This window comes from Cygnus olor, chromosome 16, assembly GCF_009769625.2.
Source record: "Cygnus olor isolate bCygOlo1 chromosome 16, bCygOlo1.pri.v2, whole genome shotgun sequence".
Lineage (NCBI taxonomy): Eukaryota > Metazoa > Chordata > Aves > Anseriformes > Anatidae > Cygnus > Cygnus olor.
Genome location: NC_049184.1, coordinates 5,502,170 through 5,574,258, shown reverse-complemented (window position 1 = coordinate 5,574,258; position 72,089 = coordinate 5,502,170). Strand labels below are relative to the sequence as shown.

The 72,089-nt window shown below is 41.9% G+C and overlaps 1 protein-coding gene and 1 long non-coding RNA gene across 3 annotated transcripts; both read left to right on the top strand.

Annotated features, from left to right (window-relative positions):
• Positions 1–43,858: 43,858 nt before the first annotated feature.
• LOC121079243 lies at positions 43,859–50,492 on the top strand. 2 transcript variants are annotated; one of them, XR_005824956.1, is made up of 4 exons: positions 43,859–43,945; positions 44,767–44,860; positions 47,063–47,165; positions 50,224–50,492. It is a non-coding gene; the product is annotated as an uncharacterized LOC121079243 (long non-coding RNA). The 2 variants fall into 2 exon arrangements; XR_005824955.1 differs by having other exon boundaries at positions 49,297–50,492.
• Positions 50,493–50,990: 498 nt separating this feature from the next.
• Positions 50,991–62,199, top strand: EIF2S2 (eukaryotic translation initiation factor 2 subunit beta). Its single transcript, XM_040575372.1, has 9 exons — positions 50,991–51,196; positions 55,373–55,553; positions 56,512–56,615; positions 57,787–57,922; positions 58,246–58,346; positions 58,781–58,929; positions 59,814–59,870; positions 60,927–61,012; positions 61,726–62,199. The coding sequence occupies exons 1-9, from the start codon at positions 51,182–51,184 to the stop codon at positions 61,899–61,901; spliced, it is 1,005 nt and encodes a 334-aa protein (XP_040431306.1). The 5' UTR covers positions 50,991–51,181; the 3' UTR covers positions 61,902–62,199.
• The last annotated feature ends 9,890 nt before the right edge of the window (positions 62,200–72,089 follow it).

Below are 72,089 nucleotides of genomic sequence, written 5' to 3'. Positions count from 1 at the left end.
CACCTTTCCAGCCATTCTTTCCCAGGCCTGCACTGCTTCCCGGGGTTGTTGTGCCCCAGGTTCAGGGCCTGGCACTTGGCCCTGTTGAATATCGTGCGGTTGGCCTTTGCCCATTGACTCAGCCTGCCCAGGTCCCTCTGCAGATCCCTCCTACCCTCAAGCAGGTCAACGCTCCTGCCCGGCTTGGTGTCATCTGCAAACTTACTAAGGATGCACTCAATCCCCTCATCCAGATTATTGATAAAAAATATTAAACAAAACTGGCCCAAATACTGAGTCTTGGGGAACATTGTATGTGACTGGCAGCCAACTGGCTTTACCTTCATTCACAACGATCCTTTGGGCTCAGCAATCCAGCCAATTTTTTAGCCAGTGAACCATCCAAACCATGAGCAGCCAGTTTCTCCAGGAGAATGCTGTGGAAATGGCACCAAATGCTTTTGAATATGTCCTAGAAACAGTTGGATTCACTCAGCTTGGTATTTACCTATAAGGGACTGCACCATGCAGAGTTTTTGTTTCTTCTAATTTGAAACTCACCATCAGAAAGACCAAAGAGCTGCATATTATAGCCACTCTTTAGATATGTCAATGTTTTCTTGTGTGTGTGTGTGTGTTTGTTCAAACTGCAGCATTGTTACACTGGTATCCAGCACAACAACTGTGCATCCTGAAAACTGAAGTATATAATCCCACAGGATTCTATCATAAAATGAGTAAATTACTTGGTTTCTATCTTTCTCCTCAGCCCTTTATATCTCATTTAACTAGACTGAAATCAATGTTCTTATGCATCAAAACATTCAAGAGCACTGTTAACCTTAAATATGTGAACCCGCAACACTGAAATTCAGACTTTGATTAGTGTGTTTATCCAAGATATCTTTTCATGGGACCGATGGTTCAAACCTGCAACTAAATGGAAAGTAGTTGGGAATCAGTAGAAGGGTATCTTTTTTTTCCATCACTGCATTTCCACCTGGCCTGATTGCTGCAGATGATTCCCACCTGTCTTAAAGGTGGAAACTGATCCCAGCCCAGGTGCTGGCGGGGCTCATTGAGAGGGCTTTAAACCAAGTATGAAGGGGGACAGGGATGAAATGAGGCTTGACAGAGGTGAGCCTGGGGGAGCATTCACAGGGTTTGGGGGTGAGGGCAATGGCACAACGTCTACACCAACGCACGCAGCATGGGCAACAAACAGGAGGAGCTGGAAACCATTGTGTGGTAGTCAAACTATGACCTAGTCACCATCACTGAAACGTGGCGGGACGACTCCCACGACTGGAGTGCTGCAATGGATGCCTACAAGCTCCTCAGAAGGGACAGTCAACTTAGGAGGGGAAGTGACGTGACTCTCTATGTTAGAGAGTGTTTTGATGTTGTTGAGCTTGGGGTTGGGAATGATAAGGTAGAGTCCCTGTGGGTAAGGATCAGGGGGTTGTCCAACAAGGCGGACATCCTGGTGGGGGTCTGTAATAGACCGTCAAACCACGATGAAGAGGCAGAAGAGGCCTTCTGTAAGCAGCTGGTGGAAGTCGCTCTATCGCCAGTGCTTGTTCTCATGGGGGACTTCAACTTCCCGGACATGTGCTGGAAATACAACACAGCCCTGAGGAAGCAGCCTAGGAGGTTCCTGGAGTGCGTGGAAGACAGCTTCCTGATGCATTGCAGACTTCCAATACACCTACAAAGGGTGAGCTGCTCAGTGGGACGTGGCAGAGGAAGGGATGGTTCCTCCTCACAGAGAGGTCCTTGCAGCACCTCTCCTTGGGCTCCCACCAGTTAAAGCTAGACACAGTTTTTCATTGTGCTGATTGCAGCACTGTTATTAAAGGCATTGAGGGCTGTGCTTTTTTGGTTTTATTTTTAGATTTCCTCCTTTTTAATATAGACGTTGATCTAGACTTTCTAAGGAAACATCAGAACACAAACTGCAGTTGCCCTAGTGCAGCAAGACCTCTGATTTGGATGTCAGAAGTGGTGGCCAGGTAAAGTTATTGCCCCAGAGCTAGCCCTTCTGGTGAGAAATTCTTTTATAGTTGTGGTTTAACCTGGCAGGCAGCTCAGCACCACACAGCCTTTAGCTCACCCTCCCCCCCCCCTCAAGTGGGATGGGGGAGAGAATCGTGAAAAAAAGAAGTAAAAGCTTGTGGGTTGAGATAAAGACAATTTAATAGGACAGAGAAGAAATAGAAATAATAATAATAATAGTAATAAGAATAATGTGTGCAAAACAAGTGATGCACGATGCAGTTGCTTGCCACCCACCTGTCTGGGTGGGCCCATCCCATCCCAAAGCAGCGGTGCCCCCCCACCCAGGTCAGCCCCCCCCCCCATATTAATTGTTCAGCAGGACACCATATGGCATGGAATACCCCTTTGGCCAGTTGGGGTCAGCTGCCCTGGGTCTGTCCCCTCCCAGCTCCTGCTGCACCCCAGCCTCCTCACTGGCAGGACAGTGTGAGAAGCTGAAAAGTGCTTGGCTTAGTGTAAGCACTGCTCTGCACAATTAAAACATCAGTGTGTTATCAACATTGTTCTCATCCTAAGTCCCAAATACAGCACCATACCAGCTACTACAAGGAAAATTAACTCTATCCTAGCCAAAACCAGGACAATAGTTTAGCACATGGTATTTTAAAACTAACACAGATGTTTCATACGCTGCTGCCCAGGATGTTCCCAAGCTGGCAGGTGTATGTATCCACAAGCTGAGAGCAGTGCAGGAGGCAGGTGTGCCTGGGGAAAGTTCTGTGCTAGCTAGGAAGCCAGGAGAGAGCTGGGCTTCTGCAAAAGAATTGGGGTGACTCCTTCACCCAAAAAGAGCAATGTTTTGAAAGTGCCCACATATAAATGAAAGAAGAAAAAAAGAGAAAGAAAGAAAGAAAGAAAAACAAAAGAGACAAAAAATGAAGGGAAAAAAAGAAAGAGGGTGGAAGGGCTTTATTCAACACTAAAAACTCCTGCATTCACTCCTCATCACACAAACCTCCCCTTTTGGAAAAAAAGAAAACAAAAATAAACATATACACACACACCCCAATTTGCATACATTTCTTCACATCATCTCCATGTATGAGCAGGACACAGATGAGCATCTCAAAAAACACAGTCCTGTGAGATCTTTGGTGGGTGGGGAGGACAGGGAGATTCAGGAAAAGACTTTGTGTGCGACATCCACTTTTTCTGCAGTGTTGTGCAATAGTCCTTCAATATTGAAATACCAATGTGTAGAACAGAACTGCTTGGTGAGTACAGCCTATCCACATGTTTCAAATTTCCATCCAGTGCATACAAAGCCATAAATGACAAGTTTTTGTTTGGAAGCAAAAACAAGTGTTCTTTTGTGGCCAAAGATCATTGCTTATTCATAGAGATTTGAGTGTCAGTGTTTCCCCAAAGAAGCGAAGACTATGCCTCCCACTGAACCACAGAAATATTTACTAGCTTTCTAGACTGTCTAATTTACATATCAAAGGGCATTTTTGCGTGCCATTTACCTAACTGCTGTAACTGGACTTGTAGAGAAATGAGCAGCACATGCTTTTTATTCTTTAACTACATTGCATCTTAAGAATGAACAAAATATTTTCTTCATCAAGAAAGCAGAGAAACTCAACAATTTTGTTATCCAAAACAGTATGAGATGGAAATTACTTAAATTTAACTGGAAAAATTATGAACAACGTCCTGACTGCAGACTGATGTCAGTACTTAGAGACACTCCTATATGTGAGGGTTGAATGAAGAAGCCACCTGGTAACTGGCCTGTGAAGGCTTGTAGATCTATAAAAGAAGTAATAATAAGAAAGACAAACAAGGAAACAAAAGCTCTGTTGGGAATAACACTGAATCTTGAAACAAACTAATGTTACTGATAGCACTTTAATTACTGAAGTGTAGATCCTAGGGACTAAGTGTCTTTGCTTCACCAGGTAAAGCAAACGGCTCAACAGATCCATCCACCGCTTCACTCTAACACATCTAGGTGTCTTTAAGTACCTGAACTAATGCTATGCAGTGGTATTTTGGTGTGTTTGTGCATCTCTGGAGTTGTTCTGCTGGCAATGGATTGGTGAGGGTACCCAAATGATCTTAAAAAGAGGGAAGGATCCATTGTATGAGCTGATGCAGTCCTTTGTCTGCACCATTGCTTGCTGCACTTCAGTGAATGGCATTCAGCATTCCTGCCTATATACAGCATAAACTGATGTCCTGGTTTCAGGTAGGACAGAGTTAATTTTCCTCCTAGTAACTGGCAGGGTGCTATGTTTTGGATTAGGATGAGAAGAGCGCTGATAACATGCTGATGTTTTAATTGTTGTAGAGCAGTGCTTACACCAAGCCAAGGACTTTTCAGCTTCTCACTCTGTCCTGCTAGCGAGCAGGCTAGGGATGCAGCAGGAGCTGGGAGGGGACAGACCCAGGACAGCTGACCCAAACTGGCCAAAGGGGTATTCCATACCATCTGACGTCATGCTGAACAATATATAGGGGTGGCTAGCTGGGGTGGGGGGGGGGGCCGGCTGCTCGGGGATAGGCTGGGCATCGGTCAACGGGTGGTGAGCAATTGCATTGTGCATCACTTATTTCGTACACATTATTACTATTAATACTATTATTATTATTATTGTTGTTGTTGTTGTTATTCTTTTCCCTGTCTTAATAAACTGTCTTTATCTCAACTCACAGACTTCACTTTCCCGTTTCTCTCCCCCATCCCGGAGAGGGAGGGGGGGAGGGTGAGCGAACGGCTGTGTGGTGTTTGGCTGCCAGCCGGGCTAAACCACAACAACTGAAAATGAAGATCATCTTCCAACATGCAGCCTCTGTTGTTGTCCCTGCCAGTACCCTGTGAGCCCGTGCTTGGTTTTGATTGTTGGTTTAGTGTGATTTGAAAACTATGTATGAGTAGTCAGTACTGAAAATCTTGTGTAGGATGAGAACTTGGCCTGCATGAGCTCTGAGGGAGTGTAACATAAGTGAAGGCTAAAGTGAGGTCTGCAGACTACTAGCATGCTTAGAGCAGAGAATGCAAGCTTGATGAATACAAAAGCCCTGGGAAAACAACCCTAATGCTAGAAGATACCTCTGGTGTCACTAGTAATGTTAGTCAAATGATACTCAATGGAGACATTGTAGGACAACTAAACACTGTACTAAGACACATGCCAGTGCTCTACTCAAGAAATAAGTACCTGACATTACAGGTGTTACCATTCAGAGTACCTATATCCTTACAATCAGACAAACAGGGGGCTCAGTCCTACAGTGTTGGCATTTATACAGCATTAGAAAGATATTAGTTCAACAATTTCTATATGGCATGGGACTATAAAATTGTATTGCTTCAAATACTTACTAATTGCTGAATTCAGATTAAAACTGTATTTGGTGATATACACTAAGGGGTTGTGCCTGCATGGTTGTACAAATGTGACCTCTGTTATGTGCCAAGGATCTGCAGAGTTCTGTTCTGTTCTGCTCCTGTTGGTAGTAATGAGCTAGCAGAAAGCTGTTTACTGCCAAAACATTTAAATATTGGATAGATTGTTTCATACCAAACACTATAGCAACACAGACTCTAGCATAGCTATTTACAAGTAGCATTAAGAAAATAGCTGGCTATAAAAAAACAAAAACAAACAAACAAAAAAAAACCTTTTTTTTCTCAGAATTAAAATGTGATGCAGACAGAACAGGAACAGCCACTTCGGGTAAGACATTGCAGTCATTACAATTTAGATCAGCTGCTAAAGACACAAAAGAGAGTGAGCGTCTCTACTGGTGCCAAGACCTATGCAGAAAATGCTGTTCTCAGTCATTTTTGTTGACAGGTACACTTTTTGCTGGGTTAAAAACTGGCTGGATGGCTGGGCCCAGAGTGGTGGTGAATGGAGTGAAATCCAGCTGGCAACCAGTCATGAGTGGTGTTCCCCAGGGGTCGGTGTTGGGGCCCATCCTCTTTAATATCTTTATTGATGATTTGGAAGAGGGAATTGAGTGCACCCTTAGTAAGTTTGCAGATGACACCAAGTTGGGGGAAGTGTCGATCTGCCGGACTGTGGGAAGGCCCTGCAGAGGGACCTGGACAGGTTGGGTCGATGGGCAGAGGCCAATGGGATGAGGTTCAGACCCAGGCCATTATTTCAACTGCAACAGGCCCAGCTGAAAGATTAGCATGAACTTCTTTCCTTTGGGGAGTCAGAGTCATTACTTTAGAGAACTTTAGCTTGCCACAGGAAAAGTGCTATACATCCAGGCCTCTGAATAGAAGAATCTCAGTTAAAAACAGCCCATCTTTTGCACTATTTTATCTTACATTGCCTACAGCAATATATATGCCAGTGCCTTTGGGCACAAGATACTAGTGTGCTTACCCAAAAGTCAACACTGAGAAGGATACAGCATTGCATCAAAAACCCTTATGGAGGAGGGAATAAAATGCTGAGATAAATTGTGTTGGGACTACAGAAAAGTGAGGAACTGATGTCTGGAACCTCAGAGTTAAACAGGGTACTGCTGGAACCAAAGCGTCTCTGACTGCCAAGGATGTCATCTGCCCAGTAATGAATGGGAATGGTCAGTTTGAAATTACATGAAGCACAGACCAGGAGCTGAAAATGTCACAACTGACAACTGCTCCTGCTTGGTGCTTTTTCCACTGGGCACACCAGAAGGTGAGAGCACAATTGCTTGTGCATTTCTATGACTGCAGCTAAGTGGAATGATTTTCAGAAGTTCTACTTGTGTGTAGTGATTCAGATTTTAATATTCATTTGTTCTACATACCTAATATTTCTTTTCAAAAAATGTAAGAATTCAATGCCCCATCACCATGGCACAGCTTGGGTTGCTTGGGTAAAACAAGCACTTGTATGGGGAAGTGTGAATAATGCTTTTATCACAACCTTTTGTTCTGCTGCCAGACTAGAAGGAAACTATTTCTTTAAATACTGTTCTGGATCTGAGAAAATTAGATGATACCCCTTTCTGAAGAACTGCCATAATAGGTCAAAATTACATTGAGTACATTATTTTTTTTACTTTTTCGACAGTGTCCTGTGCCAAGGAGATTGACAACTTGCTTACTTATTTTATGTATCTTTTACTGAAACAGCTGTCTGATAATGTAGTTGAATTCCTGAATTCAATAAATATTGAACAGTCATTTCCCCTCTGCATTGTTGACTGTGTTTTAGGCCTTTCACTTACATGTTCCTCCGTCATCTCTTCTGAGAACCTGTGTTACAGTTTTATTTGGATAGGAAGTGGTTCCCCAGCTCTAGTAATCTTTTTTGCCTCTTTGTGGACTTTTTTGATGTTTATAACTGCATGTAGAGTTCCAAACATAGGTACTTCATTGGTTTATGCAGCCAGATTTTTTTTTTTTGCTAACTTTATTATTTCAGTTCTAAGAATTGATTTAGAAAGTCACTCTGATGACTCCATGAACTCTTTCCAGACTCAGACTTCACTTTCCATATCTGTTTCTTCTCACTGATGAAATTTTATTGACCTTTGTTGCAAAACCTCTGCTCTGTGCATGGTTATTCTGAATAACTGTACTTAAAAACAAACTTTGTATTAAGTAACCTGGAAAAGAGAGAGATATCATGTGGCAACAATGAGCATCCCATAAATCCCTTTGGACTTCTACTCTTCTTTCTGAAAAGCAACCATTCCTTCCTACCTTTTAAACTGGTGATACAAAGCTAGCATAAAGTCTTGCAGTTAATTCTTGTTCCATAACAGCACAGTTTCTTTAAACATCTTCATAAAGGCACTGCTGAAAGTCACATTTGAAAAAAATCTGTGGTATATCAGCAGCTGATATTTATCTCTGCCTCTTAATGCTTTAACATTTTTGTATTTCTGGGAAAGATTTTGCTCCGCAAAAGCTATGTTGGCTCTTATCTAAATACTTGGGTCTATCTTAACTCCATATTTTATTAGCTCACTGTTAGTTTTTATTAGTGTATATTCATTCTCTTCTGCTCCATAATCACACCAGCCTTCTCTTTATTTTGCTCTGCAGGAGTCCTGACTCCTGCATACAGCTTGTAGCAATAGACTGGCTCTTCAGAACTGATGGTTTGAGCTGCTGCTACACACAGCTCAGGGCAAAATCCAGAGCAGCATCTTTGCTAGCCTTCTGCTGCCTGTTTGGGCTGACAAGGGCCTGTTTATGAATGGTGCCTCTGCATCAGGTACTTGCCTGACTCCCACCGCACATGAGAGATAGGTGACATTTGTTCTTATGATAAGTGGGAAGACAGAAATCCAGGCTCCCATCCTTCAGGTATCAATCACTATGTATTTTTATTTTTTTATTTTTTAATTGAAAGCTTCATTTAAAAAAAATACTCAGAAATTTTTTATTCAGCTGTGAAGAAGTTTGTCAACCTACAATGACTGTTTTTTTTTTCCTACCAATAACAAAAAGCAAGAAAAAAGCAAGAGGTGATTTCTGTTGTGTTGCCTAAGGGTGACTCTCATCGCATTTGTCTTAATGTATAATATAGATAGATAGATACATTCTTAACATTCAGCCTATACCTGGTATGGACAGTCTTTTTCACTGCTAGAAGTTTTGCTGCCATTGTAGCCAAAGACAAACTTCTTAGTAGTTCACAACCTGTTGAGGCTGATTTATTCTTTGCAATGACTGGCCCGCTACATACTAGAGGCAGCATGCATCTCCTCCAGTAAGAAAAATCAAGGTCGAAAGCACACTAACAAAACTTGATGTGTGTTGAGATTGTGTGTTTGTATCCCCATGTCCTCTTCTACTGATGCAATATATATCATTTCCAGGCAAAAGAAGCTTTAATGATAAACTGCACTACTCTTATACCATTGTTTGGCATAGTTCTGTAACCGGGACTGTTAAATCATCAAGTAATATTAGTGCAGACCTAGATTTAGATCTCAAGCACTAGCTAAAATCTGTGTTTTTCATTGCATAGACCATAGAACCTGCTTAGAACAGAAAAGAGACTCCTGAAAAGTTCTGGTTACCATGAATTAGATCATCAAACCTTTTTCCCGGCTTGGATGCAGGGTAGTACCTTTTATCTCAATTGAAATTACCATAATTTGATCCTTGGCTTAATAGTGGTGTCAGTTTGGACCAACTAAATCAAGGTACAAGATCTCAACATGCACCAGTGCTACGTTAAGGACCAGTATTTGTTTATTTGACTTTGCTATTCACTGCAGATAAATTGTTGGCATTTACTCTTCGACAGAGGATTTCTCATGGAAAAGAAAAACATTTAAGGTGCTCCAGGCATGGTTCAGACGTACCCCTTCCCAAAAGGAGATGCAGGTTGACCTTCTAACTTCAGATACCATTGGGAGCAAGGCTTTCTAACCAGAAGGTCTGCAACAAACCCTTATTCCAAGAATATTTGAAATGATGAGAAAATTATATCGAAGTAGACATCCAGGACAAATCCATAATTCCTATTTAACATCAAAACAGAAAATAAAATTAAAGTTTCTCAAAGTGTTTGCACCACAGACTCTTTCCTCGAAAATGAAATACGTTAAATGCTGATTTTGTATTTTATATATTTTTAAAAATCAAATATATTAGGGAAAACAGCAAAAGAAATTTTAGTTAAATGAACACATCTTGACATTCCTGTCTGTTGCCTAGATTCTTTAGCACTTCTGTTTAAGGTACACACAGAATGAAGGTGTCAATACATTTCATAAAGGAAATGTTGAAAGGCAACATTTTTCATAAGTGTTATATTTTGACATTGTCATTTCCTTTCTTTTAGCCAAACGTGCTAGTGTATTTTGTCTCCATAAAATAACATCTTTGGTGAATTTTGTATAGCTTGTAAAAAAAGAAAAGAAAAAAAAATAAAAATCTTGCAGAATCTTTCTCCTTCTTTCTTTCCCCAGGAAGTTTAGACTGGAAATTTTTTATGTCATCGTTAAATGGAAGTACAGGTATGGATTTCCACAGGGTTTGCATATTCTTGGATCCCACAGTTATATCCTTTAATACATTTCTCTTGTCTTTCATTTTCACCTTGGGCATACTTTTCAAACTTATTCTGCCACTTGAAAAAATTATTGCTCCTGCTTTCAATTAATGCAGTAATGGGTTCTTGGATAAACTGGTACTATAAGATGGTGTCCAACATTGCTGTAAACAGAGTCTGCTCATTTGCCTGTGCTAGGAAAATTCTAAGTTCACTTCTAAAGTACTAATCTGAAACAACACCAAAACCCCAACCCTGAAGCTAAACACTTGCCGAAGCTGATGGGCTGGGGATGGAGACAGAGACTGGGAGAGAGGGGGAGCAGGGGAGAGTCAAGCTGGGTTTCTGTCTACAGAATGACTGGAAATGTGTTGATTTTGGTTTTATGGTGGACAAGCCTAGATCCTACAAAGATATTTTTACTTGTTTAAATAATTAAAATAATATATAATATACACTATAATTATCTATAATAATAAAAATCCTTGCTTAAATACTGTACAGCACTTTACTGAAGCCAATTATCCCATCTGGAGTGTGTAAAGTTAAGCACGTAAATCAGGTTTTGCAAGACATGGACCATTTCGACATGTCTTTTGACACCTGTGGTCCCACATGGAAAACTCTGTAGAAAGGTTCTTCACCCCACCAACCTACTAGGGAGGATTCTCCATGTTTCAGTGAGACATTGAGTGAGTTATGGATGTCAGTTGCTTAGAAAATGAGATTTAGAAGTTTCCAAATATGATAACAATCTGTTATACCACATAGGAGACTGAAAACATGACTCTAAGAAAGATAACTATGGTAAACATGTAAGAGTTTAATTTTCAGGTTATTAAAAAGCAAAGGTTATTTAAGATCCTTTCTGACTTGGATATGTTAGAAGTTCATATTTTTGACAGGACAGTGAGAACTCCATTTCTGTCAGTACTTAACTATATATTAAGCTTTGAGATGCTCTACAACATTGTTAAAATTTGTTCCTGGTATGAATATGAATCTAGACTTTTATTTATTTATTTATTTATTTTTCTGTTTATTTGTTTGTTTTTGTTTCATGAGCAGAAACAGCTTTCTCTATCAGTAAAGTTTTTGTTTCTTCAACTTTATGGAAAATCTGAAAAAATCAATGAGGCAAGTACAATTTTACCTGCAAGGCTGCTTTTGCCTTCTAAACAGATACGTACTTATTTCTTTCCCAAACTAAATTAAAGTTTCAGACTTCAACTACATGTTTCAAAAAGGACTCAACCTTATCAAAAATAGCAAGGTTATTTTCTACAGTTGTATAAGTCTTAGACTGCTTTTGTGCATGCGGAACATGACTGGACAGTAAGACCACTTTAACTTTTACATTGAGGAAAAGACCTAAACTCGTAGCTTGCATTTCTTCAACATGAAGACTGTTGAAATGCACTGTGCAAAGCAAGGTTCATATACTAAGGGGGTAGAAATATGGTATTTTGAAAGACAACTTTAAGCCAATCACATAAAACTTATATTTTGGAAAAGAAAGCAAGAAAAAATAAGGAGTAAATCTATTAATTATGTGAGAGCCAGGAAAGAATTAACCTGTGCTTAGTTATAGACTTTAAAACATCTCAATAGATGTCAAATGAAACAGAAAAGCTGTTTAAATTGCACTTTAATTCTTGTTTAAGAACTCTCCAGCAATAATTTAAATCAGAATGTTGAAACTGTTATAGTACGTTTGAAATTAATTTTGCCATTTTAATAACTCAAAGCTATCTGTAAATGCACAGCTAGCACATATCTGTCACATTAGTAAAATCATGAAAAGAACATTACGCATTGTTTGCTATAAGTATACATTTCAATTGAAACTTTAATATGCAGTCTTTGAGCATTATTATACTTTTAAGACTAAAAAGAACTGTAATAAGAGTTTTAACAAGATGGCACTTCTTGGGCTTCTTTTTTTAAAATAATTTTCTGGAACTGGGTACTTAGTTCACAATCTACTGTCATCATGGAACTCCATGACATTGGAATGCAATAAATTGAATCAGACTAGGCAGGATCTACATCAGACATTCTAGGTACATATAGAGAAAAACAGTTACTGAAATACTCTTAAAAGACAGTCATTGGATTTTCCCCCAAATATAAAAAAAATCTATGGATATGGATACGTACTTTCATCTCCTCGTAGATACCTGCAATATACTGAGAATGTGAAGTCACCAAGCAGTTCTTAAGCAGAATTTCTAAAGAGTTTTGTAAATGGACATAATGTCATTGCTGCAGTTATCTTCCCAGGAAAAGCGAAACATTTCTTAGCAGAAGGATTTAAGGAAGTTCAGTTTGTAAAACGCAGTAACTTTAAGAAATGAGCTGCATTATCCTCTCTAATCTTTTGATACATTCCAAATTAATACTAATTGAGAAAACTAAGAAAAAAGGAAGACAAAGCAAAATATGGAAAAATACGTTCATTAGTTTTAAAGAGGTCCTTTTTGTACTTCAAGGTTTCTTTAGCACATCTGATATCAATTGTTTTTGTTATAGCTAGGTTTTATTACCATCTACTTATAACATGAAATAAATAAAACAGATGATTCCTACATACTGCATGTTGGAAACATTTAGGTTTCATTGGTAATTAATATAACACAGTAAAAGATCATTTGGTCAAATCATTTCCCAAGTATCCTTACAAAACTGTGAGTTAAAGAGTAAGTATAAAAACACGAAGAAAACCACTGTTCTTTATTGCTACTTCAGTAGTTCAAGAAATGCCATAAATCCAAGAGTCTCGGAAAAATAGCACATTGTATTTTAAAGCGGTAAAAGATTCTGTGCATTCTACTCAGAATTAAAAGTGGATAATAAAATCTTAATTGAGAATGATTCAGAAAGTAAAAAAGAAGAAATATACTACAAAACAGAAGCATGTATTTCAAATTAAAAGGTATTGAGTATCAGTGCAGCATCAATTGGAATTTTGTGTGGCTGCATATGCATATCATAGAAATTTGTTTATCTTCTGCTTTATGTTACCAATAATAATCACATTCAAATATGATTCATTAATAATCTAAGATAATTTAGATTGTGCTTGTTGGAAAAGAATTTGAGAAAAATAAATTCCTTCCAAACAGAAACTGTCATATTGAACTCTGTAGGTACACACTGTCTTACCCAATGATCAGTACATCTAAATACTTTTTGAATGTTTTCTGAGTTTCTTTATGTACAAGTAGATTCACAGGTATTGAAAGGAAAAAAAAAACTTTGTGTTTTCATCAGCAACTCAAAATATAAGGTGATTCCTGGCACCTCTGTTTATAGGCTTAACTAAATAGCAAAGCTGATGGTTTTCTATCTGCAAAACAAGTTAATGTTCTAGTCTCCGTAAATGATAGATGCTATCAGCAACTCATTCAAAAGATCAGTTAGCCATTAAAATAGTCAGTTTTAACTCAAAATGTTGCCTTCACAAATGATACGCATGAATTGGCTATCTTCTAATCACACAATAACCATTAGCCTCTCCCAAAAGTCTTCATACATTTGGGGTTGAAAAAGAAAACATACAGAACAGCACAAAACAATTTCCTGAACAAACAAGAGATTCCATCTTCCACTAAAACATGCAATATCTCTAAAGGATTTTGAGATAAATGGACTGTTAGGAACAGGAAAGAATAGGAATAAGATTTGTTACACACTTGAGAAGTACAGTCAACAGGCTCTGTTCCTACCTGAGAAGAGAGCAGATCCAATCATTCAACTCAAAGACTCCAGATTCTCTCTGGTGTAACTGGAACAGCCTTCACTTTTAAGAAGCTATAGCCTCTCAGACAGGAGGAAATCTGGCACCATCTTCCATAAAAAGGCACACACATGTGAACATAAGAAAGAAAAAAAGAGTCAACCCCAAAACAGTCAACAAAGGACAAAAATACTGCCTCCACCACAAATCCATCAGTTTTCTGATCCCCTGTCTGAGAAGCTTTTATTGCTACCTCCAAAATGTAACTCATCTGAGAAGGAAATACACCAGTGTATAGTCATGTTAGTATGGTTTTTTTTCTTTCTTTTCCAGATGTAGTCAACGATTGCAGTGTAGTTTAGGATCTCTTTCCTGGTTCTAATTTTCAGTGAAATTCATAGGTCAATATGATTCATTTCCCATCCCTTGAAAATCAAGGTACAGATCTACTCTTTACAAAATAAGTCAATCTTTTTTTTTTTTTTTTTTGGAGCAGAAAGACAGCATTCTTTACGATACCTGATAATAACCTGGATGACGTGATATTTCAGAGCTTTATGTCTGTTTGTATTTTTATTTTTATTTTTTATTTTTTATTTTTTGTTTGTGTGTATTTTTTCCTTTTCTCACCTGCTTCAGGGTCTAGTCCTGCAGTTATCAGGCAACAAACTGATGTCTTTTTTACAGGTTCAGTTGTTCAGTCTGCATCAGTCTCCTTCAAATTGAATCTGGTTTTGTAAAAATATAGGAAGTCTAGCGTTCATGTCAAAGGGGCATAACTAATTTCTGCAGGCCTTTTCTTTCAGCTCTTTGACCTGAGCTCAAGGACTAGCTGTTTTTGCCATTTTCAAGTTAAAACTTGCATTAATATAGTCTTGGGCAGAGAATCAGGGGGATTCTATGGTGTCAGACTGGGTGCATCATTTTTACATATAGTTTACACCATTTAAGGCAGAAAGAAAAACGATGCATTGGCAGCTATTTCTCACTGATATTTAAAAAGACCCCGTGCCACTGGACTGACTCAGCTTCCTTCTCACATTTGATTGCATGACCCTCAATGAAAGTGTTAACTGTAAATATTATTTCTTAGGCATATTCAGGATTTTTTTCCTGGCTCCATTGTGTGAAAGGAGGAACCCCTGATATCTGTGGTACCTTCTGCCCTGCTTTACCTTAAGGAAAACTTTTTGTGAATTCTTACCTGCCTGATACTTGACAGTTATAATACAAGGGAAGGCATACAGGTAAATAATATAAGAACAACAGGCAATTAATCTTTCCTTAGTGTAAACAAAATAACATGGAATGGACTGGAATGCAAATGGTGATTTATTTCTGCTGGTGGATCTCAGCCTCTGTTGCATTAGGGTCGATATGACCATCGCTGCTAGGGTTTAATGACTGCAGAGGACTTGGAGCACTCCATATGGAGATCATAATTTCACTTCTGCAGCAAAGGAAACAAATGATGCTCTGAAATGAAAATTTATATCTGATCTTTTTCTTATGCAGTTTTTGCAAATTACTAATAAATTAAGGACATCTTGCAACTTGCAGACCAGAGTCTTGCCGCTACAGTAAATATGGAATAAATTAGTAGCATTGCTGATGCCAGTTAGGACTAAATCATTCTTTGTCATCGCAGTGCAGAAGTCCTGAAAGGCAGTGAAGCTGAGAATTAATACAATAATGAGAACAGAAGAGCTGTAAAATATATTATCTGGCAATCTGTCCACAATATCCTCAGAAGTACTTGCCAGAACTGTATCTCAGATCCATACCAAGCCCATTTCAAGGATTTTAAAACATACGCTTTAAGCATAGGTGAAATACAATTGTTTTCAACAAGTTTGCAGTGCCAAATTGCTGCTCCACTCTTCTAATTGAATTCTCGTTTTATTCATATTTTATTCCTGACTCATTCCTTATTTACCTTATCATAATTATGCCAATGTGTTTGTTTGTGGGTGTTTTCCTCTGTCAGAAGTCTAAAATTGATAGATATGAAATTTTTGTCTTTGTTTTCTTTTGGAAGATATCTGGAGCTTATGAGATATCTTCTGTCCCAGCTCATTAATACTTTGAGGCTACACTTTGAGTGTATACACTTTGCATTTTTCAATAAGACCTGAGACATAAAACCCGTTGGCTTCTTTTTGTTACCTATTACCTACTCTGAGAAGATGTAGGACTGTAATACATCATCGTAAGTCTCTTTTTAAACTATCTACTATGTCCCTTTGCTCTGAGATGAAGTTTTGCAATGGAAGTGCATTCATTTTACAATCAGTTGTGCTTCTGCTTGGATTGCATCTCTGACTCCTGTCATGGACTACCAAGCTATCAATGTCCTTTTATTCTCACTAATACACCAGTTTGTCCAGTGGCTGACATAACTTCTGTATTTCTGGAAAGCAGCTTTCTTCAGAAATCATTCTTTTTAAAGGGACTACCTTTTCCTTTCTCAAATATTGCTTATGTTGCACTTTCATTAGTCTGCTACCTTAAACTGGAAATAAATATTCAGAACACTGTACAAAACTATCTCTGTTTTGTCTCATTTTTTTTGTAAGGTCATATAATGACAAAGGTAACATTAAATTCCACCAATGCTGGAAAGTACATTATAGATTAATTACAAGAATAACACAGGAAGCATGTCATTGATAGGCCATGTGGAAGTGGAATTGATAAATGGGAGGGTTTTTAGAAAAAATGGAAAGAAAATGAAGGACTAGGTTGCTTAAAACCATAAGAATGTGGCTCTCTATCTTTTCCTTCCTCCTTCATCATTATTTCAAGCAGATCCCATTTTATTCAAAAGCATACAAACAATGATCTGCTGAGATTTATTTAGGAATTATGAATTTATATTCACTTACTTATTTGTGAAATCTGACACAATGAAAAAAGTCACCCATGTTTTCCTCAAGTTTTTTTGTGTACACTAAGGATTTTATTTTCTTTTATGTAGCTAATTTTGCTAAGATCAGTGTCATGATGCCAGTTTATGCAATGTATATTCTCAGACCATCTCTATGTTTGCAAGCAACTCATTTTTAGCTTAAGACAAGCAATCCCATCCATGGACATCAAAAGCAAGAAATTGAACTGTTCTAGTCTTGGGTGCAAATGCTGGGAGCTCAGGGCAAGGAACTATAATGGGAAGGCTGTAACTGGAGCAGCTGCCTGTTCTTTTTTCATGTGTCCCCCTGCCCTGCCCCTCTCCCTGCATACCACTAAGTCACATCATTTTCTCTTGCAGTATTATTTCCAAGACTATTTTGCACTTCTCTCCCTGTCCTACTTTTGCCCTTTTAAAAATAAAAATTCATCAAAATTTTCTATGGATAAATCTGTGCCCTATTCTTCCTTGTTTCTCCAAGGAGACTAATAATACCTCCAAAAATGCTAGTCCCAGGTATGTGTGTGGAGTCTATCAAGGAACTGGATTATAGCTAGCCTCAGCACTAGTCTTCCAGCTGGCGGTTGGGAATCCTTGGCTGTGCCATTGCAGCTGCTGTATGTTTCCTTTGTATATGGTATGAACAGATGGGAAAGTAGGGATTCTGCAGATTTAGACCTAATTATGGGAATTTTATAGTGATATAGTGATGCTATCTCATTGCAGTTTTAATAGCTCTGGAGCCAGACTGAACCTATAGTCTTTGCTAAGCAAAAATAGCACAGAGAATATTAGCACATGTGCCTACACTGAAGGAGGGGTTTGTAGCAGCAAAAGTTGTCTGTGGGCTTCACACCTTGAGCACAGATGCGTAATGTCAGGGCCCTGGGTGCACTAATAGGTCTTAATTTAGGCCCTACCCAGGCTCACCTGAGGCTCCCACCCACGTGCCCTCCGCATGAGCCCTTGAGCCCCATTCAAGCTCAAGGCTGTTTTCTCAGTATTTGCTTGAGCTGTGTTGAAAGAGGGCTGCTCTCCTGCATGGGCCTTGAAAGCATACTACAGGCAGCTGGTCTGCTGGATAGACACCTCCACCCCACCTTGGAGGCAGGTTGTACCCATACGTATCTCCTGGGGGGGGGGGGCTTCAGATATGTGTAGTCCTGCTTCCTTTTGCTCCTGACTGGACCCCCTGTGTTGACCCTGGGCCTGGTTCATTGCTGGCCTTGTCTTGGATTATTGATAGCTCCAGTTAGCGACGCATGGCTCTGGCTGTTCTGTTAGATTCTGTGGTACCGTGCCTTGCTGGTGAGGGCTTGTGCTGTGCTCATGGGCTTTTGGCTTGTCCCTGCCCCAGGACAGTCCCATTGTTGTTGCTCTCTGATGTGAGCATGGAACTAAATGGCAGGATGGCAGCTGTAGCAGATGGCTTAGATGTCTTACGTTTCAGTCATTTTGAAGCTCCTTCTCTTGAAAGTACGCATGGTTCATCTTTATTTTGCTTTGTTACTGTAAGTTGAGCAATAGATTAAAATGTAATATTTCAACAAATATGACAGTGCAGTTCAGAAGCAGCAGTCAGGCTTGCTACAAAAGCAGCTGCAGTACTTGAAGGTACCATGGGCTCTAAGCTCCCTGATGCTGCTTCTTTGCTGGCTTGGTACCAATCCCTGGAGCTGAGCTCACAAGGTGTAATGTCACCAGCAGGTCTTCTGGTCCAAACCACCTCTAATTGTGGTTTCAAGCAATTGGATTGCCTGCCTGAGGTAGATAAGTGCTGGCAGGGTCATTCCCTCCTCTGCATGGAAGAAGAGGAGGCCTGGGTGAAGAGCTGTTCAAGAGCATGGCCATCATGCCTCGAACTGCCAGCATCTGTATGCAGTGGGTAGGTGCAGTGTTGCCTAAAGAAAGCTTATAAATAATATCTTCTTCCATATGAGAAAAAGATTGCTTGATTATTTAAAATGAAAGAGCTGAAGGCAAGAAAGTATTGATGTTAAAGAACTATGGGAGGTAACTTGGGTATGGCCTGAGAACTGAATGAATACTTTTGGGTTTCCAGTGTGGCTGATAAGCAAAAGCAGGTATGATAAGAGGGTTAAAGTATGGATTGGAAAAATAAATAAATAACTAAAAGAAAGCAAAGATGAATGGTAAGAGAAAGAATACTCTAAATCCCAGACTAGAGTAGAATTGCAGCCCAGGCGGAAGGTACCCTAAATAAGGAGGAAGCACGTTGTCTGGACAGATAAATGCCAATTGATCTGACTTAAAAAACATGAAGGGAAACAATTGTGGTAGTTAAAGAGCATGGAGATGAAATGCAATATGAATCTTACAAAGATGAAGTTCTTTCAAAAAGTAAATTTTTACATAATTAAATGATTAAGCTCAGCTCTACCCCATTATATTTATAGTCATAAAATGCTCTTTAACTATGATATTTAGTTGTTTGCTGTGTAATTAGGAATTCACATATTTTTGTGTTCAGCTTTTAAAAATTAATATATTACAGTACATTCTGTGTATCTTCAGCTACAACATTTAAATTTCAGCGTGTTCTACAAGTCAAGCTAAGTCTGAAGGAAATCCATATAATGTTTACTCAAATTCAGATAGGCAATATATCGAATACTAGTTAATAGAAGCAACAAATGCCAGAGACCGATGTTTAGTGACCAGCATAGACATGCTGTAGGAAAGCTGCAACAATTGTTGCTTTCTGATGCTGCGAACGTGACAGCCACTTCAAAGTCTCTCCAATGCTCACCCCTGCAGCAGTGCCCCTCAAAGAGCATGCAATATTTGGAAGTCAGTAATATCTTCTATTTGCCAAGACTCAAAGCCAGATCATAAAGCCTTGCGTTCCTACGACAAGATAAAGGAGGACAATACAAAGTCTCTTTGTTAGGCTTATTATTTTCCGTAGTTTGGCAAATTTTGAAGCAATAGAGGTCTTCTGGGAGACAGCCAATGAGAATCTGTCTCCACTTAACTCATCACAAATGTTATTTAAGATAACCTTGCCTGTACAGAAAAAAAAAAAAATCCTTTGTGTGCAATGTGAATATCAGAATTGTTGGTTCTCATCTTTGGTCTTTCAGTGGTGTAGTTAAAAAGAAGGAGCAGACTTAGAGGACGTAAAGGAGAGTTAGAGTCTTTTGGTTACTGAGAGATCTTGTGAAAACATGAGTCTCTTCCAGACTGTTCCAGAAACAAGGAGCATGTCAAAATACTAGTTCTGCTTTCCTTTTCAAAGCCTATTTGGACGTAGTAGTTTAAAACAAAATAGCACAAGATGTTTATACTGCAGGGTAAGAGGAATTTAGAAATTTGGCAAAGGAAAATTTGAATGACCTGCAGTTGCCATTGAATGCTGCAACTGGTGCAGGAATGAGGAGTGAGGACCTAGGATATATCCCAGAATGGCCGAGGTGGGAAGGGACCTCTGAAGATCATCCAGTCCAACCCCCCTGGAGAACAGGATCACCTAGAGCACACTGTGCAGGATGGCATCCAGGCAGGGTTTGAATATCTCCAGAGAAGGAGACTGCACAGCCTCTCTGGGCAGCCTGTCCCAGTGCTCTGCCACCCTCCCAGTACAGAAGTGCCCCCTCGTATTTAGCTGGAACCTCCTGTGCTTCAGTTTGTGCCCGTTGCCTCTCGTCCTGTCGCTGGGCACAACTGAAAAGAGACCGTCTCCATCCTCTCGACACCCTCCCCTCAGATATTTATATACATTGATGAGGTCTTCCCTCAGTCTTCTCTTTTCCAGGCTAAACAGGTCCAGCTCTCAGGGCAATCTGCAGCAGTTGTCTGTTCAGTGCATGGCCCCCAAATCCACAGATGGCTATCCCTGCTCTCCATGAGTGCTTCCCTATGGCCTGTGTCACTGTAAGGATGAGGCTGCTGTACCCTCCACTCTGCAGAACATCTGTGTTGGAGCAGGATCCACTGAAGTCAAAATGTACCCTTGGAGGCTGCTGTAAAATAACTTCAAGACATTTATTGAGACTACATCTTAAAAAGAACTTCTGCAGCTATGCGAAAATAGATAAAGAAGATGGATATATTAACATAGGAATGCAACTCCATCCAGAACATAAGCATTAAGATAAAAGTTTAAGATAATTCAGGCTTTCCAAGATTACATGCCCAAATTCCAGTCTTAAATTACTAATCGGAGAGACCGTGGTTACTGAAAGATAAATACTTTGACTTCCAGTAACTGTAGAATGATGAACTAAAATTATTAATACTGAGGTAGTATGGTAAAAGAAATATAAAAGCAATTATTAAAACAAACTTTTAGTCTGATTCCTATTTAGTAACCATGCCTGTGGATTTGCTGTTCTGAATCAGTGTTGATGGAGAAAAAGTACTTATTGAAAACTGTTAATTAATGGAATTTTATCAACTTGCGATTAGCAAAAGATATAATCTATAGATTTAATGGACATCTATTCTTACCCTTTCAGACGAGTTAATGATAAACTCTAATAGTTTTCCCTGCAGTAGAAGTTCTCCAAATATAGTTTGTGGGCCAAAACTTTTGACCACTGTCAAAACCTCTCCACCGAGTGAAATTCAGCCCCTTTTCAGGAGGTGTAAATGTGCTTACGTTGAATGTTGCCCAATGAAATTATTATATTTTATATATTCTATGTTTCATACAGATGTTTTGAGAGTATTCAGCTTTTTATTGATAATCTTTGATTATAAGTCCAGGAGCTTTTCTCCTATCTGTTTCAAAGGAAAAATGTGAGTATCTATGGTGGCTGGTAACTGTCCTGAGACACTTCTACCTGACAAAAAGTAGTTAAGTAAAGAAAGATGAAGTAGTCACTCAAGCCAAGGGAAATCAAACAAAAACTTTTATTTTAAAATTTGGTACTTTTGTCTAGTAACAATTTCTGTCTGGAGAATTTAAATCCAAAGTAGTCAGGCTTGATTAGATGCAGCTTAAACCCTTCTACATGGAAGGTGCCTTGAAACATCTATTTGCTGAAAGATGTTTGGAAATCTGTGGGGATTTCAGCATGAGAAGAAATATTTCACAACTCTGCTTGTTCCAGAATCAATTTTTAATTTTCTGGTTGCTGCTGCTGGAGCATCTTACTTGTGTTCTTGATAGAATAGAGGGGGAAGGCAGGGAGCAAGGTAACTGTCATGCCTACATGAACGAGGGAGCGGAGCAGCCCAACCTCAGTACTAACATTTGGTTTTGTTCTAATTTTAGGTAGTTTTATAACTAGATGCCAAGCTGTGTTGCTATTAAGGAGAACAGAAGAAAGGAAGAAATTGTACAGAAAGCATACTTGGGAAATGATGGCAAGTGTGACTTCAGTAGGGCTAGGGCTTCATTCTGTGCCTGACTTTGGGCTTCTATTAATTTTTTTCTGTAGTGTAGAAGAACAGTAATCTGGGAGAATACCTTGCATAACTCAGACTTCTGCATTTACTCTGTTCTTCCAAGCACCAGAGAACATCTCTTGCCCTTAGAGAAACAATGTAAGCAGTGCATTCTCCTTGGGGCCAAAGTCTCCTCAAAAGAGGAAAGATGAGATATACTGGCTGATCCTCAGACAAAGCCCTTCCATGTGGGTCTGCCAGCTCTGGCCATGATGCTAAGTAACCATTTACCCGCTGTTGCTTGGGTTGCAGCTGGAGGGGGTGAGTTATCTTTTCACATGTGTGCTTCCAGGGTCAAAATTCAGGCTCCATATTTTGGAACTGTAAACTACAGCCCCTTGTGCTCCTGTTTGACTGTATCATGACACCTCTGTGAACTACATGCAACCAGGAATGTGGTTTGACAAATTCCTTAATCCCTGTTCATAAGAGGCAGGATTGTGCTTTCATATGGCAGGAACAGGCTCTAGATGTATACTTTATTTTACTAAAACCAGACACAAAACAGGTTCAGGGGCCCAGTTCCATGCACTGTGTCCACAGGATTTCTTCCTCACTGGCTAGATTTTTTCCTTGCCCATGGACACACAGCTGTATTGTTCCAAGATGGGAACAGAGCCACTGTCTCTAGATCAGATTCAAAAACAAAGCCGTCAGCCATGTGAACCAAAGCAACAGTTGTGATGAGCAAATCATCTTTGTATCCTGACAAGGATGGTTCTTTGGCTTGGGTGCTGGACTTGGATCAAAACTTTGCATCAAAACTGCAAAAAAAGATGAGTCTGACAGTACATGTGTGTGGAGAGCAAACCAACTTATCCTTGACTATCTTCCTCCAGGGGCTGTTGAATGTTCAGTGACTGCATTCCTGCTGGGGACTAGCAGGAGTACAAGTGGGAACTTGAATGGACATGGTAAAGGAGTGTTTAGATCCAACAGTATGGTCCAGCATGGCAGCCTGGGGCTTCTTGGCAGTGATATGTCTTATTCTCAGACTGGGTGTTTTGCAATAGTAAATTATCTGAAGTGTCCCTTTGATTGTGCTGATGGGCATTGGGATCAGCTCTGCCCATAAGCTCCATGCAGCTCACCAGGACGTCTTGCAAAGACAAAAAGCTGAAAGAAATAGAGAAGTGTCACAAATCAGAATTGCCTGAAAACCTGTGCCCATTCAACCAGTAAATCTGACTTAGTAAAACCAGATGCAAAACTGCATGTCTAGAAAGAAAGCATGGAGGCCATGCATAAAGAATGGTCAAATGGAAATCAGCAACTGTACAAAGGATGTAGCAGTTAAACAGGAATGGATAAGCAGTGTCCTAGGGTCTCCAATACAGGCATTGTAAGTAACTTAATTATGTGTTTGAGAATGCTTTCTGAAATTGCATCAGATACAAATTGCATTAAGTTTGATCAGGGAGACACTTTTTTTTTAATTAGGCTTAGATATCTGGAGGCTGCAAAGCATGGATTTGCTCTAAACAGAGAATGGAAAAAGGGCTGCCATGGAGAAGCTGCTCTCACCTGACTGCACAGAGAGTCTGGCCTGGGGACGGTAAAAGTGTCTAAGCTGGCAGCCTAAATACTGCTGTTGGGTCTAAGCTACTTGATTGCTGGATAGGCAGAAGTAAAGTGAATTATGTTATTTGTCTCATTTTTTAATGATTTTTAAAAAAATAATAAAAACCTCATGTGGTGTAGCTTTTTTTTTTTAAAGACAGCATGGTATAAAGCAACTCAATGTGTATCTGTAAATGATCAGTCCTACTGGTCCAGGTCTGTTAGTGCTAATATTGTCCATACTGCTTTGCTGTTCTTCTAAGGATGAAGCTGTTTCAAATAAAAGTTGCAAGTGACACTTTTTGCAAGGCTGCCTTTGAACTTGGAGATAGAGCTCTCCCAAGTGCAGACACAGCTATCTCCATCTGTGCACCAGATGGAGACAAAAGAATAGGAGATGTTGACCTGCGACCTGGAAATTATTGGAGCCAGCTGTGTTCACCACTTGTGGAGTTAGGTGTCTGTGCTTGGGATTTGTCTCTACCACAGCGGAAACTGTTGGCTTGCCTGGCCTCAGTAGGTATAGGTCACTCTGGGCTGTAGCTGGTACTATATTAGGCTATACGTCTGTTCTAAGTTTTGCTGTATTGATTGATTCTTGGTTGATCAATATGTTCAGTCACAGTATAATGTGGAAGAACTTGGCTGGCCTTTCCCAGCATCTGTAGGAGTGCATTTTTAGCTTCAATATCAGTTAATTTAATTGCCAGAAACCAACAGGGCCTGTTGGTTGCTACACATCACCTTAGAGAGAAAGGGGAGAGATCCAACTTGTAAGACAGAGTGGAAGAAGTGCTGACATAGCATGTTCTGCCAGTGAGACCAGAATGAATGTATGTGGCAGAGGAGATAACCAATGCAGAATCTAATAGCTGGGTGTTCATTCTGGAACAAGCCCTGCAGCACTGAGTGCAGAGATAGCCTTGTTATGCAGGTATAGCGTGACCAGCATGTCATACCCTGTGGTTTTCAGAACTTGCACATCAAAAGATAACCTGCATGAAAGTCTATCTTAGATCTTCACTAATAGCAGGTCTACGTCAACAGCTAAGCCTGGAACTGGCAAACTTGTTGCTGAGGCTAGGATGGTGGTGCAGTTACCTGGTGATGTTCAAGAGAGTTTTTGTTTTAGACGGGGCAGGTTGCTGTTATTCTGGGGATGGACTTGTCAAAGGACTCATGAAATGTACGGGGGCTGTCAACAGCTCATCTGGGCTGAAAATTGTTATCCTCTGCTGATGCACATGAGTACCCATAGTGGTATTTGACATTAAAGCATGTCTGAGAACCACCACTTCTAAATGTTCTTGACCTAGCCAAGATATCCTTTCCAGCTGGTAAGAGGTATTTTTGTGACTTTAACCTAATGCTGTTTTATTACCTTTTCCTATTTTTCTGGTCTAGAAAGACCTCCGGGGGGTTGTAAGCAGGGGAAAAAATGTTAATGTTGCACTGGCTTAGTACAGAGGTTAGCTCATTTCAAGATTTTCACATCAGGTGGGCTTGATATATTTCACTTCAATGTGAATTTGAGGAAGACTGAATGTAATCAGGCAGTGTAGCACCTAACCATCAAAAGGAAAAAAGAGGATGAGTGGGAGAGTAATGTTTCTACTAGTTTCTCCAACCATCAAACAAGCTGCTGACAAGACAAAAAACAAAACAAAAAAAGAAGCCCTTGTGGCTATTCTGAAGCAGCACTGTTGTATGTGTTGGCTTAAGAAACACGACACTTGTGTGAGCATGGAGAAACAATTTCTGAATGAAACTACTAAGCTGTAAAACCACTGGAAAAAAAAAGGGGGGAAGCTGTGACAATGGCTTCCTGTGAAAGAGTATAGCTGTGTGGAGGATGCTTGATGTGGAGCAGGAATAATCAATTTCTCAAATCAAGGACCAGGGAACAAATGGCCACATAACAGTTCTGCAGAAAAGTGGCAGGCAGCAGAGCCCACAGATGCTGTGGGTTTGGATCCAGCTTGTGAACCATTGCAGCAATTGTTCACAAGCTGTTTCTGATCCCCTACAGCATCATGATACAATGGAAAGGCAGACATCACACCAGAGAGTATAAGAAGCTATATCATGTATAACAAATTTGGAATAGACTTTCCCTTCCAAACTGTGCTTAGGTCCTTGCTGTTGAGATATATTCCATGTTGGATGCTGAAAGAAGTAAAATAGGGTGCAGAAGGGATTAGTAAGAACTCTTAAAAGAAAAAAAAAAATACAGAAAAATGGGATCTAAAGAGCTTCATTTCTGTTTTGAGGAGCTGGAAGCATTTACATGAATGAATCCTGGAACACTGGTTATTATTAGTTTACTGTGAAAACAGAAGAGGAAAGCACAAGCAAGAATGTGAAAATATCACCTATAACTGGTATCTTCTGATATGCCAAATATTCAGACATTCAGAGAAGAAACACTTTATTGCTTAGTTGATTCAAAACAATTAAAAGCTTTGGCCCAGCAACTAAGTCCTTTAAACAAAAACATGTATTAAATAGCATCCTCTCCAAGGTCAGGCAGCCAACTTAGCCATTAGTGACCAGGAGAGCCCAGCCAACGTTGTGCGGCTGCTTCTGACCCTGTAGTTGTAAAAAATAAATAAATAAAAATTAAAAAAAAAATCATAGAATCATTTGGGTTGGAAAATATCTTCAAAATCATTGAGTGCAACCATCAGCGTGACCAACCAAGTCCCCTCACTAAATTATGTCCCTTAGTGCCATACCCACACGTCTCTTAAATACCTTCAGGGATGGGGACTCAACTACCATCACTCTGGGCATCCCATCACAATGTTTTACCATCTTCTCTGTGAAGAAATTTTTCCTGGCATCCAATGTAAACCTTCCCAGGCCCAACTTGAGGCCGTTTCCTCACGTTTCCTGTCCCTTGTCACTTGAGAAAAGAGACCGGCACCTCCTCACTGCAGCCTCCTGCCAGGTGGTTGTAGAGAGCGAGGAGCTCTGCCTTCAGCCCACTTTTCTCCAGACTAAACAGCCCTTGTTCCTTCAGCTGCTGCTCATACTTGGTGTTTTCTAGTCCCTTCACCAGCTTTGTTGCTTTTATCAATTAGATGTAGCTCCTGCAGCAGCGAATGGTCACTATGCTATATGCAAGCTTCAAAAGCAAGGGGAGTACAAGTCCACTGAAAGTACAGAAATATATTTGGGGCTGAAAGTTTCTGTTTGTGGTTTTTTAAATAAGAGCCAGACAGGCTCCAAACTGTAACCTGGCTGCATTTAAAACAGCTTTAGTTTGATAGCCTAACCCCAGGAATGTGTCTGTGTCTAGCCTTAAGATATGTAGACTTGGAAACAGCATGAGATGTGTTGGAAGCTCTTGTAAGGCAGGCAGGAGTAGGCTGGGAACAAATAGAAATAGCCAACAAAAAGTACCTGTCAGGAAAAGGAACAGCTTTTGCTAACGTAATTCCCTGACACCTTTCCCTGGGAAGGACAGAAAAGGAGGGACAAAGTAAAGTAACCCTATGGGGAGCATTAGAACAATAACAGCAATGAACCTGCAACAGGAGCAAACGTGAGCTCACATGTGGAAATGGCCCCTCAGGGTTCGGGAGGATATGGGACAAGTCTCCAGGACATGTCCTGCTGGATCACTTGATAGAGATCAGGATAAAAAATGAGAAAGTGAGCCTTGGGCCTCCATTGTACTGGTTGTGAAAAAGGGATGTCCGTCACCTGTCTTCCCTGGGCCTGTGGGTGCAGTGAATTTACAAGGTGATGGGGTAATATGGAGCTACAGGATGGTGCTGGGTACTGGTGTGCCCATCAGTTTAGTCAGGGGCACCTGCCCACCAAACCTCCCTCCAGCAGGGCTACAACAACTGTGAAGCTCACATCTCTCAGTGAACATAGAAAAATCAACAAAACAAAACAAAAAAATGAACATAGTGAAGTACATATTGACTTCACAGGACAAACTACAACACTCAGGCTGTAGGCATAGAGGCATAGGATGTCTGCTACCAGGAGAGCAAGGCCTTTTGTATTTAGCCTTTCCATGAGAGTATGAATTGATGCAGGATTTAGTGGCCCAACATCCTGATTGTCTCTCAGAGAAAGCCAAAGTGTCCTTGGCCACAGTGGAAGGCCTGGAGCCAGACCTCAGGGGCTTATCGGACTAAGGAGTAGCTGTACAGCGCACGTGCCTGTAGGGATCCAGTTTGATACGCCCTGAAAGCAGATGGCAAACCTCACCAGCTAACGTGTTTTTGTTTAGTTCTGATTTATTACATAGCAATAACACTTGTGTTAACATTGCTAATACAAATTTGTATTAAATGGTATTATGCGCCAAACAGCAGCACTTGTTGTAGTGTAAATAAATGTTAGAAGCCCTAACTGCCGCAATGTTTGGGGCAAAGTGGTTTAGTATAGTGAGCTTAACAAATGCATTACTTGCCCCACCACTAAGCAGAGAAGTGTTAGTACACGTTTGTCTTTACAAGCAAAGGACAGCAGTAGTGCGTCACTCCAGTCACCCAAGGATTTCACAGGACCTATCTATGTCATCCTGCCGTAAACTGGATGCTGAAAAACACAGTGAAAGCAGATCAAACCCATGTTTCATGTGCAGATAATTTAGTGTTTCATGGTCACACTCAAAGAAAAGTTAAAATTCCAACTAAACAAATGCTAGTTATAATTATGGAAACAGGATTCACAGTGAGCTGGGAAGATGCCTACCTGGTACAGACCAAAATAAAATTCCTGGTAATAGTTTTGGACAGGAAGGCTGTCTTCAAAACGGGTCATCTAGAGGCATGCTTGCAACTTCAGACCAGCAATGGTGCATGAGTACTGCCTGAACCAGGTTGGTCTTATCTGCGTAATTGTTAGACCCCCCTCCCCCCACCCCCCTTGTCACTTCCATGTCCCTCCAAAAGGGAGCTCTTTGCAGAAACATCCCCACTGGCATTTCAGCAGTGACTACAATGCTGCTGCCCAGCAGAGAGGCAGCAACAGCTATGCCAATGTGGACGGTGCATCTGCAAACATGCTGAATACGGGTACAAAGCTGATGTCTCAGCAAGAAGGCTGGGGATGAAGTTAGTTACTGGTTTGTTACCATGCAAGGACAGCAGCAGAAAGAAAGAAAGTGTTGCAGACATGCTTTGCTTTGTTATACAACCCAACCCCCTTGCAGAAGGATGAAATTCAAGGCCCTTGAATTTCAAGGGCCCATGACCCTTGTAGTATGAATGAGAAGAACTGTGTGTGTGTGTATCTATGTGTAAGCTGTTGCATCATGCCCTGTTTGTTTGTTTCCCCTCCCTCTATTTCTGTTTTAACAACAACAATGTAGTCCCATGCTGGCAAATAGTGAAATCCTGCCTGTTTCCAGGCAGGGATCCAAGCTGTTGTCTTTCAATCCTGCATTGTTGTTCAGTTCAATTCAAAAGGCCCACCACGTAACTAATTCTTGTTTAGTTTGCCTGCAAAATCAGGCAGAATTACACTGGTGAAAAGGTATGGGGGCATATGAAATTAAGCCCTTCACTTTTAGGAATACATGAGCCCCTCAAAAAAGCAAGGAGTCCTGTCAATCTCAGAATTCACCTAAGAAAAAAAATAAGGTCATAATCTGAAACAGGGTGCTTAAACTACATTAGACCCTATATAGACATTAACTCAAATAGCTTTAAATCAGTTTAGCTTAAAGAATTCTCACAAACTAAACTATAAAGGTATGTACATCATGTTCTTATTTCCTCCCTCTTCTCGATTTCAAATGCATACAACTAGAGGCACATGCTAGATTCAAAATGCCTTTTTTTTTTTTTTTGGTTCCTGTCCCACACCTCAAGCATGAAATTCCTAGATACAATCTCAACAAAAGCCAGCAAAATTTTTACCCAGCTAGTATCTTGTTTCTGTCCTAGGGGAAATTGATAGAAACTGTACAAGCCATACCAGGTAGAACTGTAACCAACAGAGTCACAGTACTTAGATGGCTGTAAACCTACAGAGCCTTTGAGGAACACGTGGCTCTTCTCCCACTGTCCACCCACGATGCCCTCGCGACATCTTGACACTGGACAGCACATCAAGTATAGCCTTTGCATGAAGCCTGCTCATACTCTGTACCCATGTTAAAGAAGGGCGAGGAAGGTGAGTTGAGTACTTCTAGTACAGACATCTAGGGGAGAGGAATTTCCTTTAAGAGACTTGAATTTGCCCTGTCTCTTTCCTGAGCCTCTACAGGATGAAGTATGTGGAAAGCAGCACCAGTGCTGTTGAACTGAAGTACCAAGGCACTTCTATAAAATGCTAATGAGCCAAGAGTGCACTGGTCCAGTTTTAGATGTTGATTTTTTCAGATTTGTAATCGGACTACAAATCAGGCGGGAAGTAATGCAAATTGGAAACAGAAATGTCATTTTCATGTCTTGCACACATGAAGCAGCCGAGGCAAAGAAGAGACCAGATGGCAGGCTTTAAAAATTAGGTGTGGATATACGAAACCTGCAGGAGATTAATGGAGAAGATAAACCTTTGCAGCTGGATTTCTTTCCCTGCTTTTGTTTTGGAGGTTCTAGAAATTTCCTTCTTTCCTGGCCAAGAATTCATTAGATTTCCTACTATGCCAGGCTTTACATTTATTGCAGAAAAATGTGTCTGCTCTTTCCTTGTTCTTCCTTTCTCTCTTTTTTTCTTTCCCCCATCCTCCATTTCTTTATTTTTCTGTTTCCCCCTCACTAGTTTTCTCTTCTCTGTATTTTACTTTCTGTACAGATTTATTTTTCAAAAATCTGTACTGACATAATACAGCAATATAACTCTGCAAATGTAATGCATCAATACAGCTTGTCATAGACCCTTCACTTTCCCAAAGGTTTTTGTGTTTGGGAGAGAACAGTCTGAAAGACTGGGGTCGCTTGTACTAGATGACTTAACAAGATTAGCTATTTTTCAGGTATGATTGTTGGAACTTTTGCTGTAGACCCCTTCTGTACTACAGATAAAGATGTGTTTCAGTGCGCTGTACCCCAGTAAATGAGAATGAACTGTGTCACAGTCATTGCTGGTTGGTTAACGCTGATGTTCTGATCCCCTCCAGTGTTCATCCCCCACATATTGCATGAATAAAAATGTAAACTTTCTGGAATTAGTCTTATTCAAACTCTACCAATTGCACTAAAAAAAATCAAATAGGAGCCATATCACATCATAATATGTTTTATAAACATGGAAGTAAGGTTACCACATCCTTTGTAATTCACATGTAAGGTACAAAAAATATGCTGATTTAGTTCCTTTCTTAAGCTATCAAAAATACTTATTTTTCATTCTTTTGAAGCACCAGATTTAAAGGTTGCAGTGTGGGCAAATGTTGACTTTTAAGAATGAGTGAGCAGTTAACAGTGAACAAATTCTATGTAATGTTTGGTATATGTTTTGGGTGGTGCACAGTTCTGGCATCAGTGTGGCTCTGGATAATTGTAATGCCATAGACCTGTCTCTCACCTTTTTTATGTAGTTGAGATCCATTTTTGCTCCATGCTTCTGTTCTTAATTCACTGACCACTGCACCAGGAATAGAAAATAAATAATTTTCTTTGCAACACCTAGAACTAATTTGCTTTTAACTGTTGTTTATTTTCCCTTGAATGACCCATCTGGAACTGAGTGCATCTAATGGAGCACACAACTACAGCATCTCTGATAATCTCAGATGATATAATAATTCTTCTGTGACTGTGACGTGAACCTCCCAGGAGATGCCACAGGCAGTGAGGTGATTCAGTTTCCTTGTCCAAAGAAACTGAAAAATACATAAAGGTCAGCAGGACATAATTTGTAACTACGTAAAATATGCTGCCCTGCACTGGGCTAGTGACTCACCCATCACCAGCACGGAGAAGGCTTAGTTCATGGAGCAGAAGGGCACAGAACTCTTCTGAATTTCTGTCCTCTTTCTGGTAAATATGAATATTCTTGTTAGTCATGTAAGTCTCTAGTCCTTTTCTGGATCCTCTTAAGCTCTTAACTACAATTTTATTTCATGACTGGATTTCAAATGTATTTCGTCAAGGTACTAAAACACCTTTTTATTTGTCCATTTCAAATCTGCTGCCTTTCATTTTCTTGTATCTTCCCTTGTTATTGTTGCATAGATATATCTACTCCAATTTTCATAATAACACACATGATTTTGTAGGTATTTTTGCTATCTTTCCACCTGTTCTTTTACATAGTTTCTTAGTGGAATTCAATAATTATTATAGCTGTGCCATAACAATTTATGCAACAAACATGTGAAAGATATTTCAGTGCTAAGTACTTGTGGAAACTGTGCTATTTTAATCTTTTTTTTTTTTTTTTTGTGGTTTGCTCGGCTGAGCATTTACATTTCTTTGAACAAAGAAAGTATTTTTAGTCATAAATATATATATATATATTTGCAGATGGCTCTATTTCCATGAAATCTTAATAAATAAAGCTTTGTTTAGGATTCCATCAAAGGAAATAGCTTGATTCAAATTTCAGAGAATAGAATCCAGTTAAAGAAGGAATGAAAATTGGAGCCGTTTAGTTTTGGCTCAACTTGAAAATCAAGTTTCCTATTTGGGACCATTCTGTCAATAAATCAGAATTCTTTCATTGTTATAGAAACTTCATGCAGACTTGTTCATACCCTTTAAAAAGTGTGTCCATTAGAAGAAAAGATGTCAATGTCTGAAGAAACATTTGCTTTTGAAATCTTACATTACAAACAAATGTAAAGTTTCTTCAGATTCAAAACGATGATTTGAGAATACTTATGAACATAAAAGAAATTTTTTCTAGAAACTCAATAAAATTTTCTGTGATTTTTACAGAAAAGACATCCAAACATTACAATTCTTAGTGGCATATGAAAGTGTGGGACGAACAGATGCTTCCCATTGTAATATTTGTGATCAATTTTGCTATTTACATATATAAATATTGAAAGGGAAAGTACCACTGTTCATTCACATTTGTTTCTTTCCTGCTTGATAGACAATCAGAACCTTGTTGAGTTCCTGTGTGTAAAAATCTAAAGGTGGTGAAGTCATTTTCAGCCTGAAGCGTCAGGCAGAGTTGTTTCTTAGCCCTTAGCTTTGACAAGCCATTGACAGAAATTTGAAAAACAGCATAGGGCACTTAGTGAGCAAAGCTTCACTAGAAGTAACAAGATAATCCCAAGAATAAAGTTTCATGTGAGTGCTTGCAGATGTGATATATGACATCAAATAACTTCAAGACAAAAGGGGCTATCTGCTTTATCAACCCCTGTTTTCTCTGAAACGCTGACAGTCCTGTGTCTGACTTCCTCTCACTATATTTAGAGTTTCCTTAAGTGTGCTATTTTCCATCTCCAAGATCTTTCTTCTGAAGTCTTCCTTTTGAAGGCTGAAAGACCCATTCTTTGGCAAAGAAAAACAACATTGTTTTTCCAGGACAGATGTGTCACATCATGTTTTTCCACATTTCACCCAACAGGTGGAGGATGTCATCCCCATTCCTCTCCTTTAAGGAAATACTGGGGCTACCACTACAACCTGGGGTGTGCTTGATCCTATTTAATGTTGCAGATTATCATAAACTCCATTTATAGCATTTTAAATGATGAAAAAGCTAGTGGAGGAGCAAAGTCAAAGTACAACCAAGAGGGGGGAAAAAAAACAAAAACAAACAAACAAAAAAAAACCTGAGGAACATAAGTCAAAAAACAAACAAAAAACCACAAAACAGAAATGTGAAAATGTGAAAATGGACTGAAGAAAGCATCACCTGATAAGCATCACCTGATTCCTGCCTATTTAAAAGTTTTCATATCAACAGAATCTAGGAAGTCCTCATAAAACACCATAAGATGAGAGCCAATTTTGCAGCATCTTCATTTACAAATGCAGAGTTAGAAAAATGCACAATTTTCAGCATCTCCAGATATTCCTGTTTGCTGCAGTGCACATTTTAATACAGCTTTTGTCATTTTTTTGTACTATAAACCAATGTGCTACAAAGTACCATTTGCTGCTCACAAATACATTAGAATCTTTTACTTTTCTCTTTCTTTCCTGTAATGTTCTACTTCAGATGGAAAACTGTTGTAGGTCAACTTGGCCAATTTCAGGAAAGAAACAGATATGCTGAGAATACAACCTTGATCATGTTGACCCAGGGAAATGGAAGGTTTGCTGGGGAATTACAGTTGTTGAAATTTATGAATTAAAGCATCTGGAACAATTCAGTAGTTTTCCCCCAGGGATACAGCCTCAGTGGAGCAAAATGTACAAAACTGGCATGAGTTCAATCAGAAATCTTACAGAAATTGTATAGGATGGGAAGGAATAAAGCAGGTTTAAGCCAAAACCTGCATCTGGAAGGGCACCTTGTTGATTAAGGAAGTGTTACTCTTCTCCTAAATTAGGTCATCTACGAAGAGATCCAATTCCAAAGCCTGCTGTTTATCCCCTATGTATTTTATGCATGTTTTGTTGCATGTTTTGCCTGCTGGTCTTGGAGACGTGCCTCAGATTTCCACAGAAGTGGATACTAGTGGCTAAGGACATTGCAAATCTCAGCAATCCCCAGTGTTGTATTGCAGTGTTCCCATGTCAAGTTTGACATGTGATGTCCTTTGTACTCAAAGCTCATGCAGAGTCATGTCCTAATATGAAAGGACAGACTTTTAGTAGAACTATTATGTACAAGTTAGGAGTCTTTTTGGTATATCCATGGTAAATAATATTGCAATTGTTAACTTAACGTTTGGGCTTTCCTCCTGGACAAGCAAAGTATTTGTCTGAAAAGAAGCAGTTACTTATTAAAATGTATTTATGGCTCAACAAAGCAGAAATTGGAGAAGAGATCGGAAAAGCATACTTTTGTTTCCCTGAGTACTCTGTTGCGCTTTCTAAGTGTGCTGCTCCTTAAGTCCTTGTTCAGGCTCTGAAGCTCTGGCCACTTGGCTGTACCTATCCATTGCTCTGGGCACCTCAGGTGTGTGACTTGGGTTTTGGATTTCCAGCAAGCTGCAAAGGATTGCCTAGTGGTGCTAGGAATCTAGTCCTAGCTCATTTGGATGATTTTCCAGAGTCAATAGCAAAGTTAGGAATCCCAGTTCAATGCCTTAAATTTAGTCTTTGAGAAACTCAGCTGTTCTTTAATGTATATCTTTCGCAGGGTTAGCATATTGCTAAGAAGCACCAGCCATGTGGTGTGGCAGCTACAGGCATATGAATGTAGCTCTCAGGGCAGAAGTTACAGCTTATTGCTGCTGAGTTTTGTTGTACTGCTTTCAGTTCAATCTTGTCATCTCAGCCCAAAGGTGCTGATCCAGTCCCATTAACAACTACATGAGGCCTCCGTGTCCCTGTGCTGGATGTGGGAAACGCTGTCACTCTGCCAGTGTCTGAAATAGTCAATGATGAAAGATTGCGAGAGTGTGAGTAAATCTGGTGTAGTCTCAGACACAGTGTGATCCAGCAGAATTGCTTCCATGTTCTGATCTAAAACCCACTAAAGGCAGCGGGAGGCTTTCCATCTGGACTTTGGGTCCGTTTATACCAGTTTGAGCTGTTGGTTTAGTATATGTCAGTAGTCCTTTAGGTTAGTTCCTAAATTTAAACCAACCTCACAATCAAAAGTAAAGACAGAAATAAATTAGAAGAGAATTTTGCTCCAGTACATTATATCTTCTTAGCAGAGTCTGCTGGACAGTTCCGCAGGTACTGTCCCACCAAAGGACAGAATTTCAGGTGCCTCAGTCTGCCAGAAAGAGTTCCCGTGTTTTACCTGTGGATAGCAGTTCACTCCCATCGTGCCGTTGTGCCAGAGCCGATGCAAAGGTAAAGCCGATCTAGCTCCTAAAACTGCTACGATTGTCTTACACATAGGAATTAAGGGGCAAGGCATCCCTTCAGCAGAGAAACAGATCTACCAGAGGCACAGTGCAATTTGTGATTACAAGGGACCAGTGTCTTTGTGCCTCAGGGCCCAACAAAACCATTCCCAGCTACTGTGGAGGGACAAACAGGCAAGAAGGAAGAAAGAGGCACAAAAACAATGTGGTAACTGACAGAGTACAGCTCTGAAGAGGCATTTTTACGGTCATAGGCTTTCCTCATGACAAGCTATACAGGCAAGGAAGAATACATTCTTTGGGTCAAAGACATGAGCCTTGCCCATATAACCAATAGTAAATGGACATTGTTTCACCATAACTGTATGTATATGTACCTGTTGTGAGTATATGAATACAACTAATGTTCAAATAATGAAATAAGCACTGAGCTGAGACCTGGTATGAGAGAGATGGAGGAAAATAAAATTAGAAACAGCCAACAGAGCTCAGAAAATCAAAGCCCATAACATCAAAGTATTGGTCAGTTTCCTGTCATCATAACAAAAATATTCCTGTTTGCCCTGTTTGGTTGCATCAAACCAACCACGAGATTGTTTTCTTTGCTGGGGGATAAAAATGCAAATATTCTTAAGTTAGGACAAAGTAAGTAATTCTCAAGGACAGGTGATCGTTATTTTCCTAATAGTGATCCTGAATACGAATAAAGACTTTATTGGGCTAAAATAGAGTAATAAAGGTGAATAAGTTCTAAAGTTGAGTTTAATTTTATTATCTTGAATGCTCGTGACAGCAGAGATCCTATGATACATATGACACTTTTTCTCACATGTGAGACCTTTTGCTTGGGAGATGTCCCCACATGAGCCTGAGAAACAGTTGGTAAAAAGCAAAGCCAAAGGCAAAGAAGGTTTGTGCTGTCTTCATCTTTTTTGGCACTCTACTTTGGAGATAAAATCTGCCCAGACTCCCCAAGAGTGGAGCAGTTTCATTAATTCTCCTTTGGGGAGCAGGAACCCAGCATCTCAGCCATTGCAGCAGAATGTCACGGAGGGCTTCTGGGTCTGCTGCAGTGTGTCCACCTGTGATGGCCTCCCTGGAGGAGACAGCTAATGAGAACGATTGTGACTAATCTATGAGGATGTGACTTTGTTTCTAGTTCAAATACCGAATGACTAAATCAGAGCATCTCTTGAAATCTCAGAGAGCTGTGTTTTGTTTCCACATCTTTTCTGGCCTGCAGACCAGAGGCCTCCTGGGAGGAGAGACTGAACAGTAGCTTATCAGATGTGCAAACTAGATACCCTACATAAAATTACTGGCATGTCTGGTTTCCCAATTAAGAGGCATATCTTGATACACTGTTATCCACAAAAGCACTCTGTGAAACTTCTCTATATTGCAACACGTAAGTGATGAGGCAGACAAAAAAGATAACACATTGAAGGATAAATAGGCAATGCTCCATTAGTGGCCAAGCACTGCATGGGTGATTATTGATCTTCATGGTTTGTTGGTGTGTCTGTTGTTAGCGACCATAAGAAGACCTTGTTATTGCAAGTACCCTGTTTGAATTGACCCGTTCACAGTAAAACAGACAAAAGTGAGTGTGCGGTAACATACAAAGGCGAGCATAATAGGATCACTGATATGATCCTATTACTGGCCAAAATATTGCTTTGGAAATAGGTCAAGTCTCTGTCTTTCCGATAGTGTTAACAGTTTTGCAGTATTGGAAGAATACTGACCAAGAGCAAACTATCTCCAATTTTCCTTAACAGCCATGTCTTTCTTTTTTTCTGTAAGGAGTCTGAGTAACATATAAACTTCATTAAAATCACCTAATTTTAAATGTAGTACATACCTTTAGTATATACATTTTTCTAATGTGTGTTATAAAGATGGGGTAAGCAAGAAATTATTTTGTGTGACCAAAGATGATGATAAAATGAAGTGAAAACGTTCCTTTGAGAAAAACAAAAAACAAAAATACAGCTGGGTATTGATTTCATTACCTGATGATGATTACCACTTGCTGGTAGTTCTCAGATCTCCTGTAAGGCTACACTGAGGAGCTACAATTTTTCACATTAGGTTTAAAAATTAAAATTGGTGGCAAGTGTGTACTTTCTTAAGAAAATATATTATCAGCTTACATTTTAGAAAACATTTGTCTCCCGCCTGCAAATGGAAGTTCACCAGTGAACTATGTGATCAGGATTCAATTTCTACTTTCATTTCAGGTTCACGTTTCTTGCAACAAGATGGCCTAGATTAAGAGATTTTTTTAATATTATTAATATTTTGTAATGTTAGAAGACTTTTTTCTAGACTCTCCAAGAAGAATCTTTCTGTTGTTGCCTGTTCAGAAAGAACATGACTCAATCTGTGTTTTCTTAACTTCACTGTGCATTGCAAAACCACAGCAATCATCTGAGTTCTTCTCCTGTTAATGCCACTTTAGGAAGAGTGGGCAGATTGCAGAACAGCTCTTGGACTGAGCAGGAACTGGGTTAGCTGCACACAGAGCCCCAGGAACTTCCAAGGGCTACATTAGCAAAGCGTCTGTCTCAGCTTCTGCAAAACATTCATTTGAGTTCTGTCCAATACCCTAGGATGCATCCATCACTTCAAGTTGAAAACAACTGCCACAACCAAGGATTTACGTCTGTGGTGCAGATCTGAAAGAGACATATGGCTGAAAATGCAGGCAGTATCCCTGAAGAGAAAATGGCCAGAATGACTCTGAAACTTATTCCTACATCTCCCAGGGCAGGAATTGTCTTCCTACATGTTTGCAGAGACCATGCTGTGAAAAAGCCATGATCAAGAAGGAATCAATCTCAGGGACTACCCTTTGGGTTGCCAGACATCGATTCAGATTTTATTGTGGTTTGGTTTATTCGCTGCTGTGGCAGTAATAGAAGTCATAAATTTGGTCATGAAACAGAAGACTGTCTATTTCTTCTAGAAAAAGGGAGTTATAACGACAGCCAGTGAATTGAATTTTCTGCCCTAACAACATTGTTATGTAACTTTGGGACTGCAGACTGCCTCCTGCAAGAGGCAATAGCCTCAAGCTGACTTGTTGGTAAACTCTTTCAACAAGTCAGGGATTCCCAGCACCTCCTGTACAGAACAGACACCAGGAGCTGCTGTCCCTCACAGGTGCTGCTTTTCAGATGGATCTGTGCCATGTGCTGGCTCTGCCACAATGTCTGGTGTGTTGTGCTCAGTGTCACAGAGTTACAGCACAAATCTGTGTTAACCTCATCTGCCTGAACTGTGCCAGCAACTGCTACCAAGCTTGGGAAATCACTGAAACTGTCTCCTGAAGAGAGACATGACCCACGCTGTGGTGGAGCTTCATGAGAGTGTCTGCAAGCAGTTGGGAAGCGACGAACATTAGGATCCCTTGGCTCCCCATCCTGTGATTTGGGAGCAATGTGTGATCAGGGTAGAACAATAGCTACAAAACCAATGTCAGTGGTGATAAAGCATGAGCAATATGTTCTGAAAGGCAAGGGAACTGAGGGAAAACTGTCCAAGACATTTCAGTGCACTGGGTTCCCAGCTTTTGGTAAGCTCTTCAGGTGAAAATGAAAATTTTCAAAAAGGTACCCAGAAAGGAATTTTCTTCCCTGTTTCGTCCCTGATTCTCTCCCAGTGACGCTTTACAGAGGTGTCCTGCAGGAACACACCTGCTGAACTCCTGCAAGCCAGGCTGTCCTCCAAAGGGTGCCCATGCAGAAAGGGTTTCATCATGGACAGCCTCTCTGCTAAGCCAAAATCTCTCCCTCACCAGGAGATGGTTCAAACTGGGCCAATTCACTTCAGAGCACTTCAAATAGGTACCTTCTTCCTGCAAGGCTTCAGTTCAGTCCAGCATTGATCTGGGCTGCTGCACCATAACTTGGGCACACAGTGGGAAGGGGACATGCTCTCGAGGATGTTTATAGAGTAAGGAGGCAGCAGAGCTCCCTACCTTATTGCAGTGCAAGCCTCATGGCACTTAGTGTGGATTTTGGTAGCTAAAAAGCTTGATTGTTTTGAAGGCATAGATGGGAATGGATGGAGATCAGTCTTCCTGATGCTTAAAATCTCATGCTAACATGCCACTGAAAGTTAACATTTGTTGTGGGGGGTGAGAAATGCAGCAAAATGACAATGCTAGTGTGGCTTGCAACAAAGGAGCTGGGTGTGAGTGAAAACTTCATAAATCTCCAGGCATCCTTCAGCTGCTTTGTGTGTCCTCAGATGGGTGTACTTCAAGATCAGGGTGACCAGAGAACACTTTTTTTTTTCTGTCCTGAATTTCTGTTTTCTTTCTCACTTGGCTCATCATAAAGAAATGTATTCAATAAAAAAGGCATATATTTACTTGTTAAGAATTTTGTGGAATTCCTTACCATGAAATAAACACTTGTGTGAAACCTCAAACTGCTCTTTGGGTCTCCAGGATTTTTCAGACATCTGCACTATGAGGATCATGGTGCTACTGGCAAGTGCAGAGAAAGGAGGGCCTGGTTTCCCTCTCCACATAACCTGTTCCTTTCCTGGATCTGCAGCACTATGCTCAAACCCAATCAGAGCTGGGAACTACTTTGTATTTAGTCTTGCATTTGTAGTTCAAAGACAAAAATCATTAGATGAGTTGTCAGAAACCTTGGATTGCCTAACTTCTTGACCTTTCCCTCTACAGAGAACTCCACGGCCACTAGCAATGCTATTTCCTCTTCTGGCCATCCCCAGAAGGATGTCATAAATTTTATTTATTTATTTATTTGGAGTGGTCTCATTTGTGACTGGTAATCTGTTTTCTGCTTGGTCTTTTGCTGTAATGTGGAATATTTTCTTAGCAATTGTATTAGGCACCAGTAAATCATCTGCAGAGGCTGCAGAGAAGCACCAACCAGAGCCACTCTGACTTGTCACATCCCTTGTTGCACTGGGAGGTCAGTTTCTGCAGGTAAATAGGGCTAGTTCTGGACTTACCTGCATACAACCTAGTGCAGGTCAGGGAAAGGGAGCACTGATGCTTGCCGTATGTGGGTTCAGGTATCCTTCAAACATCCAGAGTTGGGAAACAGTTTGGGCCCTTCCCTTCTGTAAAATTGCCAATCATGGAGGTGACTGCACAGAAGCTACAGCTGTGAGAGCAAAGAAAGATGATAGAGGGAGGGAGACACATGGCTGCCTATGGCATTCCTTGTTCCACCAAGCTGCAGAAGAATGGTATCTACGCATAGTGCTGCCACTGCAACATCATTGCACTGTAGGAGTAGCTCACCATGGAGTGGGCTGGAGATCCATTACCTCCCAGGCCAAGCAAAATGCAAATGTCCTTAAGTAGCCTGAACACTCCACGAAATAAAGTTCAGCTACTCATTCACAAATGTATTTGGTGCTGAAATGTGATTCTGTCAGATGTGTGCTTAACAAAGTGAACACAGCTCTGGTTGTCCTTATAGAACCTGTTCTGGGAAGTCTTTGCTTTCATGCAGAATAATAGGCTCATGTATAGATCCCCCAGATTTTTAGCTCTTGCAGACTTCTGGCTCTCTGGTGATAATAGGCAATTAAATTGCTGTTAGTTTCCCAAAGATTAGCACATTCTAAAAGCGCTAAATTTTAGCAACTTGGCTATGTCTGGATCAAATCAAGTGTTTCTCTCATGCCAGGTTGTAACTGTAGCTATGTCTTGCATGCTCAGGGTGTAAACAATCTTCTTTGTGCAGTCTTCTCATGCCTCTTCTAAGAAACAAGCAGCATTCTGGGACTGACCCATTTTTAAAATTTTTTGATCATCTTGAAGACACATTGGCCTGAAATTAAGGTTTTTAAGGCAGTTTCATGCAGCTAACAATCTAAAAATATTGTTTGTAAAGAAAGCCAAGCTTGATCTTCACCTGAGATTCATTTATCCTGTTGCACTGCATAGCTGAATCATCTGCCTGTTTGACAAAGCCATTTCTCACATTTTCATCACATTTCCCCTCTCTCAGATCCATCTGAATTCTAGAATAACTCAAAGTATGATTGCTTCCATTTTCTTAACCACTGCCCATTTGTCAGAGCTCCTTCTCTAGGAAGACTGACCACTTTGGTGCATTTGTTACAGTGGCCGTATAACACCAGCAGGTCCTATAGAGATAAGCACAACCTATACACATGCTTAGGAACCAACTCTTCTAAAGCAGACCTAACTTCTACAGACAAAGGAGGTAACAAGGAAAAAGCACAGAAGCAAGGGCCTGAATTACCAATGATATTCAAGTGTCTGAAATTAATAGGCATTGAGCACTTAATATGTTCTCATAGCCTCGGGCAAAGTGAAAAGTCAGCTCCTTCAAACTTTGATTAAGCCCAAGTTTCCAGCAGTGAAGGTTCCTGCACCACCTGCATTTCTGCAGCAGACACAGACACAACCATGGCATTCCTCAGCACTTGTTGAGCCAGAGTTAGTGAGAGATGGCCAGTGGTAAAAGCTATCTCCTCGGAGCTCTGAGAACAACCAGCCCTTCTTGGAGGGTTTCGGTGGTTTATGCAATGCAGAACAGTTTCAAAGGAATCCATGCAGCACCCTGCTGCCTCATGGCAGCTCTATTACTAGGTCAGCTGCTGAAGGAATGGGCGATGGTGATCAGGGTTCAACTCTGGTCTGGAGGAAGAAATGAAATGTAGAACATTGGCTTTCCTGCAGCCTGAGCAACACTGTTCAGAGCTGCTGCCACCTGGTCACCTCCTGTTGGCTGGTCTGCGAGGCTCCTGCCCTGCTTGTGCACTCTGCTGGGATGCTGCATGTCTGAATTAGGTTAGAGAATCCCAGGGGGTTCAGCCCAAGGAATTTGCTTTGCAAAAAGAGCAGAGGCCAAACTGGTATAAAACCGGGGAAGGGGTGTGCTGCCGCTGCTGCTTCTGCAGAGGCATCTGAAGACTTTCAACAGCCTCGGTGCCAGCTAAACCTGGTGTCTACTGCACCAGACCCTGGTGTCTACTTTTGGCTCTACACTTCTGAGGGGCCAAGAGCAATGCCGGGAATGATTTAGGCTCAGGAACAGTCATGGCTGCTGTGCACCCACCTCAAAAACAACTGATACAATACTTCCTTGCTTTTCATTGGCAATAACAGCCTTGTAAAAGCAGCACTATTTGCTCCCAGGACCAGCTATGTTCACTGTGGGAAGCAGAAGGTCTGTTTTAGGTATCATGGTGCTGAGTGCAGTCACTCAGGAAATGAGGGAAGCTTTTTTGATGGTCCATGACAGTGACTGCCAAAGCATGAAAGTTTGGAAAAAAGTATGACTAATGATGCTGTTCCCAGGCTACCCAAATCAACTCTTCCATAATTTACTGAATGGCTCTTATCCTCTCTGAGGATTTGCTATCATCATTAAATCAAGGCATTGTCTCTTAAATGAATGCTTGCCAGCCCTTCTCTGGACCTTCCAGATACAGTGGTCTTTACTGATTAACCAGCCTTTCTCATCTTGTGATCGAAGAGTATTTCCAGCTTGCTTCTGTTATATTAGCATTTAAAAATAAGATCAAAGTCTCAAACATTCTGTTGGACTTTTTGATTCTCAAATAATTCACAGACTCAAAACAGAAATTTACTACCAGAGTGATGGAAGTTAACTCCAACGCAAGGCTACCAGGTGAACTCTCAGGATGTCTGATGAGAGTGCAGCTTCATAACTTCCCTGTAAGCAATGCCATGATATGCCCAGAATAGCATCGTTGTTATTATTATTATCATCATTATCATTATTATTATTAATCCTGCACCCAGGAGGAAAATTCTGAAAAATGCCAGGCCTCCATTTTTCAACCATGACTATACAGAAATCCCAGTTAGGCATGTGGATGAGTTGCACAGCATAACATAACCCAGCTGGCCACTGCAGTGTTTGAAAACCTTTCCTAGCTAGCACAATAATGTGCTAATTAAAATAGTACTGAATAGGTTCTCCCCCCACCCCCCCAATCCCTCTGATTTTTCTACCACACCCTACCACACACTTCTGTGTGTACAGCTTATGCTGACGTTCCTTACAGTGTCTGACTGAGGTGTTTTTTCCAGCAAAATATCTGTTGTGGCTGCAGGTGCAAGGTCAAGGCTGCCTATTTAACAGAGTGTCTTTGGTCTGTGTGAGATAATGGATTGCTTGAAACAGCTTGTTAAAACCCACTCAACTTTTGCCTTTTCCTCTGAGAGAATTATTTTGACTGAAGTCAATCATTTATAAATTTACGAAATAGAAAAATAAGTTGCTGCTTTGGCGAAATAGATGCATTAACAAAGAGTTCTGCACCTGTGTAGCAATTTGGAACTGGATCTAACTACTTTCTTCTTTTTTTCCTAGGCAATTGTCTGAATTGCAGAACCAAGAAGTTATTTAGTTCTGTTGACGCTTAAAAAAAGCCTGTTAATTCATCTCATCAATTATCACTAATAGGTATGTGTCAACTTCCAGTTTAGGGGTTATTATGAGAAAATAATCTAAACCATATGCTCTCATGCATCCATTTTCTTCCTGTATTTGCCTGATGAAAACCTGTGACAGAAGGTGGCATTTCCAACAAATCTGGAAAAGGTTGTTTTTGGTCTTATATCCTTAATAGATGTACCTTTGACACTTTTATCCACATGCAACTTGTTGAAATATAGGCATGGAACAGAGCGTTTTCTGTCAATTAAAATAGGACTTGCTTCTTGTTTATATGGATGCAATTAAAATCTTGTGTACACGTTATGCTACTCATCATCAATCCTATAACTTTACAATTCTTCCTGAGTGAGATGACACTTAAGAACAGCAATGAAACTTCAAATGATTTTGATCCAAATTGGCCATCAAGTGTGGGAAATCCTTCAGTGAAAATACTGGCATCTCTGCAAACGTGACTGGCTTGCAGGCGGTTTCTGTTACAAGCAAAAGAGGCTGCTGGAACAGGTAGTACTGATGCAATTTTCATGATGTGCAAAAAAAAAGGTACAACGTCCTCTGCTCCTGTGAATATGGGAGGAATTGAATACGAACCAAGTTCTTAGCTTAGAGGACCAAGCCTTGTTTAGCTTGCTCTTTCTCAGCCATACCTAGAACTTGTCAAGGCTGTCCATTCAGTTTCCTTGCTGTTTTTTTAAAACCCAAATGTGTTAACCCTCTTTCTCTTCCTGTTTTATAACAGCACCCAGCAAAACCTGTCTGCATATTACTTTGTTCTGGAATGGATTTATCTGTTTTTTTGTTTGTTTGTTTGTTTGTTTATTTTTAAGCAAAGCAATAGGAGGATAGTAACAGCATCTGCATTAGGATTCATGGTCACCTGGGAACTCCCAGACAAGCTCTGGACTACAGCTGCCATGCCAGGTATGTGGAAATTTGACTCTAACAGTTATGTTATGTGGGCCTGGGATCCCAAGCTGCCCATTTCTCACATACTGAATTAAATGTTTATTTCAAAGGACATACTGTGCAGCTGCCCAGGCAGAAAGCTTAGAAAATTAACTCGTGATATAGGAGAGTTAGGCTGTCTGTATCCACTGTTTGCAGTGGAATTTGGTATCTAACTTCTCAGCAACCATTGAAAATGTCTGCAAACAGCATATTCAAAACAGCGTGGGGTTGGAGACAGCAGAACTAATCCCAAGCAGTGTGTTTAGGGTGCTGTCTTTTTTCGGGGTGCACTGCTAGAGGCTGATCACGTAGCTGCTTTTGTCCTGCTTTAACCCGGCAGGCAGCTCAACACCACACAGCCATTTGCTCACACCCTCCATCCCACTGGGATGGGGCAGAAAATCGGAGAAAAAAGGTAAAACTCACAGGTTGAGATAAAGACAGTTTAATAGGACAAAAAAAGAAAATAATAATAATAATGGTGATAAAATATACAAAGCAAGCGATGCACAATGCCATTGCATGCCACCCGCCGACTGCTGCCCAGCCCCTCTCTGAACAGTGCCCCCCAGTATTTTATCCCCACACCGCCCCATGCCACGGGATGTCCCCCCCAGCCACTGGGGCCAGCCGTCCTGGCTGTGCCCCCCCAGCCACTTGTGCACCCCCAGGGCAGCACGAGGAGCTGGGAAGCCCTGTGCTAAAGCTAAAACACCCGTGCGTTACCAGCTCAACCTAAATTCCCCCAAATCCCCCTCCTCTCCCCTGTGCGGCCTCCTCCCCGCCGTGTCCCCGCCCGTGAGCGCGGCCTACCCCGCGCAGCCCAGGCGCCGGCGCCCCCTGGCGGCCACGGGCGGGCAGCGCCGCGCTTCTGGGGGCAGCGCTTCGGCACCAGGCCGGCGGGGGGGGGGGTGTTTGGCGGGGTCGCCTCTCGGTGGTGTGGGAATGAAAATGGTTTTGCACAGAGTTACATTGTTTAGAGGGAAGGAATGTGGTATTGAGATATGCTTGAAGTGATAAGAAAGCTTAACAGACGACCTTGTAAAATGCAGACAACCAGAATCCTTAGAGCAATTAGGCAGAAATCACGGTGTAAGAAACATTACCACCTCAAGGAGTAAAAAAGGCAAAAGAAATTTGACTTATAACAGGCCGGCAACTGAAAGCCGTGTATTGTCTGTGAAGCACCGGATAGATTGTGAACCTGGATTACCCAGTCAATGGGGAAACAGGGGAGGGCCCTGGTCGTTGAGAAAAAAAAAAAAAAAAAAGTATATAAACTGTGTTATGGAACTAGTAGGCATGCTCCTACTTGTGGGACGCCCACCATTGCAATCGCGAATAAAATTGCTGCTTCACTGAGATCCTCACCTGAGCCTAAGTTATTGGCTACAGAGTGTTTCTCACAGTGTGGAAGGGACTGGCTGGGTGGTCGCGGTCAACTGATCGGAGGGCCAAGTGGAGCCCAGTGGCAAGTGGCTCTCCTCAGGGATCAGTTTTGGGACCGGTGCTGCTTAATACCTTTGTTGTTGACAAGGACAGTGGGATGGAGTGCGCCCTCAGCACGTGTGCCAATGACACCAGGCTGTGTGGTGCAGTCGACATGCTGGAGGGAAGGGATGCCATCCAGAGGGAGCTGGACAGGCCTGAGAGTTGGGCCTGTTCGAACCTCATGAGGTTCAACAAGGCCAAGGGCAAGGTCATGCATCTGGGCCAGGGCAATCCCAAGCACAAATACAGGGCCGGGCAGAGAATGGATTGAGAGCAGCCCTGAGGAGAGGGGCCTGGGGTGTTGGTTGGTGGGAAGCTCAACGTGAGCCAGCAAATGTGGGTGCTTGCAGCCCAGGAAGCCAGCCGTATGCTGGGCTGCAGGCAGGTCGAGGGAGGTGATTCTCCCTTTCCTCTCCACTCTCCTGAGACCGCTCCTGGAGTAACTGTGTTCAGCTCTGGGGTCCCCACAGGAGAAGGATAGGGTCCTATTGGAGCAAGTCCAGAGGAGGGCCACGAGGATGATCAGAGGGCTGGAGCACCTCTGCTACAAAGACAAGCTGAGGGAGCTGGGGTTGTTCAGCCTGGAGAAGTGGCAGGCTGAGGTATGATGATAGAGCCAGAGACCTCGCTGTTATCCGCTTGTGCTTATGCCTTGCTCTTCCATACTCGCCACGTGTTTTGCAGCTCTTCATAGCTGCAGAATCCCAAAGAATGCAAGGATGAAAGGTGCAAAGGACAGTGAGAGATGAATGTGCGTATGAACAAATCTTGAAATCCAATAGCACTGGTAAGTAAGAGGCTTTTCCTCTTTGACTGCTTGCCTATGCTTGGGGCAGGTGGCTCCCAGGAGTACCCTCTCCTCCTGCAGATGCTCCGCTGAGCACATGTTGTCCCTGGGAGTGGGGACAGGCTGATGGATGAATGGGGCTTCCCAGCTCTGCAGGAGACACATTTTTGTGAGACAAGTGACATAGCTTGCACTCCAGCACATGTGCTCCAATTACTTGAGGCTGATCAGTCCTGTGTATCTCATGATAAATCTTGATGCATCCTGTTATTACATCTACGTGTGGAGATCATTATTTTGTTTGATCTCTCAGCTAACGATACAAACAACCGAGCAGACTGTCTGCAGCAAGAAAGATGAGAATTTGCTGTTCATTGTCAGAGGGGATTTCCCAGCCCTTGGGATATGAGGCTGGGGGAAGGGAACAGTCATATTTTCTGGCCCGTGAGTGATTTGGGACTGGATATTGGAAAAGATTCAGAGAACAGCCCAATCCAGGAAGCAAATGGTACAAGTGGAGGTGATAGTCACCTTAATCTCTATTACTCTTCCCTGCAGAGACAGCTGACAGCCACCACCACAAGGACCACCACAATAGAGAAGTGAGAAACAACCCGTCTGGAGCTTGAACAGCATGTAATTGAAATCCCAAGTGCTGGGGTTAAGTTCTGTTTTAGGAACAGTACCTTTCCGGTGGGAAAACACTTTCACCAAGGCCTTAAGGGCTCCAGCCCTCAGGACCAGGTCCCTTCAGGAGTATAGGTGGGGGAAAACTGAGAAGACATCTACTAGAGGATGATTGCCAAAAATACCTGCAAGGTGTACCTTAACGTGTGATTGCTCTAGGCAGAAAAGGGAGTAAATAAATCCACTGGTCGTCTGAGAATGGCTGTCAGGAAAAGCACCTAACTTTATAGTGACAGGTTTTGGAAAATAATCGCTGGTTGTTGGAACTGCTCTGTGTACAGCAAGGTTTTGAAAGGGAAAAGCAAGGCAAGGCTGGACTGGCAGGAAACTGTCCCTGTAGCTTGACGGTCTCCTGGATTCCAGACAGCAGACATTGTACATTCTTGCAAACAGAATTGCATTAATGATAATTGATTCTGCAAGTAGTGTTACCCCTTTCTAAGACCCCAGCCTTTGACTTATTGTTCTGCTGAGTCTGTCAGTTACCATGACGTTAAACTTTGGATAATAACTTTCACCCTAGGTTGTATGCTGCCTGTGTCTCTTCCTGAAATTGTCCAAAAGTGACTATTTAATCTAAACCCACTGCTTAAAATTTTGCCAAGAGATTCAAACCTCTGACTTTGCTTGCATTCTCCCTGTCCTAACCCTCAGGCTGTGATTAAGTCCTGCAGGCTTCCTCTGTCTGCTGCTTCCATGGAGAGGTCCTCTTTGTCTGCGGGGCTTTGCTAGAAAGCCTTCTTTTCCATATGACTATTTTCTTTAAACCTACTTCATCCATTCTCTGGGCTTCTGCTAAGGGCATAGACCTGTTTGCTCCAGACTTCCCTCTCCCTGTTTCACTGTGCTATTGTGTATCAGAGTATCTGAAATCCAAGTAAACCCTTGTGGCTCTCTCTTTTGGGTGGAAATAGGGCTACAGTCCTGTCTTAGAGACATCTTATGTGAAGGGCAGTGGTTAAATGTGTGTCAGAATGTTTTAGCGCAATGGTTAACAACATTCACTCCATGGCAATCTTCAGAATCAGCATTTTAAAATTAATTTATTTACTGAGAGCAGAATTCAGTGCTATGTATGCACAGACTCAGTAAAAACTGACTTACTCAAAACTCCTCAAGAAAATAAGAAAAAAAAATATTTTTATCTGTGTGGTTCTGCAACCTCTTGAACCCAGAGTGTGCTCTTCTTATCAAAACTCACACAGGATTGTTTTTCCCTAGTCTCAGATCAAAGACACTAGCTCCAGGTGTTCTTGGATGACTGCTGATGTTGGTAACTACTAATTACAAATAATGTAGTCTTAATTTTCTGGAACTTATTTAATTCACAAGGAGAGCAAAGAAAAGAACAGAAGAGGAAAGCACTGCATCCTGAATAGCATTTCAGCATAGAAGAAAAAAATCAATGTAAGGTGATCTCCCAGGCATGCTTTTGATGTTACAGTGTCTGCAGCCAAGAGCTTCAAAGACAGGAGCATCTCAGCCTTCCTTTGGTTTCTAGCTGAAGATTGGGATGTAACTCCAGCACAGCACTTCTAGCAGCTACCACTAGCTTTTCCTCTGGCATTTCCCAAATAGTATGTATTCTGTATGTACAAAATATTATGTTTTACTCGTTAGACAGCCCAACTGGAGGAAATCTCAGGGCTGTAATTGCTCACCAACTATTACTGACAAAGAAAAATGTGACCCTTACTCTGGGATCTATTAAGAAATCTGTTATGGATGGGGCATCGGGGGTAATTATGCTGCTCTATTTGGTTCTGCCAAGGCATCAGATGCAAGTACTGTGCACAGTATTGGGCACTGCACTTAAGAAACACGTACGTAAGTAAGGTGCAGAAGAGAGCAAAGAAAATGAGAAGAGAAAGAAAAGACCTCTGAAAAAGGCTGGAGGGGCTGGATTTTGCACATTTTGAAAGAGAAGACTGTGGGGACAGGACAGGAAAAGGCACAGCAATATTCCAAAGTACCGTGGGTTGACACACCGCGAACAGTGACCCTCTGTATCCTTGTGGGACATTACAACTGGCATTGGTTTAAGTGGTAGCAATAAAGATGAAATTTATCAGGCACTTGAGCAGGCTGCAGAGAGAACCTCTGTCCATGGTGGTTTTTAAGAACAGCTTAGACAAATATGATGTGGGGTGACAAACTATAGCTATCTTGTCTCATGATAAGTGTCAAACCCACGGTATCCCTGTCACATAACAGCAAGTGACAAAGACACAAACGCTCTGAATTCCCAGAGAAAGGTGGTGGAATGGAATCTGGAGAGAAAAGTAATCTTTTAAATTTGGCTTTCAGTGGTTTTTTAGAAAACATATTTTAGTTATGTTGGGAAGAGCTAAAACTGATCCTGTCCTCACAGTACCTCCAGACTGATGGCTTTGTGTATGGAACAGGCTGGGTGTCATCATTTTGAACAAAGGCAAGCAAGAAAGGTAGACAAAAGGAAGATCGAAGATAGACAAGATGGCCAGTCTTTTCTTGCAGCTGATTAAAAAGTTAAATGATGTACTGTGCATAATCTCCAGCTAATGTAAAAAATAATAGTTCAAGTTTACATGACATAGTAAGTTATGGGGCTCCAGAAATGTAAATGGCCTGGAAATATTAAAATGTAAAACCCCTGTAACAAAGTTTTGGATGATGGCTCTGCTTTAGCACTACAGCTGGCATGGAACTGACGACCTTTTAATTCCACAGAGTTGGTGCGGGGACAGAATGTTAACGTGCACTTTGTGGTAAGCCTGTCGTGTATTGGCACCAAGTTCTCCCATTAGCTATTATAAGGGAAACGGAACGAAAAAGACGGATTCAGACGTCGGTGCATCAGACACATGAGGCGAAGCTGCGGCCGTGAAGCCGCGGCCGTGAAGCCAACGAAGAGAAGGCTGAGGGGGATCTCAGCGGGGTGTGCAAGCGCCTGGAGAAGGGCAGAGGAGACAGGGGGCAGCGGCTGGAGGCACGGAAGTCCCAGTACACCCTGCAAGTCCCAGTACGCCCAGCCCCAAGGCTGCGACTGGGACGGCGCTCCCGGGGGGCGGGGTGCCGTACAGGAGAGACCCCTAACGGCGGCCGGGGGGGGGGGGGGGGGGGGGGGCGGGCGGTCCGGCCGCGCATGCGCAGCAGCAGCCCGGCGGCTCCCGCCCGGCGCCGCGGCGGGGCGCGCAGGCGCGGCGCTGCGGGGGAGGGGAGCGCTGATGCAAGAGGCGAGCGCGGCGGTCGCAGGCGAGGGCTGGCCGCGTCCCTGAGCCCCGCCGCTCCCCGCTCCCGTCCTCTCCTCTCCTCCTTCTCCTCGTCCCGCTCCGCTCCCGGCCGCAGCCATGTCGGGCGACGAGGTGAGGCCCGGCGGTCGCCGCCGTCGGAGGTGGGGGAGCCGGGCCCGGGGCCTACGCCGCGGCCGCCATGTGGGAGACCGGGCCTGAGGCCTCCGCCCCGGGGCAGGGCCGGCGCCTCGCCCCCCTCACCGCGGGCCCTGGCGACCGCTGCCCCGGAGCCGGGGGGGGCCCCGCGGCCGCCTCTCGCGGCGGGGCCGGGCCGGGGGCCGCCGCCTGCCTGGCTCGGGGCCCTGCCGGGCCTCTCCCCGCCGCGCCCAGGCCCGTGGAGGGGGGCGGCGGCTCCGGTCCTGAGGGGGGCCCGGCCTCGCCCGGAGCTCCTCGCTCCTCGCCCGGCGGCAGAGCGAGGGCCGGGAGGAAGGCAGGCTGCCCCCCCCCCGCCTGCCCCCGCCGTGCCGTGCTCCTCGAGCGGTGTTCAGCGCGTGGCCTGGCGGTTCGTCTGCTGTTGGGGCTTGAGTATCTCGTCTTCTGGCCGCGGAAGCTGCTTCTCGACGAGTGATAAGCGAAAGCTATCCAGCTATGGTGGTTCCTTATGTACACGCCTAGGGAAACGGATATGCCAGTGTCTGAGGGGTTTTTCAAACGTTGTAGGGTTTGTGTGTTGTAGCTTTAGTAACCTCGTTTCAGGTGATCTCCTGGGGAAACAGAGAACCTCGGGCACGGAGAGCTATGGGCACCCTGAGGGGTGACTGCTGGGAACTGCGCTGGCAGGATCCATGACATGGCTGCTTTGGGTCTTTATCTTTTCACTGGTGTTGCTTAAAATGCCTCTGTGGTTCTCCTCCATATGAGCAGAGCACAGTCACACTAACCTTGGTGACAGGCGAGTCATACCTTTTTTGACATAATAAACAACAACTAGCGTACTTATTACTTTAATGGTAGCTGAGGCTGGTTCACTCAGCTGCTTGGAATGAATGTGCTGCATTCTTATGCCTAATTGCGTGCCTGCAACTGCACTTCTAATGTCTAGGTTAGGAAATAAGGACCCTTGCATCAGCTGCTTTCTATCTCAGGTGCCCATAAGAGCATAGAACAACTAGTCTGCAGTTTACTGGTTTAGATTTAGTTAGTGTCACTTAATTTATTTATATTGCATAATGCGTTTGCTCTGATGCTCACCTGAGATCAGGAATGTTTAGTGTAGTAAAGTTACATCTCTGGTTTGCTTTGTCTAGCAGACTGACAGAATGAAGGTAGTAACAGGTCTGATGGTTGAACTGTTACTGTTAGGTCTTCTGGATAACGTGTGTGAGAGTGAGTGCACGTGCCTTCCACAGCTGCTGGCTGTTAGGAGCTGATGCAGAGCTTTCTAAGTGATGGCTCTTTTTACGGTTCATGATCCTGTAAAGTTGAAGGTGAAGACACACGAATCTCAGTTAAGAAATCTGCACCTTAAAACCTAGTATAGATGTTACAAATCTTGGTTTGATTCACATGCACAGAGTTCTTCAAAATACGGGCAATTGCTCTGGGCTGTGGCTTAAAACTTCCAGAGCTTTAAACAAAATGAAGCTTTCTGGTAGCTACGTCTCCTGTCTGAGTGCAGCATGGTACAGCAGAGGCAACATGAGCCCTGTCTCCAGGGGAGGAGAAAGGCAAACCTGAAAATGATGAGCAGTCCATTAACCTCTATTTATATGTAGTAGGGTTTTTAATAAGATACAAAATTCTACTTAATGATAACTGAAAGTTATGTGTTTTTTTTCTTTTCCTGGCCCAGTGGCTTTATGAAGCTCCAAGGAAATAATACTGGAGGATGCTGCGTTTTGAGCAGCAGGAGGGATTTAGGTGCTGATTGGTAAATAATTTTGTTCTATCACAGAGGGCAGCACAGTGTAGCATAAGGATACCTGAACTAGCTTTATCAGTGCAGTGTTGCTCTGTGCTTTGTAGACATGCCTTTGTTTATTCAGACTAATGAAGTGGGATTAATAGAACCTCCAGTAGAACCGCCAGCAGTTGCCACTGCAATAGGGTACACACCCTGTATAGGGTGACATGGGCTTATTTTTTAGGATTAGAGCTTCACAGTCCAACTTCCTTTTTTTTCTTCCATTGTCTTTCACTTGCTTGAATTTTGTAAGTTGGGATTTTGACTGTATAGGCCTTTTGAAATAAGGAGTGGATACGTGGAGTTGGATGTGAGAAAGAACTGTGGCTTACAGAAGAGGAAAACCCCATGGGAATCTGGTGTTGTGAGCAGAAACAGGATGGAAGTTTATATTCATTTCTGTATAGTAAAAGGCATGGGCTCTGGTGGTGTTTCTGGCAAAACACAGAATAGCCTGGTTATGTGGTTGGTCAGTTTATATCGTGACTTTCATTCTTTTTAAACTGTGCATGACCTAAGAATGCTCTTTAGTTTTTACTGAAGCTCTAGGTGAGCTAAATGGCTCAGGTGAAGACCACCTCAGCTTGTCTGACTTCTCTATTCAGTTTCCTTAGAGCAGTTAGCCTGTTACGACGAGGTCAAGGTTTGCAGAAGCATGCCTTGCCCTGCCTGTATGGAGGTGGCATCTCTTTAGAGAGGCTGTCAGAGCCAGGCTCTGCAGAATGCCAGTTGCTTTGGTTTTTCAGCCGTAAAACTACCTGCAGAGTCCAGAAGTTGCCCTTGCTTGTTAAACTTAGCTTAGTGTACTACTGAAGACCTATTCCGTCTCTTGTAGACACAAGATACGCTTTATGGCAGTTTGGGTTGAAAGCTGTTCTTTTCCTTATAGAGGGGTGATATGGGGTACGTGGAGTGGTTCCTTAGCAATTATTACACTCGATCTAAAACATGTCTTATGTTTGTTTCTTCATGGAATAAGGTATAGAAGTCTGAGGAGCCTTGCAAAGAAAGCTTCATCGTCGAAATGGGTCGTGATCCTGAAACGGGTGTTCATCTGGGTGTTCCCAAAGCTGTAGGCCTTTGCCTATGCAGGCATTTTTCCTTCTGTTTCAGCAGAATCCAGAGGTTACAAGAGGAAGCCAGCAAACAGCGTAACCAGTTGTGAACATTCCTTGCTGTGCCTTGCCAGTGATTCATACATGTGCATTTAGAGGGAAGCCAGCCAACAGAACTTTTTTGAGAGCCGTTCTAGCACAGTGTGCACAGCTGAAGGCGCACTTCATTCTGAAAGCCTCAAGCTTCATTGTCACATACATGTAGACACTTCTGGGTGTTTGAGTCACAGCATTGTTAAGTGCTTTGCGCTGCCTCTCAGCCTCAGTTCAGAGCCTTTATGAAACACGTAAGCTCCAGAAAATCAGAATATCACAAGATTATCACATGCAGGAGAATGAGAAGTGTGAGGAAAAGATTGTTTTATGGACAGAGAAACTTTGAGGGTGTAACTAAACAAGAAGTTGAAGAGTTGCTCCTTTGAAATGGTTCTATTATCCTGAGTAAGAGGTTTTTATGATGCTGAATTTTAACTACCTGAAAGAACACTTTTCAGCTATTAGAGAATAAGACTCTCCAGTTTCTCTTAAGTATCTAAAATTGTTTGAAGCATTAAGTATACACTATAGTGCAGAAAAAATGGCCAGACATGTAACAAAACTGATGGATAGATAAGATGCCAAACTTGCATCTTAAATAAAAGTAGCAGGAGGCAATCCTATGTTGGAAGACTTGTAGAACTTGTGTTGATTGTCTCCAGTATTTAGGTAAATATTGGGTTAAAAGTCATTCCTGGGGTTAGTACTTTCTTCGTGGTTGGTCTGGGTGAGTTAAGCTGCTTTGTTAGATAAAGAACTGAACAACTTTGAGATGAGACCTTTGCTGCTTCATAGTGCTGGGAGCTGACGCCAGCCTGGCTGTATCACCAGACCCTTCTAAGTTTCTCCCTAGTCCTAAGCATTTTTGTTGAGACAGCATAGCCGTTGTGGGAAAAGTGGCAGAAGTTTGAAACTGTCGAGCAGCACTGTAACTTCTTCTTTTCTTGTAACTGGCCTTGTTAGTTGTGCCTTGGAACAAAACCAGTGGTGATAATAGTGAGGCTCGCCGTTTTGGAGTCAGTTCACTTGTATTGCTTTGTCACAGATCAAGAAAAATCCCAGGCTGAGATGAAAGCCTGGTTAACATTCCTTCTGTTTGGTTAAGAGAAGGAATGCGGAGGGAAACTTAAAGGTGTTATAAATGTTAAATGGCAGGTGATAATTACGCTGCTGGTGAACTCTTGACTTTTACAGATGATTTTTGATCCCACTATGAGCAAGAAGAAGAAGAAAAAGAAGAAGCCATTTATGTTGGATGAGGAGGGAGGAGATACACAAACAGAAGAGACTCAGCAGTCAGAAACAAAAGAAGTTGAACCAGAGCCAACAGAAGACAAAGATGTTGAAGTGGATGAAGAAGACAGCAGGAAGAAAGGTAAAATGAATCCACATAGATAAACTCTGAAGGGTAGTCCTGTATTTTGATAGAAGCGTTTCAGGAGTGTGGCGTCATAATGTATGGTGCTGGGGTCCTAGTTTAAGATCTTGTGAGTAACACTCTGCCTATTTGAAAAGCATCTTTTGCTCCTACTGCCTAAAGCCCCGTTCACAAACATAGAGCAAGTGACTGGTGGCCTATGCAAATTCTGCTTTCCTGACTCGGACAGAATTTCTTGTGTGAGACAATGAAAAGAGGAGCCCAAAAATAGTTATCATGAAGTTTAAAAGCTTCCACATGCAGTTGTTGCAATAATTGCACAATTCTGGCATTATTTCACTTCAACAATTAAGCTATAGTGTGAATTGTAGAAATATGGTTAAAAGGGTTTCTATTTTTTTGGACAAGTATGAATGCAGCTAGGCTGTTACTCAGAGTCTTTTTGGAAATATGCTTGTGTGTGTGTGTATATATATATATATATATATGTATATATATATGATTTTGCTTTTTAGATTGAGGCCAATGCCATTTCAGGATGACCTGATTAAGGGAATGCTGTTAACTTAAATCCTTTTTTTGTTAAAATTGGCTCCTGCTGTAGACCAAAGAAACTATACTTAACTCCTGCAGTTTTTTATTCACTTTTTTTCGAGCATTTCTACTATAATTACAGGAGCATCTAGTTTCTCTTGCACAGCACAAAGAAAGATTAAGCACGTAAAAATAAAAAATGCAGATACAAGATACAGAAACTGTAAAATAGTGCTGAGGTATCGGGTAGAGGAGAATGATCTGTTGAAAACCTGAAGGATATCTGTAGGGGCTGCAGATCATTGCTTATGTCTTGCTGTAATGTTTTGAAGACACTGGATGTGCATTGGAAACCCTAACGTCTGAACTCTTACTACAGTTACTAATATCTGTACTACTTTTGTTTATCCTTTGTTTTTAGATGCAACAGATGACTTGGATGATTTAAACTTCTTCAATCAAAAGAAAAAGAAGAAGAAGCCAAAGAAGATATTTGATATAGATGAAGCAGAAGAAGGTGTAAAGGTCTGTTTACATAACTAGGCCATTTTGTCTATTGCCAAGTAACTTTCCTGCTTTTAATTTCTGGAGATCGATGTTGCAGGAACTGTTTTGAGTCTGCCATTATATCCTGGTGCAGTTAATAGTGAAACTTGTTTCACAGTGTCCTTCATGTATAGTAGGTTCTGCTGAGTATGTTTGTACATAAGGGCTTTTTGCCTGGAAATGAGGAAAAAATTAACTGATATGCACAATAAGCAAGTAATTCTGCAGTCAATAATAAGGGTAGGTTAGCATCAAGGTTAACTTGTCTTCTGGGGTGAGAGAAGAAAATGATGTCAGAAGCCATGCACAAAACAGTCCTCTACAGTCAACCCTTCAAATAAAGGGTATATATCTGCTAAGAAATCTGTTCTTACTCTTGTGTTTTCTTTAGAAATGATTGGCCACTGCTCTGTATTTCAGTAGATGTACAAGATATTTTTACTCTTCTCAAGTTTTATTCCAAGTCATAATTCTGTATCGCATATCAGCGTAACTGGGAAGCCCAGAGAGCAAGAGGGCAGAGAAATGTTATGCTACATGTAAAGCTATTCTTAGATTCTGCCTTTTGAGGAAGAAAATGCTCCTCTGATCTGCCCCAGACAGGCCAAATGGTTGCTGTCTTTTCTGTAAGTGCAGAAACATACCTGCATCCATGAAGGAATTGTGACAACAAGTTGGACTGGCTGCAGGTATCACAGCTTCACCTTATGTTAGTGTCTGGCATGTAAGGTGTTTTGTTCCCTTGTGCCCAAATGTGGCTGATTCCTTTAGCTAAGTATAGTGTGACCTTGTTCTTGACCAGCCAGAAGTTAGCTAGAAGATTGTGTTGATTGCCTAATAGGAAACCAAGTATTACAAAGGAAGTAATGTAGACTAAGTTTTAACACAGAACTGCACTGTTACGTGTTAGGTGCATGTACCTCATCGTATCGCAACTTGACATTTAAAAGTCTATCTCTTTTTCATGTGTTGTACTGCAGCGCTTTCTTCAACATATTTCAGTTTCTGTTCTTACTTACTATATTTCAGGATCACAGTGGATAATACTAGCGTTCATCTAGTATAGTGTGCAACTGGTGTAATTTCGAACGTTGTGGTATAGAGATTTGTTTAATACTGTAAATTATAAGGTTTTTTTGTTTGTTTGCAGGACTTAAAAATTGAGGGAGATGTGCCAGAGGTAGTAGAACCTGAAGATGACCTTGATATCATGCTGGGCAACAAGAAGAAGAAGAAAAAGTATGTGAAGTTTCCAGATGAAGATGAAATAATGGAGAAGGATGAAGGTAAAAGTATAACGTAGCCCAGGAGACATTGAAAGTTACCTATAGTCCATGTTATTGGTGAATAATTTCTGTTGAAGTATCTTTTGGTTTCAAAATTCATTTTGTTACTTTCACCAGTCATGATTATCAAAAAAAGTCTTCTGTAGAAGCACTGTATGAATTCACCGTAAGTGCTGGTGTCTCTTCTAGGCAGACAAACAGGGAACACTTCTGTCCCTGTCTTAGTAAAATCTTTTTTCGATGCACTTTTTATAAACGTTGTACACGCAAGGTTAAAGAAATATTTGTTTTTCTTAATGAATCCTAAACAACTTTCTTTACAGCTTTTGAAGATGAAGATAGCAAAAAAGATGATGGAATTTCTTTTAGTCTTCAGTCAGGACCTGCGTGGGCAGGCTCAGAAAGGGACTATACATATGATGAGGTAATGTTAAAAGGCTTTCGAAGTATTTTACATGTTAATGTGCTCTGGCAGTGCAGAGCCTTGTGTTTGTGTATCCCGCTTCTGACTTAAAATTAAAGAACTTACATTCAGAAGCATGTGATCAGAAAAATAACAGAAAGCACATCTTTTGTCATAGTTAATTCTCATATAGAGCAATATTAAAGTACCTCTGCAAGCACACTGAGGTACTTGGACGTTGTAAAGTAAACCTCTGTGAAAACAGCTTTTATTTTCTGCATTTATTAGAACTTTTTTTGAAGTGTGTATTGAAAAGCTTATGGGGAAGTGTTAATGGACAAAGACTATCTAATATTCATTGCTTCTAAACATCTGAGATAGCATTAACAGTGTACTTCAGCATGAATATCTTACGTGTCTCAAATGATGTGAACCCCCCCCTCTTATTTTTGCAGTTACTCAATAGGGTATTTAACATCATGCGGGAAAAAAATCCAGATATGGTAGCTGGAGAAAAACGGAAATTTGTCATGAAGCCTCCGCAGGTTGTAAGAGTAGGGACCAAGAAAACATCTTTTGTCAACTTTACAGATATCTGCAAATTGTAAGTTTTACTCTTAATATTTCCCAGGAATAGCGGAATTTTCTGTGCCGTTGGCTGTTGAATGAATGCTTTTTGGCAAAAAAAAAAAAAAAAAACCTGTGACAAACCAAAGTGAAAGCTTTTCCAATCATACTGTTCTTTTCCTCTGTTTATGTGTTAAGGTATTTATGAAGGTGATTTATTGAGACAGTTTCTAACTTTGTACGTATCAAAATGGTAGGCTTGTTTCATGGGCCTCATGGACTGAAACCAAACCTAAAGCTGTTTTGAGTTTTCTCACTTCTAGCAAGTGCGTGTAGTTGGGTCTTCAGTGGTGTTTATTTGCAAGACTTGGGTTGGGATGGCAGGGGTGAATTCTAATCTTGAGACGAACTACAAATACTGTTCTCTTGGTAAATAGTATGGATTTCAGGTTTTTTTTCCCCTTATGCTTTCTCTGTCCGAATATTTCTTGTGAAGTCAGTTCTATTCTTTGTGGGCGCTTCTAGGAATGTCTATCTGATTTGTTTCATAAGCGAGGACTGTTTTCTGGCACGATTGTATAGAAGACCTGGGTAATATAATAAACTAAAATTTTAATAATAGCTTATAATGCTCCAATGGAAGGGCACTGGGAGTGTGTGGAGGGTTAAGAATGGAAAATCTGAAATATAAAACTCTCAACTTAATTTAGAGAATAATTACTGAAATCGCAATTCCTGTTTTGCGGACTGTGCAGCTTTATTATAGTGTCCTTAGTTCATTGCATATGCTCTTTGGTACAGACCCTATGGCACTGCCCTTTTAAACTTTGTACTTTAAGATCATTTTAACCCACCATTCCTGTATAGATATCAAATTTCTCTGAAGGAGGGAGGTTAAAGATATCCATACTTTATTTTTAGATTACATCGTCAGCCAAAACATCTCCTGGCGTTTTTGTTGGCAGAATTGGGTACAAGGTAAGGCTATTGGGCCGTGCGTGTGCATATTAGTAGGAAGCATTGGCAATGTAGTTGCCATTGATCAAAAATAAGATTCCTAGTTTTAGGTCTGTACTTTATGTGCTTGAACATCAGGCTCTTCTTCCCTGCACCCAGATGCTGTCCTGGGTGATTGAAGAGACACCATTTCGCAGAAGAGGTACAGAGGCAAGCTATAAGTCCTAGGGAACAGTTTGGATAGCACTTTGAATCCCTTGTCTGGGACCTTTCTCAAAAACTGATCTGATAGCAGTGCTGTTTGTCTCAATTGGTGAGGATGACTATTTGGCTCATGTTCAACTTAAGCCGTAGGATTGCTGAGGAAGAGAGAATGCCTACCTGCCTAGGGGAAGTTTTGAGGGCCTGTAGCTAGTGACTCTGTCTAATGCCACAGTTAAATCCAGTTGTCTTAGCATAAAAGCTGCTCTGTTGCTTTTAAATGCTTTTGATAGAAGATCTTATTCTGTGACAGTGTACTCTGGTTGTTTCTGTCTTGAAGATTAAAATACTGTTATATGTAGATGTACAGAATCAAGCCATCTAATTGCAGTGTGGTTATAACAAATGCCTGTTGCTCTGGACATTGAGATCTCTTCAACTTCAGATAACTTAAACAAAAACTTAGAAACTGCAGTCTGAAAAAATATTCAATTTATTAAATCAGAATGGCTAGAAGAGGATTGTAGTAGTATTCTACCTTAAAAGAGTTGTCTCGGTCATTTCTTTGAGACAAACAGATGCTTATTCTCAATTCTGTACATTTGTCCTGGTAGGGCAGCTTAACTACGAGGCTGATCTCTGCTGGAGTCTGCTTTTATTGCAATCAGTTCTGTTTGGGCAAAACTGTGTATAGGTTTTCAAGTGCTGTCAGAATTTTACATATTTCTTTTTTTCCCCACAAAGTAATTCTGGCTAGCTCTTACCTTGAAGAATGCCTCAGTTAACTTGCTTCAAGTTGCTGACTTCATATACTTTTTTTTCATTTGATGTCTTCTGCAAATCAATTACTTCAAATTTATTTTTCTTTCAAATTAGTGGCTCAATAGATGGTAACAACCAACTTGTAATCAAAGGAAGATTCCAGCAAAAACAGATAGAAAATGTCTTGAGAAGATATATCAGTAAGTATAACTCCATTTTCCGCTACACATTTTTCTAACGACCAGAGGCCCAACATGCCCCTCTGCAAGTATGCATGCTGTAGAGGTTCTGTGCTAACAAACTATGACTTTTCTGCTTTGTGATGGAATAATGCAAGTGAAGGTGGTTATATCATATAGTGAGCACCTAGGACGTACTCTGTCCTGGTGCAGAGATGTACCAAGAAAGACAGTAAGAATGGTTGAAAATAGTTTTTCATCTGACTTTAGCTTCTTAGTTTTGATGAGGATTATGGAAAATAATGGTAATTACTCTTAAAGTCTGTTGTACATGTTAACAAATACAGTGTGTGTGCTTGCAGTTTATATGCAACAAAATGCTGTTTCGGACAGTGTTGTCTGTGTAAGAGTTGCTGACATTTGGGAATGCTTTTTCAGCAGAGGAAGTCATGGAAAGCCAGTGGGAAGCCTTAGCTGGTTATTACTTTTTAAAACACTGGTGTCAGGGCACAATGTACCAGATGTACAAAACCTACTCTTTGTTAACTTAAGAACAAGGAAGCATTTTTAGTCTATTTGAACCTCTGTGACTTTCATAGTAAGCCACTTCTAAGTCAGTGGATGAATTTGAACATCCTTTCAAGACAACTGTTAAACTAAAGGCTGAAGAAGTGATTTTTTTTTTCTGATGGTAATGCATTATTTTTAACTGCAACTTAATTCCTTTCCTGCAGAGGAATATGTCACCTGTCATACATGTCGGTCACCAGACACAATCCTACAGAAGGACACCAGATTATATTTCTTGCAGTGTGAGACCTGCCACTCTCGCTGTTCCGTCGCCAGCATCAAAACTGGTTTCCAGGCTGTCACAGGCAAGAGAGCACAGCTCCGTGCCAAAGCTAACTAGTTTGCTAATCAACACTGGATTTTGCAAAGTGTTCTGGGGAGATATGACTGGACAGGTTTACAATCGGAATGGATTTACCATTGTATTAAAACAAGATTGTAAAAACTACAAGAAATTTGGCTTTTGATTGATTGGTCTGTGAAATCCTTGCAAGATGCAGATCCTCAAGCTGTTCACATACATTTGCTCATTGAATATATTTTACCAACTATAAGGAACGTGATGGGAAAGGAGGTGCTTTTTAATCCATTCAGACTTCTGTAAAACACAAGATAAATTAAAGATACTGTAACAGTGAGTGTCTTCGATTTGGATTTTTCCTTCAGTTTCCTATTTAAACAGTTCATGGGAATGGTTGGTGTGTTGTCCTTTCAGATCATGTCACTGAACTATGCCTAATACACAGATAGAAGTTTAAGGTTATTTTGCCTTTATATGATGGCTGATTTCTAGGTAGGCTATTATTAAACAGAGAAGCCATTCACAAAACAAGGATGATACACCAACATAAGAACTGCTTGTGCTTTTATAGCTGCATTAGTATGGGAACACGTTTTGCACAGAAAGTGACATCAAGACAGGTTGATACTGCTTTATAAGGCAGAATAGAGCTTTGAGCTAGTTCAGACACCATATTGATGCTGAATCTTAACACAGAATTGATAACAATTGCTGTATTGTAAGCTTTCATAGTGTCATAGTACTAAACTTTGCAGTTTCTAATAGAAAAATGTTTATATTTCTTAAGTCCTGCACTCTTTATCACTTTAAAAAAATCTAAATGCAGCAAAAAAGATTGTAGGAGACATCATTGTATGATGGCTGCAACAGTTATATATATCTTGAATTTAACAGAAGATACTGCCAAGTAGTTTTTATTCCAAATTAACACATTGATGTCTTTTGATTATAAAATATGTACTTATCTCTGCTAGCAGTCAGTATCTGTAATCTCTAGGGGATGTGCATAGTGCTGTCCTAACTAGTTTTTTAGTGCTGAAAAAAATTTCTTCCAGCTGCCAAGTGTGAAGATGCAAATGGGGAGTGAAATCCCTTGTGAGTACTGTAATGGAGGGGAATAGAAGTCAATTCTTACTTAACCACTCCTTAAAACAGTGCAGGGTTAGGACAAGGTGCAATAGCTCAGGACTGCTGGCACCCATCCCTGCTGGTAAGCAGAGTAGCTTCCTCCCCAGAGAAAATGGTGGTCATTTTGAACATGATTCATCAAATATCAGAAACTGAAAGGTTTCTACCAAGTTTTAATCTTTGTATGTATGTTAATACACAGCACAGTTTTGCTGGGAAGTCACTTGCTATTTGAAAACTTGACAGCACTGCAAGGCAAAAATCAAAGTTTTATAGTTGGTTTCTTAAAAGCATTTTGAATTTCAAGTGAGCTATAACAAATGTTGGATGTATCTTTAAGTGAATAAAGCCAGGATCAGTGCCTCTTGTAACATTATTGTTGTATTCTTTTTTTGTTTGTTTGTTTTTCCTTTAGCAAATAGCCTTCTATTTGGAAGTAAAACTTTTTGGACAAGTGTTAGATGCCTTCTTTCAGTGACATGCTGTTGGGCATGCTGAAATAACTAAAGAACAATGATTCTGTTTTTACATGTGTGCTTTCCTGGGTCAAATACCTTTATTGTCTTTTTTAAAAAAAAAACTAATGTCTCTTTAAAAAATACAGTATGGCCTTGAGCTGGTACTGTGTATTAGTATGTTAAATACAAAATTTGACTTAATTGTATTTGGATCAGAAAGATTATGTTAATGAAGAAGTAAATCACTGTTCAGAGCTGTCATGGGAGGTTTCCTGGTGTCCTGGTGAGTACATATGCTTTATAGGTGTATTTTGGATGTCTTCATGAAAACCTAAAGGCATTGGTTTTGGTGACTAATATTTGACTGAAATATCTGGAGGTGTGGACTTCAATTTACTCATGGAGGAACTTCACTGGCACATGAAAAGTCTTCTGTGTCGAAGAGCAGTTTTTAGATTTAAAACACCAATAATAAAAGGAAAAAAAACTTTTCCCAGTGTATGTTCAAAACCAAATATAGTCCACTGTATGCGTTGTATGCATATTGCTGCTTGCTAGACTGCTGTGTTTGAAGTGTAGTCACATGTTCAGAGGCAAAAAAAGAACAACTAAGGTTATGTGCTCCTGCTGATTATAAGTAAGCAGCTTAGGAATGGATTTTGTAACAGAGTAAGGTGGTAGCTTTGCCTTGGGACTGCATGGAGTATTTGGCTGCACACAGTTGTTGCTCCATGATTTCTACTTTATGAGTTAAAATTTGCCTGTATGGAGCTGATGAAGATGTGGGAACCAGATTTGTATTTGGCACTGACAGACTGTGGAGCAGAATAAAATCCCTGTTTTAATGGGTTGGGAAAGAGCTGGGGAGCTAACAAAGACCACACTGGTACAGCTGGCTTGCTCCTCTCCACATCTGCTGTGTTGTGAGTATTTAAATGCGTAAGAAGAATCTAAGCTATTGCAGGTCTCTTCATGCAAAACATCCTCCAGCCCAAACCAAGAAAAAATTGTTTATGCTATTAATCACTTTTCTGCTGAATACCCAACAGAAATGCGTGGATACCTCTGGCCTCAGTCCCTTCCATTTTCCATGGTGAATCTGTGGGCTCAGAGATTTTCATAAACTATCATGAGATTTTCAGAAACTAGCAACATCTTCAGAAACAGATGTTGGAAGGAGAAAAGTTTCTGTAACAGCGAACAAAATTAACCGTAGTATCTGGATTTATACAGCCGTGACCTCTAGACCTCTAGTTTTCATGTCAGGTTACAGGCAAGAGAAAATCTGTATTTTTTTCAAACTCCTTTCTTTTTGAGGTCTTTCTGAATTCTCTACCAACACAAATACATTTTAAACCCCTGTTTTTTTTCTTCCCCCCAGCCTTGTTTGCTGCTTTGGGTAATTATTCCAAAGCTTTCCTGTATTTCTTTCTTCCATGTGGAACTGTATTGCTTGGGATGGAGCACAGCTGTGTGCCTTGATGCCTGAATATGCATATGTCCTAAATTGTCCAATATAACTGCTGTGTTAGGGGTCATGGCTGGATCTTGGCATTTCTAATGTGGTCTTATGATCCTCTTCTGGTAATAATCACTTCTTTAAAGGAGGAGAAGAAAAATAAATTTTATTAGTTTTATTACTTCCATTACAGGGAGAAAAGGTAGACGTGATCTGTTTTGAAAACAAGGCACAAAAGGCACGTTTAAAAAAAAAATAGTCTGGTTCTTTTTAGTTTTGTGTACTGAACTGTCTCCATGGTCCTCAGAACCTGTTGCAAGCCTTACACTGTTTTCTCTTCAGCACTGAAATAGCCTTTTTTTTTGGGGGGGGGGGAGGGAACAGTTTGGGGAAACATGGGTTCATCGGGGATGAAATTTAAATCATTTTCCTTCTCTGCATTGTCCCCACGCTTCCTGACACCTTGAACAATGGTGAACAATGGATTCCTCTCCTGTGAGTCCCAGCCATCAGGAGCATGGAAATCTATTTTTTTTTCCTACTAAAGAAGCTGTGCAAAGATCTCTTGGGTTCTCTTGAAGTGGTTACATAGATTTGAGGCTGTGGTCCCCATTGAGGGGTTTCCCTGTTACGGAGAGGATAATGGGCTGGTCTTCAAAGCATGTGATCTCTCATTTTTTTGCTTGCTGAACCCATCGAGCTATAAATGATTCACCCTTATGGTGCCAGGCCAGATCCACCTGAGCCACCTCAATCTTAGCAGCTTGATCCACCTGCTGGTTGTTTTGGTGTGCTCCAGTGGCCTGACAGGGACGTGAGCATCTACCTGGTGTCCTTTCACAACCAGGTTCTCTACCTGGGCAGGAATATGATGCCACGGTGGGGCAGCCCAGATAGATGGCTTTGCCTCTGTGCTGCCACTTCCTCTGTTTCCATTGCTGGAACAACCCCTGCAGGGCATTTGCTGCCATCCAGGAGTCAGTACAGAAACAGAGCACTGGCCCCTTTTGTTCAGCAATATCTAAAGTCAGCTGGATGGCCTTTGCTTCTGCACAGTGGCTCCATTCACCTTCTCCTCCACCAGTGTCTGCAACTTGCTGTGTAGGACTCTGTACAGCAGCCTTCCACCTCTGAGGCTTTCCCACAGTAAGAAAGGACCCATCAGCAAACAGGGCATATTGATTCGTTTTCTGGGTGTTAATTACTCAATGTGATATTGCTGCCGCTGCACAGTTGTGGTAGCGATTGGCACCTGCTGTTCTTCGACCCTCGGCAACCCCACAAGAGAAAGGTTCTTCGAGAGACCGGGACAGGCAGATAGCTGTTTGATGTCCTCAGTCTCCAAGGCAGCTATGCTAAAAGACCTCCGTTACTCTGGGGTCCTTGAACTTCCCTCTCCTGATGTAGTTTATGCTGAGCACGGAGCCTCTGGGCCAGTCCCAAGGGGTGCTCATGCCATTTGTTCCCAGTTAGACTCGCTTTGGCCTCCAATAGTTAACTGGGGATCCCCCTGTCACTCCAGAAATACAGATGGGTTCTTCCCCTTTACAGCTTGGTGGCATTAGGGTACGCTGTGTGTTGCTGTCCACCAGAGCCTTACGCTCCTGTGGTCTGAGGGGCCAGGCACATCCAAGATGGATCCACGCAGCCAACAAACCTGCTCGTCCCCTTCCTCCGCTGGGCTGGAGGCAGGGCCTCTTTGCTCCTCGTCATAGTATTCGTTACTCACTTCTTGTAAATGTGAATCCTTCCCCTTCTTAGCAGGAGTTTCCTTCCTTACTACGCTGACTTTTGCTTCCACTGTTTCTTCTCGTGCACAGGGGGGCTGGCACCAGCCCGGGTTGGCGCTCTGCTTCAGCCTCAGGATCCGTCACCAGAGGTGGGTCACATCCAGAGGCAAGCTCCTCTTCGTGAGGGTGCTTATTGGCATCTGTTACTGTATGATAGGTGTGGGTCAGACCCCAGCACAGTGCAGCAAGCTGAAGCCGTCTGGCATTGCCAGGATCAAGGCATAACTTTTTTTTGTTGTTGTTCATTCTATCAGTTTTTTAGGATTCCACCCTTGATCAGGAGTGAAGTCCAAAACTATTGGAGGTGACAACAGTGATAGATGCCTGCCTGTATCTTTCCACACACCTTGCCACCCAGATCCATCCTGCCTTGGGGCAGACCTCTGGGTGGTATTCTTAAATATTTGTTTGATCTTAGACAAAACCAGGAACACATCCAGGGTACACAGCAGTAGGATCGTGCTGGTTGGAACATCCAAAATTCTCGAGAGCTGTGGTAATGAGCCTGGGGGAGAGGAGGATGATGACGAAGGGAGGGAAGGTGAAGGAGCAGGGGAAAGTGTCCTCCCTTGTCTTTCCCACAGATTAGCTCTCTGAGGAGAAAAGGTACAGGGTGTAATTGTTAACAGCTCCCAAGAGATGGTTCCTGAAGTACAGAGATGACAACAATGCTGAGTACAAATACCAGATTAGGCTCACAACCAGTGCTTTGATCATTTTATAAACCAGTGTCACACAGCACAGCAAAGTGATAAAACTAAAAGCAACCCTAAACCAGACCCCAAAGATGATAAAAGCAAAACAGGGAGCATACGCAGCAAGTAAGGGGTCACGTAACACAACTCTCAGAACTCGTCCAACAATGAGAGCAAAAAAAGCAGCATCACAGCAACTATTAAACAAATACAGCAGGCAAGTTTGTTCTCTCTTAACATGCTCTGGTCAGATCTATCATTAACCCAAACCTTTGTGCTCCATCTTGGGTGCCAAAAGGACTTCTGTGGTTTAACCGGACAGGCAGCTCAGCACCACCCAGCCCTTTGCTCACACCCCCCCACCTCCAGTGGGATGGGGAGGGAATCAGAAAAAAGGTAAAACTCACGGGTTGAGATAAGGACAGTTTAAAAGGACAGAAAAGGAAAGGAAATTATAATAGAACATACAAAACAAGTGATGCAGAATGCACTTGTGCTCACTGCTTGCTGTCTGGTGCCCAGCCAGCAGTACCTGAGCAGCAACATCCTCCCCCCAGTTTTATTGTTCCCCAGGGCGCCCTGTGGCACAGGGTATCCCTTGGACCACTTGGGCCAGCTGTCCTGGCTGTGCCCCCCCAGCCTGCTCGCTGGCAGGGCAGCAGCACGAGGAGCTGAGAAGTCCTTGGCTCTGGGCAAGCACTGCTCTGCAGCAACTACAACAGCCGTGTGTTATCAGCGTTGTTTTTTTAACTCCATCCAAAACCTGGCACCATACCAGCCACTGTGATGCATAAGTATGAGCAAATATGATTAACCTTAAAACATAAAAAGAACAAACGGTGAGGGTTGGGCAAGTGGGCAAATGCTGTGAAAAAAACTGAATGCAAAGAGAAAAGTGTTGATTTGTGTGTGCAGAGGTGCTGGTTCTGGGTTAGGATTCCTGCTGGCTTGGAATACTGTTGTTTGAGAGCACAGCTGTTAAAAAGGTGATTGCGTGTATCAGATTTACCTTTCTACTTTGTGAGAGCACATTCAACAGGCTCTTTGTGCTAGTCCCCAGTATGTGTATAGTAGTTAGCCAGAGCAGATCTTCTCCAAACATCACCCCCAGACCATCAGTTGGGTTGCTAAACTACAAATTCAGAAAGTTCCTGGCTATTGTCTGGGAGAAAGTCAGGGAGCCTTGTCGCTCATTTGACAATGCTATTTGGGAGGAGAAATAGTGGAGATGTCTTAGACTAGAAAATGATCTCCTAGCAAAAATTCTATTGTGGGAAAAGGTCTCTGTGATTGTAGAAAGAAAGCAACACGCAGACTATTTTCAACTTATCTATTTTTATCTAATTGAAAAAGTTCCCTGCTACCAGAACAGCTGAAACAATGGCAACAAAACAAGATGTTCTGTTTATTACAGGGAGGTGAGGCAGCAATTTTGAGAGACAGAAATAGCCTTAAAAGCAGGACAGATCAAGTGTGACTCTCACAGGTGAGTGCTGTTCTTCGGCCTGGCTGGTTCTGCGTTGGCTCCAGCAGCTGCAGTACCTGGCTCCCACAGACAAGTGCTGGTTTTGCACGCTCTGCTGCTGGGAAATGCTTTTCCTGCTGGGGGGATAATTCAGACCTATTAAGGCATGAGATGAAAGCCGTGAGGAGCAGTTGCAAAAGCAGTACCTGATCTCTGTGTCTTCATTTAAAATTATTGCAGTGAAGGATTGTGATCTAATGTCATGGGAAGCGTATGTTGTTCCATACATTAACAGCAAAGTGCTGCTTGTGTGCTGCCTGATGCTGCCCCACCACACACCCCTGGTATCTCCTCTGGCTTCCTTCTTCCAGTGCAGTGTCTGGGTGAGATAACCAGCCCCAGTGAGGATGGGTGGGTGAGTGTTGTTATGCCCTGCTGAACACTCCTCAAACGCATTATTAAGATTTTTTTTTTTTGTAGATGAGAACAATTCCCAGTGGATCATTGCTTTGATTCATATAAGACCAGATTTCTCAAAAGCTGTTTGTAGCACAGCTCCATCTGCAGCTGGGATCTGTTTTTCAAAAAAAAAAAAAACCAGCCAATATATCAAGCGGCTTTGAAAGCTGGGTCTGGAGTAAATTAGAGAAGCCAAACACATTTTTGGTCCTTGTTTTTGCTATTAAGTTTCTGAAGCGTTTGGCGTCTAGTGTTGTTTTTGTGGTGTTAGCATTGTTCACCTCCCTCGTGCCTTGGGTTGCTCCCCCAGCGGTGTTCTTGTGAGCACAGCACTGCTGTGGTCCCCACGCTCCTGCCGCCCATGCTACCCTGGCCAGGGCTGAGCCTTCCCAGTGCTACAGCGATAGAAGAGAACCTGGGGAAACTCCGTAACGTGCAGGAATGTAAGTGTTACAGACAGCAGTAGGGCTGGAGCAAGGATGCGTTGCTCCATCATTGGCTTGTTTTGGGGAGAGAAGAGCAAGAACAAGATAAAACACCAGCTGTGCAGCCTCAGCCATTGTCGGTGTCCCTCTGCTTTCTTCCTGGGAGGAGAAATGGTGCCCAGCCTGAATTTCCCGTGGACACACAGCAGGGCCACCAGGCCTCCTCCCCTTGTTGCCTTCTTGGGTCGCGCTCTGCACGGGGCAGGCAGCGCCCGCTGGCTCCACACCGATTCATTCCCTCCCTGCATGGGACAAGCGTAGGTGTGAAACAAATACCAGCTGTGTCTGGTAAGGTTTAAATCCAGGATCCTTCATGAAAGGTTGAAAGCAAACAGTTACAAGTACAACTGATATGTATTATATTTTTGCTTCAGCATAACCCCTGGATACCTTTCATTTTGTTATGCTTCTTGTTCCTGGGACGTCTTGTGTGCCTGAGCCACAAGCACTCGAGTATGTCACAAACGTCCTCTGGGTTACTCCTTGGGCAGTGAGCTGAGGTGTCCCAGAGCTGGGCACCGGTGCCGTCGCTTTTTTTAATACCTCCTGCTTTTTTTTGTGGTTTTACTTTAAATCCACCATCCCACATTGCTGTTAACACGTCTTTGTTGCTCTTTTTAATCTCTTGAGTGCCTCTTGAAGTTTAGGCTTTTGAATGCAAATACATGTCCCAGGTGGCTGTGTTGGCCATGAGAGCTGAGTACTAACAGTGATTTCTGATTCCTCACTCACACCCAATCAGCCAGAGCCATGCAAATTATTTTGGAAGAGCTTTTAGGCACAGAAATAGTTCTTTATGGTCTATCTAAGATTATTCTTGTTTTTTCCTTATTCCTCCTGACAGCTGCCTGCTTCCTGCCCAACCCAAACTCCTCTCTTCACATAAAGCTCTCAATGTGTTTATTCAAATATTACAGTAGATGCTGATATGCAAACAAGCTCCTAATTTCTTGTGCTACCAGCCAATGAATGCACTCTCATCCTCTGTGCCACAGCATTAATATCCAGCTTTGGTGGCACTTGGATGTCACTGCTTTTGTCTCTGGGGACGCAGTGCTGGCTGTGCTGGCTGCGTGCTGGATCCAGGGTTGGGGCTGGACCTGCCAGTGGGGATGAGCCTCCTGTGCTACTGGGCTCCTGCCTTGCAATGGGGCAGGGTGCTGCGCTCGGATCCCTGGGACCCATGCCCACACTGGTCTTTAAGCAGTTGAAATGGGTGTGGATCACACCTCGCAGCACCCAAAGGGGTTTTATTAAAGGAGATGTGCAGATGAAAGGTCCCAAAGCCTCCCAGGTCTCAGTCGTGGTGCTAAGGGAGGAAATTGCCTGCCGTGGCCTCAAGGAGCTGCTTATGTTGTTTTTGGGTGAATTGGAGCAGCTGTGAGCTCATGTGTATGTGCCTGAAGCTGACATCTGTAGGAAGTCATGTTTGAAGAACCCTCTCTAATCCATCAAAGAAAATAATCCACCTGCTAGGAAGCAAATCTGGATGATGAATAGGTGCTGAATTTGTGGGGTTTCTCACTAAAGATGGGAATTCCTGAATCCTGATTTTTCCCCCATTCTCCCACCCCAGCCAGCCAAGCTCCCTACATCACATGGACCATTATTTTAAAGGCTTGCAGTGATTTTAAAATGTGCCATGCAGACAGGAGGGATGATGCTCCACATGGCTGGAGCCCACGTTTTCCTGCCCACTGATGAGCATTGATCTCCACAACGTGCTGAGAGCCCCAGGCTGCTCCTTCTGATGCCTGAAGGACTGCAGTGGCCCCAAAAACATTGGGATCGCCTCAAAGGAGGCTTCAGCATGAGGGATTGTGCCAGTGAGGGAGTACCACGAAATGTGGAGCAACCCCAAGAAGAGACTTCAAAGGGGTTGATGTTCAAGCTGTTTCATTGTTATTCTGGTCCCTGGGCTCTTCCAGGCAGATCCTGAAGACCAGCAGGCATTTCTAGGTGTGCACCTCCCTGTTTTCACACTTTTCTAACTGTGTTCAGGACTCTCATCAACGTTCCGCTTTGCTCCCCAGCATCTGCTTGAGGGCTGCCTCTGGACCTTTCCCATGGCCAAGCAGCATGTCTGGCCTTGTGCTGGATTTCAGCCTGGCCTTGTGCTGGATTTTGGCTCCTCCAGTGCCCCTTTCCCCGTGCTGAGCACTCCGTGGTGCTGCGCTGGCAGCGATGCTCTCTGTGGCACTGGTGAATCCACCCCTGTGGTCACTGGCTTGGGGAAATGCATTCATTCATGGCTCACAAGGCTGTTGGAGCCTGCTCTGAACCTGCTG

Excerpts from the sequence above, each read along its gene's own strand:
- EIF2S2 (XM_040575372.1), top strand. Across the intron at positions 55,554-56,511 it reads AGAAGACAGCAGGAAGAAAG|ATGCAACAGATGACTTGGAT; the intron begins GTAAAATGAATC and ends CTTTGTTTTTAG. Across the intron at positions 57,923-58,245 it reads AATAATGGAGAAGGATGAAG|CTTTTGAAGATGAAGATAGC; the intron begins GTAAAAGTATAA and ends CTTTCTTTACAG.